The 72,089-nt window shown below is 46.6% G+C and overlaps 1 protein-coding gene, 1 long non-coding RNA gene and 2 pseudogenes across 3 annotated transcripts; 3 read left to right on the top strand and 1 right to left on the bottom strand.

Annotated features, from left to right (window-relative positions):
- Positions 1 to 8,510: 8,510 nt before the first annotated feature.
- LOC146191862 (uncharacterized) lies at positions 8,511 to 9,482 on the top strand (annotated as a pseudogene).
- A 16,504-nt stretch (positions 9,483 to 25,986) lies between these two features.
- Positions 25,987 to 37,611, bottom strand: LOC146191861 (uncharacterized). Its single transcript, XR_014706704.1, has 3 exons — positions 35,760 to 37,611; positions 29,894 to 30,005; positions 25,987 to 26,328 (listed from the first exon to the last, which is right to left on the bottom strand). It is a non-coding gene; the product is annotated as an uncharacterized LOC146191861 (long non-coding RNA).
- Positions 37,612 to 37,648: 37 nt separating this feature from the next.
- On the top strand, positions 37,649 to 59,205 carry SkpA (S-phase kinase associated protein 1 SKP1-related A). Of its 2 annotated transcripts, none has more exons than XM_084602307.1 (5): positions 37,649 to 37,808; positions 38,555 to 38,651; positions 41,649 to 41,863; positions 49,045 to 49,185; positions 58,678 to 59,205. In XM_084602307.1, the coding sequence occupies exons 2-5, from the start codon at positions 38,555 to 38,557 to the stop codon at positions 58,711 to 58,713; spliced, it is 489 nt and encodes a 162-aa protein (XP_084458433.1). In that variant the 5' UTR covers positions 37,649 to 37,808; the 3' UTR covers positions 58,714 to 59,205. The 2 variants fall into 2 exon arrangements, with proteins under 2 accessions (XP_084458433.1, XP_084458434.1); XM_084602308.1 differs by lacking the exon at positions 58,678 to 59,205 and adding an exon at positions 52,884 to 52,922.
- Positions 42,694 to 44,320, top strand: LOC146191860 (uncharacterized; annotated as a pseudogene).
- Positions 59,206 to 72,089: the final 12,884 nt, after the last annotated feature.

Here is a 72,089-nt window from a genome sequence, read left to right as displayed (position 1 = left end):
CACCGCAAGGCGCCGTACTCTCACCTTTTCTCTTCAACATCGTTATGAGCGGCCTCCCGCGTCTGTTAGATGATATCCCACACATACATCATTCCATATACGCCGACGACATCACCATATGGACCAATTCTGGCTCCGATGGAGATATTACAGATTCATTACAACGAGCTATCGACACGGTACAGTCGTATGTGCAGGAAAACGGCCTTACCTGTTCACCGGCTAAATCAGAACTATTAGTTATAAGGAACAAACAAGCTTCACAGGTAAAGCCAGATTCTCGAGAACCTATCCAGTTACACATTGACAACCATCCGATACCCCCGGTAGCCACGATCAGAGTTCTCGGAATGTTGATTCAGAATAATACGCAGAACACAGAAGCTATACGCCGGCTACGCGTCACGGCGCACCAGATAGGTGGGCTGGTGAGACGCATTGCCACACGTCGCAGGGGTATGAGAGAAGCCGACCTGTGCAGGATTATCCAAGCCTTTATGATAAGCAGAATCATGTACGCTTGCCCGTACTATCATCTGCGTCGTAGGGACGAACATGCACTTAATAGCATAATTAGAACAGCATACAAAGCGGCCCTTAGCTTACCAGTATACGCTAACTCAGATCGACTACTGCAGTTAGGAATTTTTAACACACTATCCGAACTAATTGAAGCCCATAAGACAGCACAAGTGACCCGCCTGTCACGCAGCCTTGCGGGACGCGTAATTCTCGACAAGCTCCACATCCACCCCACTGAGGAGGTGTGCGCAACATCCCATTTATCGGCTGACATAACTAGTAGACTAGTTGTTAAACCAATAGCCAAAAACATGCTACCAGGTAGACATGATGCCCGCAGGAAGACAAGGGCACAGACCCTTGAGAAACAGTACGAGGACGATCCACAAGCAGTGTACGTGGATGCAGCTCAGCACATCAAAAACGGAGCATACGTGGCATGTATGGCCACTCCAAAGTCAACCTTCATTAACGCTATAACATTTCATGCTAGCTCCATATGCGAGGCAGAGGAAGTAGCTATCGCACTGGCCATCGCGGATCCCCACACCAAAACTATTCTAAGCGACTCAAAAAGCGCCGTTCAAAATTTCGCCAAAAATTCTGTAAGCGCACTCGCGGCGCGAATTCTGCGCAACCGATCTCTCAATCACAACATCAATCTCGTATGGGTTCCGGCTCACGCGGGTAACTCCGGAAACGAAGGGGTCGACCGTCTAGCCCGAGGCTTAACCAACCGGGAGACGGGAGATCTATCGGGAACGGACGCGCCTGTGGAGGCACCGCGCACATACGCGGAGGTAACAAACTTTTATCGCGAGCTAAGATGCACGTACCCCGCCCCTCACCCCGACCTCGACCGGGCGCAAGCCACGACACTCAGACGCCTACAAACAAAGGCCATTCTTAGCCCCTACCGACTATCGTTAATTACAAACGGAGAATTCAACCCTGCATGCCGGCACTGCGGTGACGGGACGCAGGCCACTCAAGACCATATACTGTGGGAATGCGCCAGCAATCCCCCTCCAAAGACACTCTTGCCAGCTCCCTCAGCGGAGGAATGGGACAAGCTGTTGGCCAGCCCAAGGAAAACTACGCAACTGGCCCTCGTCACGCGAGCTCAAGAGGTCGCTCCCGACTGGAGGCCACCCTAGACTCGCCCCAGCCCGAAATAATTCCTTTCATTTCGTGGCAATAAAAGTTGTTACCACCTTCTGTTGTTCTTGTTGTTGTTCTTGTGGCTGTAGGAAGTAGGAAAATAAAATTTTGGAGGACGCTTAAGCTTCGCCTTCAAGAATGGAACGCGATAGCGTTATCGCGCCCCGTTCGCACCGTCTACTCATTTGCTTGTCGCGCTTTTGAGTGACACAAAGACGTAGTTCACATAATACAACACTCGTTAACTTGTACAAAACATGACTGTTTGGTAATTACTTGTTCTGAAACGTGATTCTCGGACGTAAAAGCGCTGCCAGCCACCTTGCCGAAACGCGCGGGCCTCAAGTTGCAGTCGTAGTTCGTTGGCAACATCGTTGCCGATCCGAGCCGGCGCAATGAAGATCTCGGAGGCCATGCCCAGTCTATCTTATTCCGTGCGCCACACGTATGATGGCGCTACGTGCACGCCAAGCGAAGAGGAAGTACAGCGGAAAAGTAATTTGCCACTCGCTTAACTGCGTGTTCTGTAATTCTGTAATTTACATGCTCATAATTATTATTATACGCCACAATACACTTCTCTAAGGGACATTTCTGAGATGACACCGCAATCAATAGACGCACCTTTGTCCATTTCAAACCATCTAGCTGACGTGGCCGAGTGGTTAGCGGGCTCGTCTCGCACCCCGGAGGTCCACATACGATTCCTCAGGTCGGCGATTTTTCCTACTCGTTTTTATTTATTAATGCTTCTGGGAGTTTTCGCTCACGGCCAACGCCGGGCGACGCGAGATGGCGGTCGCCGACGACGACACCGACTTTTCTGCGAAACGGGGCCCTTAACGCTACCGTGTTAAAATGCACGGGCCTGCTACTGGCTCAGTAGCTGAGCCACCTCCGCTTCCTCGTGCGGACAGAAGAGAAAATAGAGAAGGAAAAAGAAGAGGGAGAGAAAGACGCGCGCCGCACCAACAGCCGTCGTCCACCACGGAAGCAGTGGCGGGTGCAATGACGGCCTACAACAGATAAAAATTCTGTGGCTAGCTAGCCCCCGCCGCAAGCGGCATTGACCTACCGTCCCAGCCCCGTAGGGCCAGGAACTGCCACCCTTTACCCCCTCTCCTCCTTCCCACTTCTCGCAACTTCAGTAAAGTTGCAGCGGTGGCACCATCTATCATAACTACAAAAACGTTTCCAATTTTCGCTGGGTTCCAACAGCGACGCCAGATGACGCCACAACTGCATTTTGCCTAGGGAACCTACATGTTGCACGGTGAAACATGTAGGCTCCCTAATTTTGCCGTAAACTCCGTGCTAGTGTCTTTTGCTCTTCAATCTAGTCGCAGATCGACATTCCCCCCCCCCCCCCCCCCTCATTCGCGGTGAATTCAGGCAAGCGCCATGTTTATAACTTACTAAGTGACAAAAGGTCAACAACGAGCAAGCTTTGTGCGCGATTTCCGTGTAAATGAGCCTCCGGTAGAGGCGGGAGAATTTTTCAAAACGGTTGCAATTAAATTGCAGCTGACCACTGTATACTATGTGTCCGCGATTACATAATACCGCTTTTGACCACCAATATATTAACCGCCAGCTTGCAGCATAACCACCCTATATACGTAACCATACGCGTCCGTTAGCGGCAAACCGTCCGGGTTCTAGTATAAGGAGACAGCTCTGCAGAACGGTGCGCACACAGTACACTGACAAATGCCCTTGGTGCCAAGAACCACCCACGCTGTACCACATAACGTGGGCATGCCAGAGGATAAGCGTGGTACCCGTTATAAGAAACCCGAGTGCGGAGCAATGGGAGGGAGTGCTCTCCAGCGATCGCCGAGTCGATCAAGAAGGTCTGATTCGGCGAGCACAACTGGCAGCAGCATCCAGCGGAGCCCTGGACTAAGGGCAACCGACCTTTGTCTCAGAAGATGGACGAAGCCATCTGAAAACCGCAGAAGACAAGCCAATCTAGAGCTAAATAAAGTTTTTCACTCACTCACTCACACACAGTTGTCTATTCTTAGCCGGGCAGCATATGGACGTCCATGCTGCACTTTTTTCTCCCTTCCTCCGAAGCGAGTGTACGACGGGCGAGTGCTCGTGAAGAACTATAATATTCATGCACTAAGAAGAGTTGTCGGGCAAGTTGCCGATCTCTCGTCCTGTTCTATGTGTCCCTCTCTTGCGTGTCTTGTTTTAGCCCATTTTCTCGTGACTTCTGTAGTTCTGCACGTTATTCAGAAGGCACACGCGGCACCAGAAAAACGAGGGTGACGGTGTTGCCCTCCTTTAACCGGTAGAGCAGCTGAATACAATGCAGCCAAATCGAAGAGGCCCATCACGCCACATGCCGCCGCCAGGCCACCATATACAACAACCCACCAAACTACACCTTACCGACCTTCGCCCACCAGGCCCAATCACAATACTACAGCATGATGTCAAATACCCTCCCCCACCCCCCGCTCCTCAGAGCTATCTCACCTTATAAAAAATATCCCTGTCGATACGGACACATTCAAGTGCGCCGAACTCACTCCGCGCTTTTAGTGTGCATTCTGCAGCGGATGTGACAAAAGTTTGCCCTGCGACGTTGCACAAATGACGGTAAAGCACTCGGTGGACGGGACACTACGACCGTTCCCAGTGGGGTTCCGACGTTCACTCATGAAATGCATTACAGGGGTGCTTGCAAAAAAAAAAAAAAGAAAAAGAAGCTCCGTGGGCGAACTTGACCGCGACCCCCGCCACTGTCACGGCCACACCCAAGTATTCTTTTTCTCGTTTTTTTTTTTTATAGTCGTATGTTGGTTGCGCCAAGGCTCAGAGGGAGAGCCAAGACGAACATGAACCACCTTTGCAGGTTGCGAAGTTGTTCGAAACTAGGTTTGGCCCACCAGGGGCGCAGCGGGGTTTACGGAGCTTCTCCCAAGCGAATACCCCTAGGAAAGCCGAGCGCCAGGCCGAGGGACGCTTGTACCCATTTTCACAGTTGGGTGTCTGACGGTAGGTTTCGAACTTACCACCTCCCGCAGCCGCGACGGGCGCTCTAACCACTAGGCCACGGCTGCGGTGATGACGCACGCCCCCGCAACAACGTTTTGCCGAAAGCAAGCCGGAGAGGAGGAAAATACTCTCTAACCACGTTCATTTCGCCGTTCCACTGTTGCCAGTCTCGACTGAGCTGTGCATTCACATGCTTTGGTAGAGCGACCTTGCTGCTCAGTATTTAGACTTAAACCCGATCATAATTGTCGTTCTTGGTGGTAACGTCATTGGGACAGCAATGTTTGATCGTTGATTGCACAAATAATCAACAAAATAGAAAGCTGATTTTCGAGACCGTATGCGGGAAGCATACAACCACTGTGAACTGTGGTATCTTGATTGTGAAGTTTCACGTTATCAGGTTTCAGTGCTGTTCTGCTCATGCGTGCTCTTGGTTGTGAATGGAGTATATATTTGTGTTCTTTTCGACAAAATCTTCAGTGCTAGTCAGCGCTGGTACCGTCTTCTTTCTACTCCCTTGTCTCCGTTGTTTTTTGCCTAACTTCTCCTGAAGCTTGTACTTCGTATTACATGCTGTGTACTGTTCGTGTTTGTGTAGTTCATATGTTAGGTTAATCTGTATATTGTCAGACCAGGTGTTATAAACTTGGTGAAAAGGAGTAACCGGAACCGCTATGCGTCACCAACCTCCTTTATTGTTCATCTAAATAATAAAGGGATGAAGGCGGGGTGAAAGTGGAAAGAAAGAGGAGCCGTGGTGGAGGGCTACGAAGTAATTTCAACCTCTTGACAACGCACCCTCGCCGATGCGTTTCGCCTCCATCGAAACGCAGCCGCCGGCGGTCGGTTTCGAACCCCGGTACTCCGGCACAGTATATAGTCGGGCATCTTAACCAGTGCGCCACCGTGGCAGCAGCTCAAATTTTCTTTATGTAATTGGTTATATATTGGTCACAGGAAGATAAAGGCGCAGTACCTGTCACACATATTTCTGTGGACTCCTGAACCGCGCCGCAAGGGAAGGGAGGAAGGTGGGAGTGAAAGTGGAAAGAGAGAAAGGGAAGCAATAATGGAGAGCTTCGGAGTAATTTCGAACACATGGGGATCTCCAACGTGCACAGAGATTTAGTGTCCTATATATGTGCCGGTGGGTATTCTAACCTGTTTAGCCGATAATGCTCAGTAATCTCTTTGTAGCTTACTAGCCTCTCCCTGGTAAGTGCACCAGTGGCTGTTGGCATTACCTTAGTCTGCTGCATATTGGTTTTCAAGCCTACCTTTCTACTTTTCCTGTCCAGGTCATCAATTATTGATTGCAGGTCATCTCTAGAGCTACTTAGCAAGGAAGGCAATGTCATCAGCAAATTGCCGATTACTGGGGTATTCTCTATCTAATCTCATTCCTAACTGCTCCCATTATAAGTCTCTGAATACTTCCTCTAAGCAAGCTGTGAAAATTACTGGGGAAATCGTGTCTCCTTGCCTAACACCTTTTTCATAAACATTTTGTTACTTTCTTTATGCAGAACTATGGTTGCTGTGCTGCCACTATATACAGCTGATGAGCTGCGCTCAAATTTCGCATTAGAAAGTAACGTAACGTCGGCACTTTTTTTTCTCTGGACACCTGAACCGCGCCTTTAAGGAAGGGAGGAAGGTGGGAGTCAAAGGAGAAAGAGAGAAAAAGGTACCGGTAGCGTAGGACTTCGGAGTAATTCCGGCCACCTGGGGATCTTTAATGTGCACTGAGATCGCACAACACACGGACGCCTCTATAGCCTGCGAGGTGGTGAAGGGTGGTAGTTCCTGCCCTACGGGGCTGGGACGGTAGGTCAACGCCGCTTGCGGCGGGGGCTAGCCAGCCACCGAATTTTTATCTGTTGTAGGCCGTCATTGCACGCGCCACCGCTTCAGTAGTGGTGGACGACGGCCGTTTTTGCGCCGTGCGTCTTTCTCTCCCTCTTTTTTTTCTCCTCTATTTTCTCTTCTGTCCGCTGAGGCAGCGGAAGTGGCTCAGCTACAGAGCCAGTAGCAGGCCCGTGCATTTTATTTTCCTTCTTCCTACAGCCACAACAACACGGACGCCTCTCCGTTTCGTCTCCATTGAAACGCAGCCGCCGGCAGTCGGATTCGGACCCTGGTACTCCGGTACAGTAGTCGAGCACCTTAACCACCGAACCACGGTGGGTGTTCACAGGAAAGTAAAGGCGCAGCATCTGTCACATATTTGTTCTGTGGATACCTGAACCGCGCCGTAAAGGAAGGACAGGCGCTACTCAATCATGGAAGCGCCGGCGAATCAGCTGTTAAGCCGGTATTACAGCGAATAGTCTCCGTCTCTATTATCGGGACGAGCGTTCGTTGGGCCCGGGTTTGTTGCGCAGTAAGTCTCACCATTTTTCACACCTTTTGGTTTGACCGCGGATGATGAGAAACCTTAACCGTCCAACGCCAACGTCACTTCTCCAGTAAAGTTCCAGCGGTGGCGCCATCTATCATAATTACTAAAACGTTTCCAATCTTCCCTGGGTTCCAACTGCGACGCCAGATGATGCCACAACTGCATTTTGCCTAGGGAGCCTACAGGTTGCGCGGCGAAACATGTAGGCTCCCTACTTTTGCCATAAACTCCGCTGGCGTATTTTGCTCTTCAGTCTTGTCGCAGATGCCCCCCCCCCCCCCCCCTCCCTTGGCGCGGTGAAAACAGGCAAGCACCATGTTTAAACTAACTATGTAACAACAACGCGCGAGCTTTGTGCGCGATTTCCGTGTTAACGAGCCTCCGGCAGAGGCGGGAAAATTTTTCAAAACGGTTCCGATAGAATTGCAGCTGAGCACTGTATACTATGATACCGCTCCTGACCACCAATACGTTAACCACGAGCTTCCAGCATAACCACCTTATATACGTAACCATACGCGTCCGTTAGCTCCTCGTCCGCGTATTGCCAAACCATATCCCGTAGGCAAAAACAAAAAATTAGAAAAAAATTACGACAGAAGAGTCGAAGAGATGTTTCTGTGGCATCAGTGCAGAGGTGGGTGGTATAAATCCAGTGCGCCACAAAACCGACTTGAATAGCAGCATTTAAATGCGCTGTTATTCGTTCAGATAAGATATCCGCAATTTGTCACTAGGTGGCGTTGCTCAGAGGCATCACAGCGTCGGTCGCACACTCGGAAAACTGGCCTGCCCGTGTAGTCGTCGCTGTGCTCTCTGTACACGTGCTTGTTGACACGTGCGGGGCTTACACGTGCGGCGGCGAGGGAATTTGCCAGCGACGTCGTCCGAAGCTAAGTGCGCTTTTATATTTATTGTTTAGCTTTGAAAGCGTATTCTCCTGCATGCGTTAAAGCACTAATTTCAAATCACAAGACCAGGGAAAGCGGAGGTAACCGACTTTCCCTAGGTAGGTGGGCGGGCTGCCTATGGGTCGTAAAGTTAAGGAAGACATGGGGGGGGGGGGGGGGGGGCGAGGAGCTGGTGCAATGTGACGAGTGCAGGCGCTGGTGCTACACGGATGAAACTGGTTTCGAAAGCTAAGATGACGCGGGGGAGACTAGTTTCTCGTGCAAGTTGTGCGTTAGGTTTAAGGAGACCATTCTGAGGCTGGAGGGTGAATGGGCCGTAAAGATTCAGGAGCTCGGGAGGGACCTGAAGGTTGAGAGGGAGAAAAGGATGGCGCTGGAGGCACAGGCAGTAGAGCTGGTTAGGATGGAAGGGGCAAAGACCGACCAGCTAGAGGAGATAGGATCTCAGCTCAGGGAAGAACAAAAAAAAGCGAGCCGAGCTGGAAGGTCAGGTGAAGGCGCTTATGGCGCGGGCAGCTAAAGACCCTGGGTCGGAGCAAAGTCAGGGGGTGGATGAGACCAGCGTGAAGTCCCCTCAGGATGAAGGAGATGGAAAGGAGGCGGGCAAAGAAAATCACCCGGTGGCGGTGGAGTCGCAAGAGGCGGCTACACGATGCTACAGCGAAGTAGCAAAACAGTTCGCGGGAGGGCTAGCGACAAGCCCGGAATCGCGCGATAAAGGTGAAACGCCGCTACGACAACAGAACCAACGAGAGCGAACCGGGCGGCAGTTGGCGCAAGCTGGAGATGAAAGGCTAGATCGTAGGAGAGTTCTGGTGGTGGGGGTCTCAAATGTAGCAAGGTTTGAGGAGGCTGTCCTATAAACAGTGAAGGGTGACAGGCGTTTGAAGGTGGAGGCCCAATCGGGGAAAAGTATGGTTGAAGCGATGACCAAAGCCCAGGAGGTGGTAGGGAACAACAAGGATGTAGAAACCCTGGTCATCATCCATGCTGGACTCAATGATGTCTTGAAGGGGACGAGCCGGAATCTCGGGAGGCAGTTAGAAGTAGGTATAAATAACATAAAGGAGGCCTCTGAGAAAGTACATGTGACTGTATGCACAATCCCGGAAGTAGAAGGGCAGTCCAGCAGAACAGAGGGGAGAGTAGTCGAGGTCAACCGGGTCATTAGGAGCCTAAGCCGACGACTTGGGTACACCACAATGGAGGTTAACAGGGATGTGTACGAGGTCGGCCTCCACCCGTTTGCACGAGAAGGCATCCACTACAGCCGGGCCACCGGTAGGAGGGTAGGAGGCAGGATAGGCCGCCAGGCAACAGCTTTTTTAGGAGGGCCCAGGGCCCTGAAGCCACCAGTGTAAACAAAGGCGACCAAGAGGACGAACATAGACTAGGGAAACATAGAAGCCATAGGAGAAGCAACAGGCATAAGCGCAAGAGCCAGATTAATTCAGACATAGGGTATATTAACATGCAAGGAGGCAGGAATAGGCTAAAATGGGAGGAGATAGAAGAGCAGCTTAGGCAGGAGAAGTTAATGGTCTATGGATTTGTGGAGACGCATCTTCGGAGCATGGAGCAACCACCCTGTAACCCTGATTATGCATGGGAATACTGCAACAGAACAGAGGGCAGCAGAAAGGGAGGGGGAATTGGGGCATTCATCCATAAAAGTACAAATTGGCAGAGAGTCAAACAGGAATCTAAGGAACATTTATGGCTAAAAGGAAAAGTGGCAGGGGAGCAAACACTCCTTGGCTTTGTATACCTGTGGACAGGAGCAACTGCCAAAGAGGAAAACAAAAAAATGGTAGAATGTATAGCAGGTGGCATTAATGAGCTAGGAAAAGGATGCGAAATAATTATAGTAGGGGACATGAATGCTCATATAGAAGATATAGATGGATACACGGACTCGACAGGTACCATGCTGCTGGATATGTGCGAAAGACACGACTTAGTTGTCTGTAACAGTACTGAGAAGTGTGACGGGGTCATAACGTGGGAGGTAGGGAGTCTGCATTCGACAATTATGCGATAATGTCACACAGGATGCACGATAGGCTAAGGGTCATGAAAATAGATGAACATGGTGCCAGGAGTCTGGGCAGTGATCATAAACGTATCAAGATGAATTTTGGAATAAAAACTAATTCAGGAATGAAACATGATGACCAGCCAGATGGGATCTTTTACTCGGAGCAGCAAATAGAAACAGCAAGCACCCAAATTGAAGCAGTAATCTCTAAGGATAACAAAGCAGAGTGGACATACACAAAGTTAATGGGACTATTTGGGCTAGAGTTGGCTAAGGTGCGAGTCAGGAAAAAAGGACAAGACGAAAACCAAAGAGCTGGTGGGATGGGGAGGTGAAAAAGGCCATAGAGAAACGTCAGGAAGCCTCCAGGGAACACAGATATTCTAAGCATAGGGGAGACCCAGAAGCAGACGTTGAGAGAAAATGGGATAAATACATAAAATGTAGAAGGGAGGCATCCTACTTAATCAATGAGAAAATCAGAAGACAAGGGTCCCAGTGGATGTCAGTAGTAAACAAAAGGGATAAAAATGCAGCTAAGAAATTCTGGCAACATCTGAATTCCCTTAGTAATAAGACTAGCCTAGAGCAGAGGTCTATTGTTACAGATCAAGGTATTCGGCTAGAAGGGGAAAAGGCAATAGAGCATATACGACTAACGATGTCAGAAAAGTTTAAAGAACAAAGAAATGTCGTAGGTGCCTTAGTAGAGGACGATAGACCGGTTAGTGCAATTGTTCCAATTGAACAAAGAGAGTGGGAAAGGGCTGAGAAGAGAGTACCAAGTAGCACATCAGCAGGCCCAGATGGTATTCCTATTAAGTTATTAAAGATGTTGGGTCCAAAGTCTAGGGAAACGTTAAGAGAGGTGGTGAGCCAAATGTTAATGGATGGCAAAGTTCCTGATGAATGGAGACTAAGTAGAATGAGCATGATATATAAGGGAAAGGAAGACAAAGCTGACATAGGCAACTACCGTCCCATAACAGTAACATCAGTGGTCTACAGGGTGGTGATGCAGATTATAAAGGACAGACTGCAGGCATGGGTAGAGGGCAAGGGGGTGCTGGGAGAGCTGCAGAATAGCTTCCGGAAACAAAGGAGGTTAGAGGACAATCTGTTCTCATTGACACAGTGTATCGAGGTAGCAGAAACGGAACACAGACCCCTATGGCTAGCTTTTCTGGATATCAAAGGAGCCTATGACAGTGTACTTCAAGAAGACTTATGGAGTATTCTGGATGTGTTAGGTGTGGAAAACGGAGTAACCAATCTTTTAAAAGATATTTATAAGGATAACCAGGTGCTAATAAAATGGGAAAAAAAGGTGCCGAAGCCTGTAGAGGTGAAGAAGGGGCTTAGACAAGGATGTCCCCTGTCACCTTTGTTGTTCATGCTGTACCTGCAAGGATTAGAGGCTAAACTAGAGGGGAGTGGACTCGGCTTCGACCTTTCTTTATTCAAGCAAGGAGAATTTATCCCACAGTCATTGCCAGGACTAATGTTTGCAGATGATATAGTACTGATGGCTGACAACAGGGTAGATTTGCAGGAGTTGATGGATATCTGCGGTACAAAGGGAGTTAAGTCTGCAGTTTAGCAAGGAAAAATCGGCAGTCATGATTTTTAATGATAATGAGGCCGGCGAACATAGGATACAGGAGGACATGCTGGAAGTAGTGGATAAGTACAAGTATCTTTGAGTGTGGATAAATACTGGAGCTGAATACCTAACGGAGCATGAAAAAATATGTGGCAGCTAAGGGAAGTAGAAACGCAGCCGTCATGAAAAACAGGGCGCTGTGGAATTACAATAGGTATGAAGTGGTGCGAGGGATTTGGAAAGGGGTGATGGTTCCTAGTCTGACTTTTGCCAATGCAGTCCTGTGTATGAGATCAGAGGTCCGAGCACGGTTGGAAATTAAGCAGCGCGGGGTGGGTAGGCTTGCTTTGGGAGCTCATGGGAATACGCCAAACCAGGGTGTGCAGGGTGACCTGGGATGGTCTTCTTTTGAGAGCAGGGAAGCTGGCAGCAAGATAGCGTTTGAGCAACGATTCAGAAAAATGGGAGAAAAGCGGTGGGCTAGGAAAGTCTTCAGCTACCTCTACATGAGGAATGTTGACACAAGATGGAAAAGGAGGACAAGAAAATTGGCAAGCAAATATTTGGACAGCAGTAGGGGGACCAGCCAGGAATTATCAATTAAGAAAAAGGTTAAGGAAACAGAGAGGGGTCTGTGGAAAACAGGGATGGAGACTAAATCAGCATTAGAAATGTACCGAACTTTCAAGCAGGAAATAGCCACAGAAAACATTTACGGTAATTCTAGGGACAGCCCATTGTTGTTCGAGGCTAGGACAGGAGTATTGCGGACTAAGACGTACCGAGTCAAGTACCAAGAGATAGACACGCTGTGCAGGGTGTGTGGGGAGGATGAGGAAACGCCTGAACACTTAATAATTTCCTGTAAAGGGCTCCGCCATATAGTTCAAGGCAATGGGCCAGATTTAGCCAAAGCATTGGGGTTTAAGGATAATGAAGGGAAAATAGACTTTAAAAGGGTAGAAATGACCAAACGAAGGTTAGCTGATTGGTGGCTGAAAGGAAGGCAAGAATAGGTCCGCACTATATATTACTATTCACGGCTAGGCGGCCTGTGGCGCCGCCGCCCGATTCAAAGGGTTCAGCCTTATCCATCCATCCATCCATCCATCCATCCATCCATCCATCCATCCATCCATCCATCCATCCATCCATCCATCCATCCATCCATCCATCCATCCATCCATCCATCCATCCATCCATCCATCCATCCATCCATCCATCCATCCATCCATCCATCCATCCATCCATCCATCCATCCATCCATCCATCCATCCATCCATCCATCCATCCATCCATCCATCCATCCATCCATCCATCCATCCATCCATCCATCCATCCATCCATCCATCCATCCATCCATCCATCCATCCATCCATCCATCCATCCATCCATCCATCCATCCATCCATCCATCCATCCATCCATCCATCCATCCATCCATCCATCCATCCATCCATCCATCCATCCATCCATCCATCCATCCATCCATCCATCCATCCATCCATCCATCCATCCATCCATCCATCCATCCATCCATCCATCCATCCATCCATCCATCCATCCATCCATCCATCCATCCATCCATCCATCCATCCATCCATCCATCCATCCATCCATCCATCCATCCATCCATCCATCCATCCATCCATCCATCCATCCATCCATCCATCCATCCATCCATCCATCCATCCATCCATCCATCCATCCATCCATCCATCCATCCATCCATCCATCCATCCATCCATCCATCCATCCATCCATCCATCCATCCATCCATCCATCCATCCATCCATCCATCCATCCATCCATCCATCCATCCATCCATCCATCCATCCATCCATCCATCCATCCATCCATCCATCCATCCATCCATCCATCCATCCATCCATCCATCCATCCATCCATCCATCCATCCATCCATCCATCCATCCATCCATCCATCCATCCATCCATCCATCCATCCATCCATCCATCCATCCATCCATCCATCCATCCATCCATCCATCCATCCATCCATCCATCCATCCATCCATCCATCCATCCATCCATCCATCCATCCATCCATCCATCCATCCATCCATCCATCCATCCATCCATCCATCCATCCATCCATCCATCCATCCATCCATCCATCCATCCATCCATCCATCCATCCATCCATCCATCCATCCATCCATCCATCCATCCATCCATCCATCCATCCATCCATCCATCCATCCATCCATCCATCCATCCATCCATCCATCCATCCATCCATCCATCCATCCATCCATCCATCCATCCATCCATCCATCCATCCATCCATCCATCCATCCATCCATCCATCCATCCATCCATCCATCCATCCATCCATCCATCCATCCATCCATCCATCCATCCATCCATCCATCCATCCATCCATCCATCCATCCATCCATCCATCCATCCATCCATCCATCCATCCATCCATCCATCCATCCATCCATCCATCCATCCATCCATCCATCCATCCATCCATCCATCCATCCATCCATCCATCCATCCATCCATCCATCCATCCATCCATCCATCCATCCATCCATCCATCCATCCATCCATCCATCCATCCATCCATCCATCCATCCATCCATCCATCCATCCATCCATCCATCCATCCATCCATCCATCCATCCATCCATCCATCCATCCATCCATCCATCCATCCATCCATCCATCCATCCATCCATCCATCCATCCATCCATCCATCCATCCATCCACGCACCAGAGCGTCGTCTGCTCGAGTGCTTCTACAGGATATGGTTTGGTTATAAGCGGCCGGGCAGCATATGGACGCCATACTGCACTTTATTCTCCCTTCCTCCGGAGCGAGTGTACGACGAGCGAGTGTACGACGGGCCAGTGCATGCTCGTGAAGAACTAGTCATGCACTAACAAGAGTTGTTGTCGGGCAAGTTGGTGATCTCTCGTCCTGTCCTATGTGTCCCTCTTGTTTGTTTTTAGCGCATTTTCTCGTCACTTCTGTAGCTCTGCACGTTGACGAATTGAGGAGAAGTGCAGAAGGCGCACGCGGCATCAGAAAAAACGAGAGCGGCAGTGCTGCACTTCTTGAACTGGTACACAACACCCCACCAAACTTACCGATCTTCGCCCACCGGGCCCAATCGCAATACTACAGCATGCGGTAAAATACCCCTGCTCCCCCCCCCCCCCCCCCCTGATTCCCCTCGAACACACGACATCATACTGAAAAGATGAGCTTAAGTCTTGAACGGAAAGAAAAGGAGATAGTAAAATGAAGCATGAATTCGGTTCTGGAAATCCGGTTTTAAACAGAAAGTTTAGCGTCCTCCATGCGCCGCAGCAGCACATCTGCTGCGTTCCACGACGCTGGCGCTCCTCCGAACTATCTCATCGAAGTGTAAGCCTTTCCATCTTATAATATCCCTGTCGATACGGACAGATTCAAGTGCGCCGAAATCAATCCGCGCTTTTAGTGTGCGTTCTGCAGCGGATGTCACAAAATTTTGCCGTGCGACGTAGCACAAATGACGGTAAAGCACTGTTTGGACTGGACACTACGACCGTTCCCACGGGGGCTCCAACCACACAACACGAGCTCGAAACCGCCCCTGTTGAGCGCAAAAGAGGGCTCGCGGTCAAAGCACAGCCAACTGGAGAAGAATGCGAAATGTAGCCAGAAGCAAAACTTGAACACCGTTGCAGTTTTGATGAGGGGGTGCTTGCAAAAAGAAAAAAAAAAAAAGAAGCTCCGTGGGCGAAACTGACCGCGACCCCCGCCACTGTCACGGCCACACCCAAGGTTTTTTTTTCTTTGTTGCTGTTGCTGCTGCTGCTGCTGATGTCGAGGCTCAGAGGGAGAGCCAAGACGAACATGAACCACCTTTGCAGGTTGCGAGGTTGTTCGAAACTAGGTTTGGCCCACCAGGGGCGCAGCGGGGTTTACGGGGCTTCTCCCAAGCGAATACCCCTAGGAAAGCCGAGCGCCAGGCCGAGGGACGCTTGTACCCATTTTTTACAGTTGGGTGTCTGACGGTGGGTTTCGAACTGACCACCTCCCGCAGCCGCGACGGGCGCTCTAACCACTAGGCCACGGCTGCGGTGATTACGCACGCCCCCGCAACAACGTTTTGCCGAAAGCAAGCAGGAGAGGAGGAAAATACTCTCTAACCACGTTCATTTCGCCGTTCCACTGTTGCCAATCCCGACTGAGCTGTGCATTCACATGCTTTAGATGGTACAGCGACCTTGCTGCTCACTATTTAGACTTAAATCCGATTACAATTGTCGTTCTTGTTGGTAACGTCATTGGGACAGCAATATGTGATCGTTGAATGCACAAATAATCAAAGAAATCGAAAACTGATTGTCGAGACCGTATGCGGGCACCATGCAACGATCGACAGTCGTCCGAGTGCGGCTTATGTTCTTGCTTCACCGCTTTCCAGTAGATCCTTATTTAATCGCCCATGAACGTTTTCTGTAAACTAGACAGACTTCGCACCGACGACGGTCTTTCGAATGTGATACTCATTTCACTTCCTCCACCGCCGTAAACACAGCGCCGCGCCGCCGTGCCTCCCGCAGGCCCGGCGCCAGCGTCATAAGAGCGTGCTAAACTTTGGTATATCCTCGAATAAGAAGCCGACTGCCAAAACAAATCTTCCTTGAGGAGCGTTGACCTGTACGGTTTTCGTGGATGTGATAGCTGCTATGTAAGCAAGTTTCTGCTCACAGCCAGCTGCCTACGGTACAGCGCGGCTCTTCGTCTACTTGCACGCTGCATGGTCGCCGAAATTAAACGCATCTTCCTTTTATTACTTCATTCAACAGGATTGGTGTTAAGGTAGTTCCATAACAAACCATGCACACTAGCGCTGAACAAATCTAAAGCGCCACCCGTTGTGCTTTCAATGCGAAACAAATTAGGCCTAGCGACGCACGGCGAGAGCAGCTGTCGACCGCCGCACCAGCGGGGCGATGCTAGCTCGCGGCATCCGCTGCGGTAAGTGCTGGGAACTTTGCTTGTTCTTTCTCGCAGACTTGAGTCAGATGTGTGTTCCATTGCTGTGGGTGGGACAGGTGTGAAACTGATTTTAAGCTTGCAACAAGTATGGTATTGTAGTTTAAAGGCAAAATGGTACTAATAATCGTAGCCCCCCGTAGCCTTTATCCCCTTTTAATAGCGCATTGTTTTGAAGGCTTGTTGCTTGAACAAACCACCTTGCAGCACATCACTGCATTGCCGGATCAGTGCAACATGTGGCTCCATCAGCCCTGCCTAATACAGGACAGATGGATTCGATCTCCAGTGCCAGTAGGTATCCAATGGTTTTCCAGTGGGTGCAAGATTTCTCTCATTGTGATGCTTTGCTCTTCTGGAGCAAAAAAAAAAAAAAAAGGTTCTTGGAAGAAATATGGCAGTGTTGGCAAAACCCTTTATTGCTTCATTGTTGTCGTCAGCCAAAGTGTCACACTTTTGCGGCAGCTCTGACTGGTCGAGACAGGATGACGTCATGGAGATCTCGACCAATCACAGAGCACCGCCACAGTATGCGCGAATGCGTGGCCTATATGGCCATATGGCAATCAATGACTGCATATTAATTAATTAATTAATTACTATTACCTCAATTAATTACTAATTAATGGCTAACTACACATAAATAACTAATTTTTAATTCATTACTAACTACACATTAATGCCTAATTCATTCATAATTACTAATTAATGCTGTACTTGTCACCAGCCAGACCAAGCTGGTAGCTCTTCCAATATTTTTTGCTCATTTTCATTGCATTCACTTGAAGTGTAAAAATTATATCGATTTTTTCTACTTGGTTGATTTTACATTTAACGTGCAATTAAGATTGTACTTCCTATATAAAGTGCTTTAAAGAACATAGCACTCTCGGTGCTTCTATAAAGTGTATTCAAAGGCATTTCTATTTAAACTTATTCACTCTTATAAAATTTCTTCGCAACCAGACAGTCAGAAGTTCAGTTCTCGATGTGAACTGTGCTACAATATAGCGATTTCAGGAAAAAATATTGCATATGTTACAAGTACTGACACTTTGTTGTTTCACTATAAGCTGCTTTACATCACAGATCCTCGATCATGCTTGGCAGAGTGCAGGATCACTTTTTCCAGGTGCATGTCATAAAATGATCACAAAAACCTCCTTAATATATATATATATATATATATATATATATATATATATATATATAATTTCTCCCATTTAAATAGAAAGATTTGCAAAGGCCGCCAGCCCTTTCTCTCGCCCTCTTAGTTCCCCCTAAATAATTGTGCTCGAATTTCTAGTCTCTCTGATAGAGCCAGACTTTCAGCACTGAAAGTAATTCATTCATTTCAAAATTACTTTCACTAAGTGAATTACTGCTGTTTCTATACTTCATACTATGTACTCCCGGTACGACGCCAAGAAAGCAGTAATGACATGCAGCAAGCCTGTCCCACAGTGATGAATAAGCAAAAAAAAGACAGAATTGAGTAAAACTACGTATTCAAGGCCTCAGACCTGCTCTGTGTCTCCGGGTCACAACCATTCTCTAAGCAGAAGACATATATGTAAGGAATGGTGCAAAATGGTAGAAAGTGAAAACTAGTTGAAAGTGTGCAGTAGCACTCACTGTTGCATATTGGCTATAGGCACAGTGGCGCCTGGTTGCACTTGCCATCACGGGCAAAAAAAGAGGTTTGGGGGAAGAGACAGGCGGAAATGTTCATGGCGTGTTTGACCATGATTCTGTTTTTGTTGCCATTGTGTCATATTTTTAATAGCCTGTTCTGTAGGAAAAGGCGAGGGAATAGTCTCACTGGATAGAATTTGGCGGGAAGATGAATGTGCTCTAATGTTTGAAGAGAAGTATTGTTCACAAGCTTTACTTAGTTTATATACTGATGAAATCCAGACATTAATTAATGAGAAGGAATTTGCTCTACAGAAGTAATTGTAATGTCATTACTTTTTGAGAGCAGTATTGAGTAATTTCATTATATTTTTAATGCTTAGCAAATAATTTGTAATGTAATTTAATTGCTTTTGAACAGTAACTTTGCCAAGTATGCTGCCAATTTACCCCAGGCAAAAAGATACCATGTGTCTACTAGGAATGAAATAGATTAAATAAGACATGCCAGCTGGACTTGTGAACGTAATCATGTAGCTCAAATGGTTTTTTTACTTCTGATTGGTACTTACTTCGGAACATTCAATTAGAAGGCCCTGTTGAACATTCAATAAAAAAATGTTTCAACTTAAACTGCTGTGTAGTTTGCATAATTTCTATAACCACAGAAGTTGTGATTAAACGAAGTTACTCTGACCCCTGAAGATCTGCCACTGAATGCAAGAGGAGGGTCCAATGTGCGAGGTATATAAGCCCCAACAAAGAAAAGTTATGTCAACTCTTCAGGTATATATAGTGTTCCTATGGCTTATGTGTCATATGAATGCATGCTTGCCTGTCACCCGCTTGGAGCTGCTATTTCAGGTCAGTTCCAGCAAAATAAGTATTAAGACTGGAAACCTTAGCTGAACTGCCTAATTGGAATGTTCAGTTTAGTCAAATTGGAGCTTCGAGTCTGTTCCAAAAGCATATGAAATTTTGCAACTGCAAACTTTGATTGGAAATCATTTTTTTTTTCTTGACTGGGCCAGTGTCTCGATGAAAAACATACCATACTGCCCATATCGCAACTTTCACATAAGAACAAGTCAAAAGACGATGCCACTGCACTGACTTGAACAAATCTCTGAAAGATATGGCAACTATAGAAATATGGCTGGAGAGGCTCCGCAAAAACTGCTGAGTTAGTTCAGATACAAGGCACACTACCGAGTACAACTGCACCTTCCAAAAACAGGAGTTTGCATTATGCACTGTTTTTGCTGACCTACAGATTGATCAGCCGCACTGCTGAGCCATAATGCAAACCCAGTTCGCGGTCATACATAATATGTAGTTTCATGTACCACAGGCAACCAAAGCAACCTCGAATATTCACCAGCTGTTGCTGCCTGCAGTTCCTTTCTGACGAGCGATATTAACCGGCCATACAGCCTGTATTTCCTGTCTCTATCAGATACATTGAACACTGAATTCTTAATTGCGGACGCGTAGCCTAGCTGACCGCAAAAAGGAATTCGGAGGTAAATAAATGCAGTGACATAACGTACAGCCTTAGAGTTATGGAACAGAACACTGCAGCAACTGCAGGTCTTTCGTATTTGAAGGCGGAATACCTTCGGCAAAACAACGAGATAAGCAGCCCACGGGGAGCCAAATTTCCTTGCATCGAGTGAAGCGCACGATGCACAGCCGAACCCGAAGCCCAGAGCGAAGCTAGAAATTGCACTACACAAGAAAAACTTCCTCTGCAACTGTACGCCACAATCAAGCGCGGATTCCTCAAATTAGGAGGATTTGATATACGAGTACGCGAAACGGCATGAGTAAAAGCGCATGCCAGGTCGCGCAGCTCGCGCTTTTATTCATGGCGTTTCGCGTAAACGTATATCGTGAGTGGATATGAGCAGCAATAAGAGTGAGTGAGTGGATGTGAGTGTGTGTGGCGATATGAGTGCGAGTGAGTGAATTTGAGTTTCAACGGGGATGAGTGTGAGTGAGTGCATGCGATTGTGAGCGGGCATGAGTGCGAGCGTGAGCCATCATCATCATCAGCCGGGCTGTACCCACCAGGGCAATGGCCTCTCCCATTTTCTTCCAATTAGCTCAGTCCTGTGTTAACTGCATCCACTTGACCCCTGCGAATTTCTTAATCTCATCCACCCGCCTAATTTTCTGGTGCCCCCTGCTACACTTTACCCTCCCTTAGAATCTAAATGGTTACTCTTAGAAACCATAGGTTATCCTCGCTTTGAACTACATGCCCTGCTCATGCCCATTTCTTCTTAATTTTGACTAGAATATCAGTAATTTGAGAATTATTTGTCTGACCCACTCTGCATGCTTCCTATCTCTTAACGTTACACCTACCATTTTCCGTTCCATGGCCCTCTACGTTGTCCTCAACTTAAGTAGAACCCTTTCTGGTAACCTCCATGTTTCATCCCCATAGGCCAGTAAGGCGAGTGCAAGTGAGTGGGTTCGAATGTCAGTTGGGATGAGTGCGAGTGAGTGAACGTGCATGGCAATGAGTGTGAGGGGTCATGAACGTGAGCGGGCATGAGTGTGGGTGAGTGGAATTGAGTGTCACAGGTCGTGAGTGTGACTGTCAGTGAGCCCCTCCTAATGGTGCCGACCTATGCTGGCGTAGTATCAAACAGTATCCTGACCTCCAAGACAAGTTTTTCTTTCACATGTCTTACGAGGATGCCAATAAAGATATTCTATGTTACACGGGAAACGTAAGAGACACACAGACTGTGACTTTGTGCTCGCATTTAACCTTGACATAAGCATTAGATCATGCATGTCAACCATTTCCAAGAAATTCCCTTTATTTACTGCTGGTTCACCTTCCCTGTGTCTGCAGGATTCCAAATACTGTTTTGAAAGAAACAATATCGAGCAGTCAGAGAAGTCAGTGCAAAATGTTCCATCTATTTTTGCTCAATTTCCACAGAATCTATGCTTTCAGCATCAATGGTTTTCTGCAGCCTCAATCTAACTGCTTGTAGAATTTGTTCAAAGCAACATAGGTACTTCTTTGTTTATTTGATTTTTATTTTTGATTATTTTTTGACGATTTCGATTTTTTGGCCGCAGCTAGCTTACACCCCGTCTGAAATCCAGTCAGAAATATAGACACTGCTGCTGTGGCATACCTGGCAAACAGGCGGCAGCAGAAGCAGTATAATTTTTTGCTGTGAGTACACCATTCATGACAAAAAAAATTTCTGCCCATTAAGTATTGTAAAGCCAATCTTCGGAAAGCTGGCACAACAGTCCTGTAAGGCTACGATGGTCCTTTTACAAATGTTTAGGCACAACCAAGAAGCAACAACCACCCACACCTGCATCCCATCGCACAGACTGGGTTTCTCTACTTCACTGCGTCCTTCAGTTGACCATGCGTGCACCGCTTTTGACGCATTCTAGCACCTTCTAGCAGGCTGTTGGAGGGGATCATAGCTTTCCGAGTGCTGCTTTGTTTGCACTTCCTCTCTTCCTACCTTCCCTGTTCTAAAAGATTCGGTTGCGGTTATTTGAGAGAATACCGCGATGGTGGGTTGGAGGTCAGGCTTCAAGCGGTAAAAGAGCAGTGAGCTCAAGTATTGTTAGCGTGCTAGCTCGCGGAGCTGCGCTTGCATTTCAGTCAGTCTCGGTCATAGAAGCGTAACTGTCGCTCTTTTTCATGAGCTTGTGTAAGTGCATTTTTGTGTCCTGTGTGTTACTGTTATATAATGTTTTGTCTCCTGCTTCAAGTTCGTTGCCCTTCATCTCTCTGTGTGTGATTTACATGTCACCTGCCATGTCGGCGAGCATCTTGAAAAGTCAAGGTGCTGAAGAACACAACGAACCTGATTTTACTCTTCCTTTAGCTCTTGTCTTGACAGTGATCCCAAAATGCTTAAGATCACTCTTGGTTTCGAAAATGAGAACTACCTGCTTTCATAATTTCAATTCGAAAAATATCTGTTAGTGGTAATTTCCGTAAAGGGACATCACAGAACATTTCAGTAACTTTTCATAACATCATTAATCTGATGACAGTGTTGCGACTCGAGTCACTGTCAGCCATCTCCTGAGCTTCCTCCATTACTTGCTGTTGTTGCCAATCTGCAGACTGCATGGTGTTATCGAACATACATTTTACTGAAGACTGTTGAGTAGGACCCTTCGATGAGCTTTGTATAGTCACTCCCTTTTACACATATAACGAAGCATAATTCCAGCCTTTTTTTCGATTCCCATCCATTTTGTCTCTCATGCTTTCCACTGCCGAGTCTCACTTGTCCTTTTCTGTTCACATACTCATTCTGGCTGCAGCATGGCTGAGCACCCTTACAAGACGATAAATTTAAAATGTTTACCTTCCCGTTCAGCAGAATGGAAGAATTTTGCGTAAAAAGCACAGGAGAAGGCAAAATGCATTCATTCCCTGTTCAGTCATTACGAGTTACAAACATTTGTTAAAACTTATACTTTTGGCTCTCAATATTTCTGTTCATATTCTTTTCTGTTCGGTCTTTTTAGAGATAATTTGCACTTCACAACCCAGGTCCCACTCTCTGCCTTATCTCATCATATGTTTGCCGCTGAGGAGTCCTGCTTACAGATCTTGCACTGCAGTAGAAGCAGCAAGCACAGATGTGCAAACTGTATTCAACTATGATACGACCACTGCCCCATGTCCTCCACAGAGCGCTCGTTGATCACTCTGATGACAAGAAGGCGATGGGTCGTGCAACCTGCATAGGGCACGGCTCAATGTACACAGCTCTCAGTTGTCTCAAATACCTACCCAGGAGGCTCCCAATCTAGAACCATCTGATGGCCCGATTACTTACTGTCGAATTCAAACGTTTGGTTGAGTAAATGGCGCATAGTTTCAAATGCCGCCTATGATTGTCAATCCAAAAGTTATTTCGTTCCCAAGAGTCACATATCCACCCAGTGAAATGGCTCAGCTGAGCGGTGCCACACTCTTACACACGACAGTGCAAACACTAAATTTTGTGCATATGTTTTCAGTGCAAAATTAACGTCCTCAGGCTTGTGCGATGAACACATCTGTACCGCACCTCACATGGATAACAATAACACTTACATCGATGCAAATAAAGAGTATATTTGTAGTGTGCATAATATTTTGTGGTTTGTAGCCATGTATGTAGCAGGATTAGTTATCTACATTGTCGAAGTGAGTTCAGGAAGAGATTGGTAGCAGGGAATTTTAAAACGAGAGGAAAATGATGATGAATAAGAAATAATGGGCAGCAATTCTTGTCTAGGATTACGTAATGATATTCGTTGACGAATATCTTGATATCAGATGCCTCCTACACGAGCTAAAGCAAAGTTGGAAATGTATACCGATGCCACACCAACAGAATATAAACAGCCATTTAGAGCTGGATGATGGCAGGCATCGCCAGGCTCGATTTTATGACAAGCTGTGTTTTTCGTTCTATCGCTATCCCTCTCTCACTGATACAGAAAAGGCTAAGGCACACATAATCATTGTAGCATGTGCCCCGTCTTGAGTATATTTCCTTATAACTATGTAACCATACATGTCGAAAGCATCTCGACTTTATTTTTCCCTGCCTACTAATTTCTGTTTGTTTTTTGTTGTTGTCTGCATAGTGCAGTGAGAAGATACTCACTACTTGTCACCTCAGCGACAAGTGTCCCATGTATGCCATTTCACCCCAAATCACATATGGGCTTCTGCCACATGAGGTGGACTTAGGGTTGACTGATGGCGGTATGACTGATCAATCAGCATAAGATTTTAGTTGATGGCCCTTTTCGCCAAGTATTTCGCACCCTGTTCCAATGTGTTCACCAGCTGCCTCGATCTTCATACCTACATCAAACTGACTATTTCAATGATCAGAAAAAAGTCAAGGCGGTAGAAAGCTCAACAACACCATTTCGCTTCTTCCAACTAGTGGCAGGCCTGGCCATACCTAGTGGGGCATTCCGTTTGTGTAGTGATACATGTCGCAATCAAGCAAAGGATCAAGCAGGTTTTCGGAAACAATACTCCACTATCGATCATATCCATACCATCAACCAGGTGATAGACAAATGCTCGGAATATAACCAGCCCTTATACATAGCATTCATTGATTACGAAAAAGCCTTTGACTCAGTAGAAACATCGGCGGTGATGCAGGCATTGCGAAATCAGGGGGTAGACGAGTCGTACGTGAAAGTGCTGAAGGATACATATAGTGGCTGCACAGCAACCATAGTTCTGCATAAAGAAACAAAATTCCCATAAAGAAAGGTGTTAGGCAAGGAAACACGATCTCCTCAGTACTATTTACAGCTTGCTTAGAGGAAGTATTCAGACTTGAAATGGGAGCAGTTAGGGATAAGGGTAGATTTAGAATACCTCAGTAATATGCGATTTGCTGATGACATTGCCTTGCTAAGTAACTCAGGAGATGAACTGCAAAGAATGATTGGTGACCTAGACAGGAAAAGTAGAAAGGTAAGATTGAAAATCAATATGCAGAAGACTAAGGTGTTCAACAGCCTCGGGAAGGAACAGCAGTTTATGTTAGGTAGCGAAGCACTGGAAGTAGTAGGCGAATATGTCTACTTAGGACAGGTAGTAACCGCAGATCCGGATCATGAAAAGGAAATAACAAGAAGAATAAGATTGGGATGGAGCGCATTTGGCAAGCACTCGCAGATTATGACTAGCAGCTTACCGATATCGCTGAAGAGGAAAGTATACAACAGTTGCATCTTACCTATACTCACCTATGGGGCTGAAATGACAACGCAGAGGGCTATGGAACGAAAAATGGTAGGGGTAAGAGATAGGAAGCGTGCAGAGTGGGTCAGAGGAATGACTCAAGTTACTGACATTCTAGTGTAAATCAAGAAAAAATGGGCATCGGCAGGACATGTAGTGCGAAGAGAGGATAACTGAGGGTCGCTTAGGGTAACAAACTGGATTCCAAGGGAAGGAAAGCGTAGCAGGGTGCGGCAGAAAGTTAGGTGGGCGGAAGAGGTTAAGAAGTTTGCAGGAGTCAAGTGGATACAGCTAGCACAGAACCGGGTTAATTAGAGAAATATGGGAGAGGCCTTCGCCCTGCAGTGGGTATAGTCAGGCTGATGATGATGGTGACATGTCGCAAAGTAAAGTTTCACTTTGCGACATGTATCACTACACAAACGGAATGCCCCACTGGGTATATAGACACATGGCTACATCAAACTGGCTATTTCAAAGATCAGAAAAAAGTCAAGGCGGCGGCAAGCTCAACAACACCCTTTGGCTTCTTCCAACTAGTGGCAGGCCTGGCCATGTGTCTATATACCCAGTGGGCATTCCGTTTGTGTAGTGATACATGTCGCAAAGTAAACTTTCACTTTGCCAGAGTGGAAGAGGCAGGTCAGGCACATTTTGAGAAGTACCATGACATATGCATGGGCTAATATGGCTGATCTTCTTTACGTCTCCGTTATCATCACTGACATGAGCAGTTCGTTATCCAAGTTATGCAATCATGTACCTCGCCGAACAGTTTACTTGTGCTAGCTGACAAGTTATAACATCGACAATTTGTCCACAGAGCAGTCACAGCACTAAATGCAATCTTTATTGCTTCAGAAAGCTTTCTTATTGCCCTTAGTGTGACTGCTAGGTAACGACAGTAGTAAATTTTGCCGGGTGTGGTTCCTGAGTGAAGCAGCTGATTGTATATTTAGCCAGTTTACTTCAGAACATAAAGAGGCATCTAAGTGGCATATTCTTGTCCAAGCAGTTTATTGTACTTACCCATCCTTCAGTATCTCATCTAATGTACGTGTTGAATCATTTGCTTCATGTATCACCACCTCTGACATGTGGAGGTAAGATGTCAGGCAACATGAAAGAGCTGTACTCGTTTTGACCGTCCATGCAGGTGGAGATGCTTCACGGTGTTGATTTAAATGCTAGAAAAGTAGTCTACACTGCCTGGTCTTTCACTTCCTTGAGTACAGAGTTCACCTGAAATTCTGAAATTCATAAAAAAATAATTAAGGACTGCTAGAGACGCAACCTAATACATCTGCAGTAGATTCTAAATCACTGGTGTGCCAGCATATACTGTGTAAAGATGAAAAATGCCTCTAAATTAATTTCTGCTCAAGCATTTGCAATAACAAAATGCAGAATGGTACATACAGACATGGTAGTGATTAAATTACCATATAATACAAGTAAAGTTACCGTAATTCACATACTTCTTCCATTGATCTTTCTCGTCTCATATACTTTAATAATCTGATGCATTGTTCGTGTAGAGTAATTTCACAGTAGTGTTTAATTACCCATAAAATTACCTTTATTAAAGTACCACAGCTCTTTGTGCTTGCAATACAAAACAAAGTTTTTGATGCTACTTCACTCAGTTGCACCTGTGAAAACATAATTTAAGAAACATGAAATCCTTATAAGACCTATCACCAGCCTACTTCTTTGCATGTGTGAAAACTACAAAAAATTACAGCTGCATTACTTTTAGGATGAAAATCATAATTTTATCATTCCTGCATGCAATAAATAATAATGTAATAAATTTATACAGGATTCGCTGAAACAAAATAAAAAGTCTTTAGTCTTTGATCTTTAGTCTGCTGTAGTTGTGTTGTAAACGTGCGCCTCTGCCATAACAGCTGGAAGCACTTATTTTCGAATTAATTGTTTGAAGTGCTGAAATTGACTTCTAAGCCGTTATACTTAGGGTACCTACTGAATCTGCAAAATCAAAGCACGCTTTCCATATGTCCCAATGGCATTGTTAAATACAACTAGAAAAAATAATAGCGCCCACAACAGGGTGCTGAATTGTGCGTGTCTGCCACCTCCAAACCGAAATTGAAAGGAAAAAGAGCCCCTCTGGTGCTACTGTCTCTGTGTTTCATTCCATCGCGAAGCTGATGCCGCCTGTGCATGCAGCACCAATGAGCATGGTTATAGCAAATTATTACACTCGAAGTGGTGAGCAAGTTCTTCCTGGCAGGGTTAAAATAACATGCCATGTCACTGTACGGGTGATATGTTAGAAGCTGCACACAAGTCTCCGTCTGAAAGCTCAGTGACTACTCTTATACATTCAGTAGATGGTGGCCCCTCTGCACCACACTAAGACGGCCCCACTGCACCTCTTGCTTTGACACTGTCCCTGCAGGGCGATGTTACTCTCTGAACTAAGTACGTGCAGCCGGCTGTGATAACTATGCTCAATCAACACACTCTAGACTAGATAAAGGGTGCTGGCTCAGTGAGCGAGCAAATACGGCTGACGCCAGCTATGTAGCAAAATGAAAGGTGGACTCAGTGATGTCAGAGGCACTCTTTGCCCATTCAATTTTGGCTTGGAGGTGCGCAGGCATGCAAAATTCAGCACCATGGTTCGGCCGCTCATTGTGTCTACTCATTGTATCTACTCATTGTATTTAACAGAGTCGTTAGGGCGCAAGAAGGGCGCTTCAATGCTGCGTATGCAGTAGACAGCCTAAATCAAATAGTTTAGAAGTTAATTTCAGCATTTCAATTAATTATTTTAAAGGTTAGTGCTTTATAAGCGATATTTTGGCAACGGTACATGTCCACAACACAACTATGACAGAAAAGAGATCTTAGCTGATGCCAGGTTTCTTTTTTTTCTCTGTATATATGCGACATTATAGAATAGTTAGTAATGTAATTGATTACTTTTTAAAGCTAGTTTTGCAAGCTAACATGTGTCCACACAGACATGTCGTTTCCCTGTTTTATCTTTACCACCTTGCAACTCCGATTCCTCTTTCTGTAACTTCTGATCAGGCTTGCTGTTGAAATACTGAAATATATTTAATAGACTGACCTGATAGTTTAGGTATTGAATGCAATGCAGAAAGCGCAAAACTGTTTGTTCTATATTTGTAACCCACAAACTAAGTGATAAGCATTTAATTTTTGCAACCAGCACACATCCGGTAACACTAATACCTTTGTCACATGAGCACTTCGATCCTCATTGAACTCGATCTGCATTCAGCTCAATGTAGATCGAGGTTGTCACACGGTAACTACCAGGTGCAATTGATCCTGAGCCAGCTTGGCTCGAAGCCGCTCCCTCAAGCACTCTGAAGTTTTCAAGCATATTCGAGAGAGAGCGTATATTTATCACCGAACTTTCAAAATAAAAGCGATTGAATGCAATATAACTTCAAATATTAACACTGAAATGTGTTCGAATGCATGATAGGACATTGTTTGAACATTATGCTTGTTTCTGTTATGTTTTTATAATCTCAACACCACGCTTGCCACCACTTACTGCACACGAAAAAAGCTTCTGAATGGTCAATCAAAGCACGCGTGTTGCACAGGATGCTTCAATTTTTGAAAACCTCAATGCAGGCCGAGTTCAATGATGATCGAAAGTGTTCGTGTGACAAGACATAACACTACTGATATGTGGGCCCTTTCAATTGTAATCAAGACAGCAGGGATCAAACTGAATGCAGATCCAATATTGCTACACAGTTAGTTCAACCAGCCACAGTCAAGCTTGATCCTATTCATCCCAAGCCAGGTCTTGAAATGCGACTGAGGGCTGTCATCCTCATGCTAAGAAAACTATCAAAACCCGTACACTGACCCGTACAGTGGCATATCCCCCGTACAGTGACACGGCATGTTATTTTGAACCTGCCAGGAAGAGCTTGCTCACCACTTCGAGTGTAATATTTTCTATAACCATGCTCATTGGCCCTGCATGCAGAGGTGGCATCAGCTTTGGGGTGAAATGAAAGACAGAGACAGTAGTACCAGAGGTGCTCTTTTTCCTTTCAACTTTGGTTTGGAGGTGGCAGACACGCATAACTTAGCACCCTGTTGTTGGCGCTATTATTTTTTCTCATATTTAACAGTGCCATTAGGATATATGGAAAGCGTGCTTTGATTTTGCAGATTCAGCAGGTACCCTAAGTATAACTGTTTACAAGACAGTTTCAGCATTTTAAACAATTAATTCAGAAATATGCGCTTTCAGCTATTATGGTGGAGGTGCACGTTCACTACACAACTACAGCAGACTAAAGACCTCAACTGATGTCTGTTCTTTTTATTTTGTTTCAGTGAACCCTGTATAAATTTATTACAATATTATATATCGCATGCAGGAATAATAAAAAAAATTATGATTTTCATCCTAAAAGTAATGCAGCTGTTTGTAATTTTTTTTAGCTTTCACACATCAAAACGCAAAATAAAAATTAAACCCGCAAACAAGCATGCCGTAAGAGCCACATAATCTCAAAACAGGTTTCTATTTTATTCAGTGCAGTCCGGTTTCCAAAACTGCGTTCACAATCTCAATGCGTGCCACCTGCTTTCCTCCAAGGCAGTAATCAAACAGTGCCCACACGTGCAGCCCAGTGTATGATTTTGAGTGCGTTTGAGACAGCATTTCCCGTAACTACACCACAGGCACAAAATTTTTGATCAGGAGTTTACTTTCCTTGATTACAAATGCCTGCGTATGCCAACATTTTTACAGCCATGCAGCGCCATATGTCGTCATGAACTCACCGATCAGGATTGAGTGGAACATAGCAGTGTTGCACGTGGAGCAAACTCAAAATTCCAACCAGGATTGGGCTTGATTGGTATGGAAAGCTGCATTCTGACCAGGCAAATGAACCTGCACAGCAACATCATGCATATTCCTACGGCTTGATAATGTACAGCTTGAGCAGTGTATGTCAGCCTCCAAATATAACATTTTGGATGAAAATAAAGAGGCTCGAGATAATTCGATAACTTGGTGGTATGACTGTTAAGTTACATAAATAATTTTAAGTTGCAGAATGGATGATGACGAATGCATGTGGATGAAATTCTGGTGTCCCATATAGCTTCCTCTTAAAGTTCTGCAGAAAGTATGCTGGTGCCATCATCGTGTGAATGTTAACCTGGAAATAATGTAGAAACAAATGTAAAAATACAATATATTGTGCACGATGACAAGTAAAACACAACTAACAAGAAAACAAACAATGAAGTGCTACAGCTTCAATAGATTGGGCAGCACCATCGTCAATATTGGCCTGGATAACAATTATTAAGGCAGCCTTGATTTAAAAGTGCCGTAAATTTTCTGCATCATGATAAGTTTTATTTTTAGCAGGAATATCATGCCCCACCTGATTTCATTGATAGCATTCTATTCCGCAAGTGGGCAGGACCGTATTAAACTGGCTACTTATAGTACTTTGGAACCACATAGAGGAGTCCTATTTGTATCAAAGATATTGTGAAAAATAATATGTCACATGAGATCTGCAGGTTGAGCATGAACACGACGCAAGTCGTACCAGCAAAAAGTACCATCCTGGAGAGTATGCACGGTGGCCTGCATTGGATTAGGACCTTTGCCCGCATACAGCCGGTGTCGTGGCCAGAAAGGATCCACAGTATAACCGCTTGGATTAGGAGATGTTGATATCCTGCGTCATTTTCAGCGTTGACAGATGTACTACGGCAAACAGCTTCAAAGATCTAAACTCTATGTGGCTGGTTTGGCTGGCTTTGCCTGTACTGAAATATGTGATGGCGTACCACACAACTATAAGAAAGGCTACGAAGAAATTATTGTAAGGACCAACGCACTTGCTTAATGATTGAATGGTCTATGTGGGGCAGAATTTTAGGAGTCTTCACGCCGGTTCCCTCGCCAGGACCCTTGGTTACCTTTGGCTAGCATAGTTAAAATCACGGTGGATTCTTCCACCATGGTTAAAATATTTCCAGTTCCAAGTAGGGCGCTGCATAAGCGTTTTGATGATGATAGTGATAACATTCTTTACAAGCAATTAACTAAACACAATTAGGTCATCATTAAATACCACATTACAGGAAGCTCTCGAAAGATTAACTGGAATGTTAGACGCACCTACCTGCATTGTAATGGTTCATTTATATTTAATTCTTGCTTTTTCCTTTTTTTCATCAAACGCGAACACAATTTTCTGTGCTTGTTTACAACAACCACACTCAAATCATTTCATTTTGTAAGTACGGCTTATATAGTAGTCTTCTGTTATGAACACACTGTTGAAATAGATGATAAAACATGTTTGATCAAGTTGTGCATCAGCCGATGCGCCGATGCAGAGGGAAAATAAGCAGAAACGTTGAAGCGGCAACAGTACACTTTGCCGATTGATTAATTGAAAAACGTTTATTCTCGGTAAGAGAAAGGGAGGGGGGAAATACAGGAAGGTGGTGTCGTCAGTGCAGGACCCCAGCGGCTATGACTGCCGCCCTCACCTGGGAGACCAGTTGACGCTGATCCTCCAAGGTTGAGCTGAGCAGGGTCACCTCCCAATGTTCCACTATTTTAGTGATGTACAAGTGTAGGGGTTTGTTTCCGATACAGCCCCAAGTAGTGTGGTATGTCGTCGGAGTGTCCCCGCACCAAGGACAAGACTCCTCGTATTCGCCTGGAAAGATCAAGCTATAGCGGAGTAAGTTTGGGAAGGTGTTAGTTTGAAGTTTCCTCCAGTCTCTGGCCTCCTGTGCCGATAGTTTGCGGTGTGGAGGTGGGAGGGTTCGCCTTTGTGTTCTTAACGAGTGAAGTCGTTCGCCATAAAGTAAGGAAAGAGGGATGAGATCAGGGAGATTAGCCTCTCGGTTTGTGTACCCTCAAGCTAAGCTGTCCGCTGCCTCGTTTCGCTCTAATCCATCATGAGCTGGCGTCCAGGTAATCTGGTGCTTCCGATCGGAGTTGGATTTTTCATTCAGGTGAAGAATTTTAGATACCTGTTAAGGTATTCATCCTGCAAGGAATAACCTGTAGGCTGCCTGTGAGTCGGTGACTATTTTCAGGTTTCTGCCGGAACTCTCACCATGCTGAATGGCCAGTGCAATGGCTGCCGTTCCTGCTACAGTAGAGTTGGGTGTAGGGATTGTAGCACTTGTGATTTCCCGAAATTCATTATCCAGGACGACTGCCACTGAGTATGGAGAGTGGGTATAGTTAGATGCGTCAACGTAGATAGCATTTCGCGCTTTGAGGTGTGTGCGTCGTATGCGGTCAGTGCGGGCTTTTCGGCGTCCTTTGTTTGTTTCTTTTTGCATGTTCTTTGGTAGTGGTGTCACGTGGATCCTTTCGCGAAGGGTTGGTAGTAAGTCTTTGGTATCTTGGAGTTTGGCTCTGCCAGCCGGCGTGCCTATTCTATCTAGAATGTTCCTGCCCGCTGCTGTAGTGTAAAGGCGTTCTTTCTGGCCTAGGAGCACTGCTTCCTGGATTTCCTTGAAGGTGTTGTGGAGGCCAAGTGCCTCAAGTAGGTTGTTGGCCGTGACAGAGGGTAGACCGATGGCCTGTTTGTATGCCATCCGTAAGATGGCATTCGCCTTGTCTTTCTCTTTCTTGATCATTTCGGTGTATGGGAGTCCGTAGGCTAACCGACTGGTAATGAGGGCCTGTACCAGTTTTATGGTATCTTCCTCTCTCATACCTTTGCAATTGTTAGTGACTCGCATTATCATTCTAGCAATCTGTTGGGCAGTTGTTTTTAGTTTTTGGAGGGTGAATGTAACTCTCCTGTCGCTTTGTAGCCAAAGTCCAAGAATTCGTATTTTCTCGACCTCCTTGATGCAAGTGGCATTTATAGTAATGTTGAGAGGTCCTGGAGATTGATAGGCGTACCCGCAAATGCGTATGACCTCTGACTTCTCCGGGGCGCAGCTCAGCCCGCATTTGGCTGCCTGGGCTTCAATGCAGGTAGCAGCTTTTTGTAGGGCGTTTTCTTTGTCTGCCAGGGATCCCTTGGTGGCCCATACTGTGAGATCGTACGCATAGATGGTGTATCCGATGCTGGGAACTGTATCTAGGGCTTGCGCCATCGCTATCATAGCGATGTTGAAGATGAGGGGAGATATTATAGAGCCCTGGGGCGTGCCTTTGTTTGGCATGTCTAGTGTCCCCGTGCACGTCTCTCCCAATCCAACTGTCGCCGTGCGATTGCTGAGGAAAGTCAATGTATCTGTAGAGTCGTTCTCCACATCCTATGTTACTGAGTTCCTTCAGGATAGCATCGTACGAAATATTGTCAAAGGCTCCCTTAAGGTCGAGAGCCATGATGCATATTTCACTGTGGCATGGAATTTCTCGAAGGACCTCTTTTTATGAGAAGAAATGCATCTTGGGTAGACAGTCCCTTTCGGAAGCCGATCATCGTAGGAGGGAAGAGTTGGTTATCCTCAATGAAGTTTTGGAGACGGGTGTGTATGACCCGTTCATAGAGCTTGCCTAGACATGAGGTCAGTGAGATTGGTCTCAGAACTTCAAGGCTAGGCTTTTTGCCTGGCTTTGGGATGGTTATAATTTCAGAATGCTTCCATTCCGTGGGTATCTCGCCCTTTTTCCAGAGGGAGTCATTTATGTAAGTAGTGAAGGCCTTAATTTGAGTTTTACTAAGATAGCGAATCATGCCATTTGCGATTCTGTCAGCTCCAGCTGCTGTATTGCGCGTTGCTGATCTAACGGCTGCATACACTTCGGCTGTTGTAATTGGAGCGTCAAGTTTATTATTGACGTTCCAGTGTATTGCAGCTGGCTTGGCGGCACGCGAGTGCCGATGTGTCTTTGAGTGCTTGGTGAAGCTTATCATCCGTTCCAGGAAAAGGTGGGCGATCTTGTTCAGAGTGCGTGTAGAGACGGATTTGGAGGTGTTTGGGTCTATGAGATGTCTGAGTATGGCCCATGTTTTAGACGTGCCGAGTGTACCTTGGAGTGATTCGCAGAATTCCTGCCAGTTTTGGTTGGATAGCGTACTGGCGTAGGTTTGGGCTTCCTGTGTGATCTCCGCAATGCGAAGTTTTAGCTTTCTGTTATGTTTCTGCCTTTTCAATCTTCGGACCAATGATCGTCTGGTTTCCCATAGTTTGAGTAGGTGGCGATCTACTGCAGGAGTGTCCGGCGTACATTTTACCTCTGTAGTAGCTGACTTGTGGGCTTTTTTAATTTCCTCGCTTCACTCCTTGATGGAGTGAATGGGTTGGTCGGAGTTGGTATTTTCCCGATATTTATTCCAATCCGTTATTCGTGCTGTGCCGATTTTGCGGCGGATTATGGCTGTCGAGATCGAACTGCTGACGATCGAATGGTCGCTGCCTAAATTCTCGCCCAAGTTGGTCTAGGTCGCAGAGGACGTGTTTTTTACAAATGAAAGGTCGGGGCATGTATCTCTGCTTACACTGTTGCCATCTCTGGTGGGGTACATGGGGTTCATGAGTAATTCTAGCCCTAATACCTAATATGTCTTGGGCTCGCGCGATCGCCCTACCTCTAGGAGAGTCGCGGGCATATCCGCAATCTGAGTGTGGGGCATTAAAGTCGCCAACAATGACTGTCCGGTTTTGTCCAGCAATTCTCCCGGCTTCTTTGAGTAGTTTATAGAGGTCCGTATTAGTACCTTTAGGTGGATGATAAACGTTAGTGAGGTAAGCGCTTTTCTGTCCTCTTTTACTGGGTATGATTTCGATGCACACGCTTTCTACTGCCGGATCGACGTCGAGGTAGTGTTCCGTCACTGTGATGTCTTTAGAAATTAAAAAGGCTATTCGCGACGTGTCTTCTTTCCTTATAGTGTAGTAGCCTAATAGGGTGGGTGCTCTATCCGCGCCCATTTCTTGTAGGCATATTATATCGGGTCTAATTGGGGCTGTCTTAATGTATTGCTTGAGAAGGCTTTGTTTTTTTCTATATCCTCGACAGTTCTATTGCCATATCTCAAGTCTGTCTGGTGTACCTGATTTGTTAGAACTAGCCATCATGAGCACTTGTGAAACTTCGCAATGACTCATTGTCACTGCTGCATGCTGCTGAGACGCTGTGGTATGATGCGCGGTAGGCTTTTCCTCGAGGGTTTTATGCACTTGCGACTCGCTTGCGGCTGTTAGCTTTAGTCTCGATTAGGGCGTGCAGGGTGATAAACTGGTTGTCATGAGCGTCGATGCGCTGTATGAGAGCAGCTACTTGAGTTCCAAGAGCTTCGACAGTGGACCTAGCGTGAGTGATTTCATTCTAGATTGCGTCCAGGAGATGTGTGATTGCTGCAATCACCTGTGTATGTATGTCTTAGAGTTGGTTAAGGGCAGAGTTCGCCGCTACTGATGCTGTTTCAGGGAGGCTATTCCTGGCTTTGACTGAGGTAATTTTATCTTTTAGTTGCTGTTGAGGTGGGCGTGGCTGAAGATTGTTTAAAGTGGCTGTATTGTGGGATTGTGGCCTCTTCATGGTCCCGATTTCTGCCTCGAGCCTGGCTATTTGTTGCACCTAACGAGCAATCTCTTTTGCTTGTTTGACACAGTCGGTGCAGCTCGGTGGGCTAATTGAGTGATTGTGATTGGGAACAGTGGGAGGAGTCTTAGTGATCCCCGCGTAGCTCACCTGTTTGGTTTGTTGCTGAGTTTGCTGTCAATCTGGCCGGTGCTGCTGCCCTAGCTTGTGGGAGCTTTCCCGGCTCGGTCGGCGATTAGATCCGGATTTCGATTTGCGCCTCTGTAGGCTTCCGCTGCGGCTTTCATCGGCGGGTGACGATTCGTTCTCAGAACTAAACCATCTCTTGCGGCAAGGTTTGGGTGCGACGTCCTTACGAGGCTGGTGTTGATGTATGGCGGGAGGTCGCTCGATTCTTGGGGAAGTCGGTGGTTTGAGAGGTCACAGACGCTTTGGACAGTCCTTGCCTGCAGTCTCGTGAGGCTCCCCACAAAGAACGCATTTTGGCTGACATTGGTGTCCTTCAGGCGGGTTATCGAGACCGCATGTCCTACAGACGTTTGCATTTGGTGTCGGGCATACGTCCGGCCGGTGTCCAGGCTTCATGCAAGCATGGCAAAACTGTCTGCCCGGACGAAAGGGGTAGCACTGATGGGATACACCCTCGAACCAAACGAAAGCAGGAAGTGTTGTTCTTTGAAAGGTGAGTAACATAGAAGATGTCTTGCCCATGTGGCGTGCGTCGATGAGCTTGACGTTGTTCGTCCTTATCTGGAGGAGGTGAGTATAGAAGTCGTCTGGCGACACTTCCGCTGGTATGCCATGTATGACGGCTCGTTTGTCTCGATCCGTGAAAGGGCGGTAGGTGTTTACTTCGTGGCTGGTGTTTCCCAGCGTTATTTGCTGTATTCGGCTGAGCTCGTACAGGAGACTTCTTCATCTTCAGTGCTGATGATGAGAATGTTTGAACCAAAATGCAGTTGAAGAAGGAAATTTCCCTTCACTTTTTGCGGGTTTTGGCATGCCTGGCAGATGGCTCTGGACAGGGCGATGCTGGTGAAGTCCTTTAGGGCGAGTCCTTGCTTGGGTCGAATCACGAATTTAATTCCGTTCTTGGGAAGTGATGGAGGGCGAGCTTGGGGGCTTTCTTTTTTCGTGTACGCTTTGAGAGGAGTGCTAGCGTTTTCTTGCAGTTTATCATTGCTGGCCTTGCCATGCTCTCCGAAGTTTGCGCTCCTTGTGGCGGCTCATGGCAAGTTGCCATCCTTTGGGCAGTATTGGGGGTTCTTTGGGTCCTGATCCTCCAGGCAGTGATGTTTGATCCTGATCAGGGGGGTTTCCTGGTGAGTGTTGTAGTTCCATATCCGAGTCCAAATCTTCTGGTATTTCCCTAGCGGGGTATTGCAGACCACTGGGGCCGGCGACGGGCTCCACTGTTGTCATTCGCAGGCCGTGGAAAGCTCGACCTTGTTTCCGAACGGTCTCAGTCGCAGCGAAAACTGCGGGCCGCAGGGCGGCGGCGGCGGAGCGCGTTGAACATTTGAAGCCACGGGCCGAGGGGCGGTGCGCAGGGTCTCGGAACGGTCGAGAAGCACGTCCGCTCGCGTTGCGAGCTCGGAGGGGTCCCTAGGTTGTCCGAGGCGCGCGCAAAATATGAAGCTAGCGCTCGGAGAGCGGACGGCCATGGGGGTGAGGTGGCAAGCAAAATCTACACTTTGTCGATCCTCCTGTGTGGGTATAAAAGACAACAAAACAGTACACTAACGCCTCATCGAGCCTTGTACCACACTAGTGAACGAAACTGGACATGAACTCGGTTTCCCAGCTCCAATTTTTCATTTCGCATTTCGTCGTTCTCATCATATTCAACGACAGTGCAGGCCTACTACTGCGCCGTCAAATCTTTGAAAACTAGCGATGACTTCGGGAAAGACGGTTTGTCACACAACACCAGCAGACGACCGGGCCTGTCTGCTCTACTAGCTCTACAGCGCTGATGCATTCTTCTGCGTTATGAGCAAGCCCAAGCCGGCCAAGCCATGCCGAGCCACTTAGTGGAAATCAGTGCAATCCATTCGTCAAACCGCCAGGAGGCAGATAGGTGCGCGTCCGTGAGCCTGCCTTATAACTTGTTCGGAGGGTTGCGATTTTCGTTCATTTGTGCTCTGTGTGTTGCGTCGAAGTGCTATTGGTGTGTGACCCCCCAGGGCTTTCAGCAAAGTGAGTAGATGATCTTGCTACACAAGGAATTTCATAAAGCCACCAGTGTGCCATTTTTGGAACAGATTCGCTCCGTTGTTTCGTTAGGCTTAAAATCCTCTAGCTGCGTCTTTCTTTCCGGACGCGCGTGCTAAGTGAGGTCATTCATTGCCTTAAAATTGGGTTGATTCTAATGTAGGAATGACAGCAAAATATACCGTAAATGGTGCTTGCGTTAGGCTTTGCTAGTAGTTTTCGATGAAGGTGTCATGTCTGCTTTCAAAACTGTGCACATCATTGTTGACGCAGCGTCCAACTCATTGTTCGCTTTGATAATCAGTATCCCTAGTTGTATTCATCGTTGTCGGCTTTTTTCTTTGAGAGGACTCGCACTTTTTTTGTTGTTGTTGCTTAGCTTCGCTAAATTTTACAATAAATCGAGGTGTGTGCGGCTCAGTCGCAGCTGACACTTCATGCTGGCCACGGTCGTTGCTAATTGCATGGTCGCCAACTAGGAAATTGCCTCGTCGCCTTCATTGCCAGTGTTAAGCTTCGGTTTGTTGTCATGACTAGCTAGTCGATATTTGCGACGTAAAACTTTGAGTCTTTGTGCTTCGAGTCTCCTACGGTTGTCAGATACCCCCCCTAAAATATTGCTGCCTTTGCACTCAAGGCTTGGGAACTGGCTGCATGACGCTGCATTTGCTAGAAATGATAAATTGTGCTGTTTCCAGTTAGGTGCTGTTAACCTACGTTTGCACTCCTAGATGCCGAACATCAAGCTCCAGAGTTCCGACGGGGAAGTGTTCGAGGTGGACGTTGAAATTGCGAAGGCCTCGGTCACTATCAAGACCATGCTGGAAGGTAGGCAGTTTTATGCCTTCTTGCTTTTAATTATTTTCCTTGTTTTGACGCCAAAAGCTGTCTAGCCGGCGTGCAAGCTCACACTTAGCAGTGACGTGTGGCTATGCGCAGCACGTGCACCAGGCGCACGTGTGCTGGCCGGCGAGCTTGCAATTCGTTCTGTTTGACGCGGGAAAGGGCCTGCATCGGCCGGGCATCAAGTCCCCAGGCCGCTCTAAAAAGTCGTTGGGGGCGTATGAACTTCGCGTCCTCGTGTCTACACAAGTTCTACTAAATTGAACGTCACTTTGCTTCGTGTCCCCAGTCCGCAGCTAAAATCGTCCGATTCAGCGACGACGGGAACTTGCTTGGGAGGGAGGGGGAGGCAAGGCGCAGGCATGCGCGGGAAAAATAAAGCTCTTGCATTCGCGGAAACGAATCGCACCTGTGGCGGTGAGTACTTCAGCACTGCAAAACTCTGCTCGTGCGTGGCTTGTCACTGGTCTCAGACTGTGAAGAATTTCCCGCGTGTCGACGCAGAGATTTGGCACCCCTAGATACCTAGAGTCACTGGAAAATTTTCAGAGTACCACAAAGGTGCCCGCGGGTGCCATTTTCCTTCCAGACCGCCTGACCCAGCCGCCGTCTGAACGGCGAGTGACCGCATTCGTAGTCTTCTCACATGTTTTGAAGATAGCAAAACTGAAAGGTTTTGGTATGTTTATTCAGAACAGTACCACCAGTGATTATGTGGTTACTAACTTTATTACTATAGTCCGCAATTGATGGGAAAAGATGAAGTGTGTGGGTGAACCGGCGAACACTTCTGGGCGCCTGCTCTTGTAAATCGTTGGCTATTTGGATCAGCTCGTGTTGTACGCGCAGTGCAGCGGGGTTACATGTGTTACAGCATTATAAAGTGACTAAGTGTCAACTAGCATGTCTGCGAAGATCGCAGGAACATGGGCGTACATTTTAAGAATGCCGTCCACTGGCGCCGCTGTGCCAGACGTGGTAAAGACATGGAGGGCGAGGTGCAGTTTATTGCGCTCTGACACGACTCGCTTTGTATAAGCAACACAAAGTGATGCAGCAAGCTCGCCGTCGCTGCTTCAAGGACGCCAAGCAGACTTTGTTGAATATATTTTTTTGCATGAACTTAATTCTTTTGCGGCGCCATCATCAAGTGAAGGGAAAGTAACGCACTGGTCGGCGGTAGCACCCATTTTCACCCAGAAAAAAAGAAAAAAAAACATGGCCTACTATATCATTGCTACCACCGCGCGGCTGTGAATATTGTACTTATCACTGTGTAATGGTCTCTTTATGTTTCATCGGCATACGCCTCGTGCCGCCAATTTGCTAGAACGTCTCTTATTAACTAGTCAAAAATTAAATTGTTATCGCACATTGATGGCATCTCTGGTTGATACACATTTGCCAAAAATTTCCAGCTGCGAACACAACTATGGCTGGTCGGTTTTGTTTATGGTGCTTGACATCCCGATGTGGCTCATACAATGAGACACCGTAGTGGAAAGCTCCGGAAATTTTCAACACCTGGATTTCTTTCACGTAGAACTAGAAATAAATAATTAATAAATCTGTGCATAGAGCTTTATGTACATTTACGTTACCAATACAAATAAAAAAGAGCTGCGGGCAGTCATCAATCCGCACACGAACATGCAGAGTGTGTGTAATTCCGCAGAACTGAATATAGATGTATCTGATGCCGGCTGGCTGGATGATTAACTTAATTTGAGGGTAGCTTTTGCAAACTTTGGCAAGTAAAATGGACGCTGCATATTGCTGCACACGGCGTTGGAAGGTAAACACAAGGCGAACCATATTCACTTTGAATACTTTGTACGCTTCTTTCGCTGCTAAACGAACAAAATTTCAAATCGATGAACCAGCGTATCTCGCACAAGGTGTTCCTTGATGGCACGAATTTTTCGTGGGCGGTTCCGTGAAGTCACGCCTACCACTGGTGCAGATCACTCTTTTCGTTCAGACACTGAGAAAACGCATTTCTAGACTCGGGCCTGGTGCCAAACCAGAGGTACAGCAGAATTTCTCACGTGTACACTGTGAGAAACGATTGAAAAAAGAGGAACTCCCGCTCAAGACACGTATTCCGCGCACGCGCTTGGAAGGGATATGGCGACGCGAAGTCATGTGACGCGGACCAGCCAGTAGGCGAGCGGCGGCGCGGGGAAAACGAATGCGGTACTCTGAAAATTTTCCAGTGACTCTATAGATGCCTATCTTTCAGCGTCCTCTCGCCTCAGGCGCCAGAATTGCCCCTAAAAATATTTGGGGAATTAGGAAGCATCAACTTAGTATTGGTAGACACCCTGCATTTGTCGCCAACTTCAAGCATAGAAGTGGCAGAATCATTAAAAAAAAAGTTTAATGCCCATGGCTGTTGCAGTAGACGTGACCAGGCTATAAATATGCTCGATGCACCATTCCTTGACTGGTGAATATGCTGGAAAAGTCTGTAGTAACGAAATGACTCCAAAGCAGAACGGCCTGCAACGAAATGTCTCCATGTTGGCAAAGATACTTCAGCATATGTAAGAGCTGCGGACACTAAACTCTGGGAATAACGTATGTAACACGTGCGTGCTTCAAAGTTTGATTTACAATAGTGTTGCACATTGTTCTTCAGAATAAGATGCGGGGCTAATTGGTGCATGATATGCAGGAACAGTAGGTGGCACAAGGACAACAGCACTAAGTTTAGCTCTTTGTGTTCATATTAACAGTTCATAGCATTACATCTTTATGCTATCATTGTGCTGCAGTTCTTTGGTATCGTGTTCACCGCATACTCCTATGGCAGCTTGTACTGGCACTACATTCTGCAGCGTCAGAACGCCGCTTCTTCGCTCATTACACCTTCGGTAGTGCTACTACAAACTACAGAGGTGGCATAATTGCAGGTTCATCCATGTGGTTGACCTTGGTTTGAGAAATCTTGGGTCCTCATGCTCTGTTTGGTGTTTGCAGACCTGGGTATGGATGAAGACGAGGACGAGGTGGTCCCACTGCCCAATGTGAACTCTGCCATCCTGAAGAAGGTGATCCACTGGGCCACATACCACAAGGACGACCCACCCCCACCTGAGGATGATGAGAACAAGGAGAAGCGCACGGATGACATCTCCTCCTGGGACGCTGACTTTCTCAAAGTGGACCAGGGCACCCTCTTCGAGCTCATACTGGTGAGTACCCCCCCATCCGCCCCCACCCCTTTTCCACTATTAGCACAGTAATTAAGAGGAGAGTTCTGGTTAGAGATGGTTTTGCAGGAAGGCCCAGAAGGCTTGGTGCTGGCGCTTACTCCATGCTCCTTTGCAAGTGCATAAGGCCGTGAGTTGTATTCTGCAATAACATGGGAAACTGAAAGGAAAAAAAACCTGTAGTGCATCAGTGCTGCCAAACCTGAATGTCGGGCGTTATGCCAAAGAAAAGCTGACTGCTCACGTGTAGAGCAATGAGTAGATTGAGTTTGCCGGGTTCACAACAAGGCAGATTCTTCTTGCGGCAGATAATCTGGTGTTGCACCTTGAAATGACTCTAAATGATTTCCTCAAACCGAGGGAAGTATAAGGAATTTCTGATGTGTGTTGTTTATAAATGGTAAACTAGTAGTGCAGTTATTTTTTTCAATGACAATGAATTTTACTATGTGACAGAACTTTTACACACTTGACTTGAATCAGTAACTGCGAAGACACCGTAAAAACTATGTTTGGTCGCAATCATGTTCTGGCAAGGAGTTTTTAAGGGGAGATGCGGGTCGAAAAAATGGTTTTTCTTTCTTTTTTTTTCTCAGTTTTTCGATTTTTTTTTTATTTCGGAATTTTTAGGCATTCAGCTACCTTACATAGAAAAATAAAAGTGATATTCGCAACCAGAAATTAGTAAAAAATACGTTTGAATGAGTCGTGGTCGACTGAGAAACCGAAAGTTGCCTCGCAAGTTGCCCATCTTTGCGCGCCTGCCGTGCACAGCAGCTTCTCCGCACGCCATGGCGGTCGCTTGGCGGAGGTAGGCCAAGGCTTAGTCTCGCATGTGCAACGGCCACCAGTTTCGTATTTTCACTAGAAATAATAAAAAAAAGTGCGTTCCGCAACCTTTCTCGCATGTTTTTTGATCACGTGGTGCGATTCTGACGACGCCATTGGCTGCGGGTGACCAGTTTGTGCAGTGAAGCCTACCCCCTGGTTCCACTGTTTTCTGCCGCTCGCAAGCATTGCGAGACTGCCACCGTCACTTCTGCGTTTTTTCAGTTTTGCGATCATGGTCAGTCCGAAAAAGCGCAATACTCGCGTGCAGAAGTTTCATACTAAATTTAAATTCAAAGGAAGGAGGCACAGGTCGACGCCGACAACGATACGCAAGAAAAGCTGCCCGGAACCTACTAGGCCTAACGACAGCATCGGCGCCGAGGAGATCGACTCTACCTTGAACTTTGTTAGTGCTTCTGAAAGGAAGATTGGACTCTTCGAAAACGAAGAAAGAGCGAGTGGTAGTGTGTGACATCGATGCGCTGACGCTACTCGTGCAAGGTGCGACGTGTCCTGCTTGTGGCGAGAGCCAACTAAAACGCAAGGGACTTTCGTCGTTCCTCGAACTTTGTTGTGGAAACCGTGAGTGTCCCGAATCTGTTCTGTCTGCATCGTATACCTCAAGGTGTGCGGCGGCAACCAGAGACGGAAGCGCGGAGCGAAGCTACGACAGCGGGAGCTCGCGCGACGCCTTTGCTACAAATGTAAAATCAGTGGTAGCCGCCTGCGCAATCGGTGCTTGCTACGATCAACTTGTGCGGTTTTGCGCCATTATCGGTCTTTCAAAACCGATGCACCAGAAGACATTTCATGGCATCGCAAAAAAAGTGCATTCCGCGGCCATGAACGCTGCCGCGCAAAATATGAAGACTGCCCGCGAGATCGAGGCAGGAGTCGGCGGTGCAGACGCCGCTGTTATGTATGATGGCACATGGCAAAAGAGGGGCCATAAGAGTCACAATGGTGTGGGCACTGTTGTGTCCCTCAACAGTGGACTGTGCCTCGATTTTGAAGTGTTGTCAAATTATTGCTTGGCATGCAGTCGGCACAAAATATTGAGCAATGAAGAAGAGGAGATTTGGCAGGCGTTCCACCGTCCCGTGTGCGAAAAATAGTGGAGTGCTCGTCGCATGCCATGGAAAAGGAGGCAGCACTTCGCATTTGGCAGAGAACGCCGTTGTATGAGACACCACTACGCTTCACTACATTTTTGAGTGATGGAGACAGTAAAGCACATAGTGCTGTATCCGAGGCTCAAGTGTATGGTGCCACAATCATAGAGAAAGAGGGCTGCACTAACCATGTTGCAAAGCGCCTAGGGACAGCCCTTTGGCAACTGAAGACACCACTTTCGCGCGGAGAGAAGCTGAAGGACCCCAGGGTACAGAAACTGCAGGCATACTATCAAATAGCAATAACCAACAACAGGGGTGATGTTCATGCTATGTACTGCAGCATTTGGGCATCATATCTGCATTCGTGCTCTAGCAATGGGGCTAGTAGCCACAGGTATTGCCCAGAGGGTGCTACATTGTGGTGTAAGCACAGGCGAGCGGAAGCCCTTGGACAGCCGCCACCAGACCACACACACCCCTCTTGACAAAAAGCCCAAGGGAAGGCATTGCTGCCAATATATAAGCGGCTTACAGAGGAAAAACTGCTGGCTCGTTGTGTTCGAGGCAAGACTCAAAACTCTGCAGAGTCTGTACAGCAAAATATGGTTGCTGTGTCCAAAAACGAGGTTTGCGTCTCGGACTGCTGTTGAAACTGCCACAGCCCTTGCGGTCTTGTGGTTCAACAGGGGACACACAAGCTTCGAGCGGGTCCTGGAAGAGCTTGGCATTCTTCCATCTAAGGGACTCCTTATGCTCAGTGACTCCAGTGATGGGACGTGCATCCAAAAGATGTCTACACAGCAGACTGCTGAGGCACGCGCTCACCTCCGTAGCATGGAGAGGAAGGCTCGAATGGAGGACACTGCTCGCAAGGACCATGAAGGACTAACCTATGGCGCTGGGGCGTTCTAGTGGTTGGGGATGATTGCTGTGCAGCCCATGACCTTTCATGCCAAATTTCATGCAGTTTCAATCGCATTTTATTGAATACAGAACTTTTGAAATGCATTTTTCACCTTTTGCAGTTTTGAGCAAATTTCCAAGTTTGCGCACAGGGTTTATTGTACTGATCTTTGTGGTATCACAATGAAACTTGGCACACATACTCTTTAGAATGTGTAGCTTGCAGATATCTATTCAGAATTTCAGTATCTATAATATTAGTTTATAGAGGTTTGATATAACAGTAACGATCCCCCAGAATAAAAGGATAACATCATCATAATTTTTTTACCGTACTAGGAACTTTCATGTCCAAATTTGTGCTAGTTATCTGGATTCTAAAGTTAGCAAGCTACAAAATAAACTATTGCTCTTTATTCCCAGTGAAAATTTTCTATGCAAAAGCATGTGCACAAAAGGTCTTTGTTTTATGCTTGTTTAGCAGCACTGAGCAAAAAGTATGCGTGCTACAAGAAAACTAATTAGTGTTCTGAAAAACTCGGGAAATACAGTTTAAGGACACCAAATTTCATTGTTCTGGGTGGCTTATTAAAATTTTTTTTTTCGAGTAGCATCTCCCCTTAAGACTGAAGATTTCTTTATCATTGTATTGTTGTGCATTGACTTGGGGCGGTTCTGTCTTTTACTTCCAAAACAGGTGCCGGATATAAAACTATCCTGAAAGAAATCAAGTTCATCTTATCATGTGACTATAAATTTATAAGATCAGAAACAACCAGTTTGCTCGAAAGACAGCACAAACGAAAAGGGGTTTTAATATACATTGATATATGTGTACGGTCGACGACTGATTTTTCGAACATGCTTGATTATTCAGACATTTTGCTGGCCCCAGGCCATACCTTAAGTCAATGTATTATTCGGCTCAAAATTTCGGACACTCTGGGGAGGGCTGTTAGTTTTTTTGGACATTCCAAACTTCAGCTGGGCCAACTGCCACACATTTTGAGCGGTGTCGCCCCCATCTTGTTTCTTTACTTTTTCCTTCCATAGCCTCGAAACCGGTGCCGGCCTTGCGTGCCGCTCCTCAGCAAAATTGACGCTGAATCGAGGCTATATTATTCGCCTAGCAGATTCCGCTTCCGGAACAATGTCGCTGCCAGAGTGCTATATTTTTTTTTTTTTTTCTTCTTCTTTTCTTTAAGCTTGATCGCTTCAACTGCCTGTTCCTATGTTTGCTGTGCCTTTCAGGTGTGTTGCTGAGCGTAGCGAGTAGGCTTAGCTGTGATCGTTCTGCGTTCTGTCGCTACCGTGGTCGCTACTGTGGCTCTCATTTAATTGGATCGGCTTCAGTTCTGAAGCTGTTCCGGATTTTATGAGCTTTTTTTGCGTGCAACACGGCAGCGAGAACGCACTCCACATAGTCTGTGTTGGGATCCAGTGGTTCGTAATGGAGAAGCAATCATAGATGTTGTCGTCGGCCTCGAAGGCACCCATGAAGCGAGGAAAGTACCTCACCATGTTGATGGCGAAGAAAGCTGCTATTGTGAAGCTCGTGGAAGGTGGCAGATCACAGGTGGATGTCGCGAGAGAGGTCCAGATTTTGAGAAACTATTTCGGACTACATGAAGAACAAGCAGAAGATTTTGGAGGCGGTGGAGAAGTCGACTGGGTGTCATCAGAAGAATGTAAGCAAAGGCACCTACCCAAAGCTCGAGGAGGCCCTCATCGTATGGCTCAAGTCAACAGTGGCCAGCAAGGTTCCAGTCTCCGGTGGCCTCCTCGGACAAAAAGCTGAGACGATGGCGCTTCAAATGAACATTGACGGTTTTAAGGTCAGCGACGACAGGCTACGAAATTTCAAGAACGTTTCGACCTCAGTTTTAAAAAACTTTGCGGCGAAAGTGCAGCTGTTGATTTGAATGTTGTCGTGGACTACCACTCTGAGAAGCTGCAGGCGCTCTTACGAAGTACTCGCCGAACGACACTTTCAACTGTGACGAGACTGGACTTTTTTTTTTAAGCTTATGCCGGAGAAGACCCTTGCCTTTGCTGGTGACACAGTAAGGACCGGGTTAGTTTTGGTCGGCAGCAACAAGTCTGGGACAGTTAAACTGCCGATGCTCGTCATCAGCAAGTCGAAAGCCCCAAGGTGCTTCAAAGGCGTAAAGACTCTGCCTGTCTTGTATGAGGCCAATAAGAAGGCGTGGATAACGCAGCAGCTTTTTGAAAGCTACATGTGAAAACTGGACCGTAAGTTTGACCAAGAAGGCCACCGAGTTTTGTTGTTAGTTGACAACTGCGCTGCACACGGGCACATTCACAACTTGAAGGCTGTGTGCGTAGAGTTTTTGCCACCGAACACAAATGTCCTGCAGCCGATGAACCAAGGTGTGATCCGAGGTCAACTATCGGTCATGCTTGCTTTCGCATGTGGTGGTGTACCTTGACAGTGAGAAAACTTACTCTGTCGATTTGCTTGGAGTACTTAGTATGCTCGCCGATGCATGGAAGTCAGTGGCACCCTCAACGCTGCGCAATTGCTTTCGCTACGCGGATTTGTGCTGAAAGAAGAGTTGGCTGCTTTGGACGAGGAGAGCGTCGTCGAGCAGCTGTCCGGCAGTGAGCAGCTTATTGACGACCTTTGCGCTGCAGGTGTCGAAATTCCATCGACCGTCTTGTTTACAGAGTTCACAGGCGTGGACCACGAGTTGGAACTGTGTGCTGGGCTCACAGATGTCGAATTGATTCTTCACGTGCTTGCAGAGTCTTAGAGCGACGACGACGACTCACCTGCAGCAGCGCAACAGACTCAAGCTGAGCTGATGCAAGTGGTCGCAACCCCTTCGTCGGCTCACGGCGACACTACGACTCTCGCCGAAATTCAGGCGGACCTGTTGTCACGGGCGTGGAGCGTGGTGCAAAAAAAAAACGCTACTTTTTCCGGCCTCAAGGTCAATAAATTGACCTTTTTTGGTGCACATTTGTTTTTTCGGACATTTTCGCGGTCTGTTAATTACTAAAAATTGGTCGTCGACTGTATTATGTAATATTTAGTGTAACAGGTGCTGCGCAGATTTGTTTCTCACACGTTCGAGCATTTCTTCAAAGCGAAATGTGCTCATAACCATGGATGTGCAGAATCCTTCAACAAAAAAAAAAAAATGAAATGCATATATGGGTTCAGCGTGCTCATCGGCCATATGATGGACGATGTAGGGGCAGGCCTCTGTGTCGTTGACCGCGTGGGATTGTTTAATGTGCAGTCAAATTCAATAGCAGAGGAGCGCCTTTCGAAACGGCCAAGATTGGACACCCCCTCCCCCGTTCTCAAAATCGGCAGTCGAGCGCCCTACCACTGAGACTCTGACAACTCTATCGTGGATACAGAAGGCACAGAGTGGCATGTTCGAACGCCAGTAATATGGACCAATCTCAGATGTATCTGTAAATCTCCCTTTGATGGCAGCATGTTGACTGAAAGAGGGGTTCTTCTATTTGCCACTGAATGGCGCCACTCAAGAAGCTCTTCGAAAGTGGGAAAATTCGAATCGTTATAAAAGATCAAATCGAGGATGCCAAGAAATTCATCTCAATATTTTTATGAAGTGTCAGTAAATGCCTCTGTATGCCTTTGAGAATTTAATTTTTTACAGAGCAGTGTTCTGCACTATTTTTTTTTTTTTTGTCAGTGATGCTTTACTATATCTTGTTTCCAGTGTGTAGGTTTTTGTGTAATAAACTAGCTAGGTAACAAGCACTGTAGATTTTTGCCATTTTTTTTTTCTTTTCGTGTCCCTTCATTATGCTGTTATTAGATGTGTGCATCATTTGGCGAGCACAAGCACTGCTCTGTGTACTTTCCGTAACCAACATTAGGCATTTGTCCTCATCTTTGCAAATCACTCTTGGCACTCATACACTCCCGAGGCTGCCCCAAATTCTTGTCGGCAAGTTTGCACGCTGCACAGCGTCGGAGTGTACTTGCCTCTCGGCAGTCTGCCAGACTTGCTCCATAAGTCCCATGATGTTACTGTTCATTCATAGTTGCCGGAAAGATGTTGGGAGATTTGCACTTACAAATTCTGAAGGCACACAACATGCAAAGGCCTGGTCGTGACTGCTGCTTTTCGATGGAGGCCAACATCGTGCTAGGTTTAGCACTGCGTGCACATCGAAGTGGCACGGCCTTCTTTGGTGTGGCTGCGACATTGATGTGCTCGTGGCCTGAATTAGTGTCTTAGGCATAATTTTGGTCTTCACGCGCTCACTTTTGTTCTCACATAGGAAAGTTTTGTGTTTCCTCACTTGCAGGCGGCCAACTACCTGGATATCAAGGGGCTGCTGGATGTCACATGCAAGACTGTCGCCAACATGATCAAGGGCAAGACCCCCGAGGAGATCCGCAAACAGTTCAACATCAAGAACGACTTTACTCCCAGCGAGGAGGAACAGGTGGGCATTCATTACTGTGTGTAGCATGGTGCTTCTTTTCCCCCTGAAGTACAGGGGGAGGTGCAGACTTCGATTCTGTGAGTGACTGGAGTTATTGACATAATTACTTCACATGATGAATGCACTCCCTGCGCCGACCGTGTAAAAGTGTTGCAGTCTAAGAAATTGCAGGAGGTCGTAATTGGTTTAAAGTCCATATGACTGTGTAATTGCCCAAGAAAAGTTGGGCAGGATTTATACTACACTGAAACTGGTTTTATCATGCAAATGCATGGCTTTGCATTGTCTTGTTGTGTGCTCAGCTTTGTAATGCTGTATGCTGTTGGGGAGGCAGTGATGAGGTTATAAATTTTGCAGGATTAATCTATCCATTTCCTTGTAGATGTCAGCTCCTCAAGTTGCTAGGAGCGACAAATATAAAGCCTCCTGCCCCCTCCCCCCCCTTCTCCCCTACCTGGTTTAACCAAGCCTTACGAAAGTGCCTTTGCGGCAAATGGGCAGAGTGTCTAATGCTGTATCCAAGAGTCCCAGAATGCTGGATTTTGATGTCTCCCTCCCATCTCATGCTCGTTAAGCTCAATTTGCAGGCAATGCAGGGCATACAAAGCACAGCGAAGGCTACGACTGCCCTAGCAGATTTTTGTGCCGCAATGACCCTTTCTCACTATGGTCTGTGTCGTGATACCCTTGTGGGAGGTAGAGAGCATAGTGCAAGGTTGTCAGGCAACAGCCACTGCTAGTTCAAAAGGTTGGTAAAAAAATTTTTTTGGCTTCACTACATACATTCCTCCTGGCTTTGACAGCCACACCTTTCATGCATTGACCTAGGAAGATGTCCATGGCCGTCAATCAGTCGAGTCTGCTTGAGTCACGTTCACAAGTGGATGGGGACAGTTCTTCACAACTACAGCTGCTAGGGGTCACCTTGATGAGCCAGTCATGAAAAAGGCAGTGAATTGTCAGGCTGTTGCGCATAACTGATCACACCCCACACCAGTTACAGTAGACTCTCAGTGATACAAACTTAAATTCCCTGGCCGGGGTATGACATATCTCAGATTTGTATCAGATTCTGCTGTACTGTTCTGAAGTTTTTCATTCCTGGTATGTCACCAATCTAGCTTTGGCTAACCAAGTGAAGCCAGTTCCGCGCAGAAACCCTCGCCAAGCTGAGAAGCATAGGCGGCGTCCTTCAATGGTTACTGATCACAGAACTACTCCATAACACTACAGGAGAGCAACCGCGTCCATGTTAATTCCCGGGTAGCTGGAGGAAAAGTGGTGGCAGCATCCGGCCGAGGCGAAAATCCAGAGCGTTTTTTTTCTCGTGCCAGCGCTGCCTCCTCCTCTTTGGCATGTGACCAGTGCTGCCGCGCACGTCTCTACAGATTCAAATACCGCTCGCAGCTGCAGTGCTGCTGGGCAGTGAAGGGCCTCGGTCGAGGAGCTGGAACAATTAAGCCCCTTGGCCGTTTATTTGATGGCCAATTTTATGTTTACAATACTTCAATGTAATTTGTGTGCGTGGGACTGTGTCGAGCACTTATCACACATCTGCATGTCATTCTGCTAAAGAAGCATGGCAGAGGAAAAAATTTCGCTGGTTTCCTGCCCCTAAAGAAATGGAGCTGGTGAGGAAAACGAAGCAGGCATTAGCGGGGCTAGAACCGGGTGGCTTCACCTCTGCCTTGAAATACATGTGCATTTTTGAAGAACACTTAAATGTTTTCAGACCCCGATGACTGGCGTCGGCCTCCTTCAGACAGGGTCCATAGTGTTTAAGTATGACTTCGATGATTTCAGGGAGCGAAATCAGAAAATTTAGCGCATGCAGATAGCGGTGCCGTGCGGTTCCGGCCATAGTGGTACAATGTCCGTGATTGCATAATCAAAAGGAGGCGCATAAAACTACCGAAAGTGACCGGCAGCTACAGTTGTCATTTGCGGAACGCAGTGTAACCCCTTCAAACTAGTGCAAACTTTCCACACGTGCTCCTCTACAAAACAATTTAAAATCAACCTTTGGTCACGTTGTTTAAAGCAGATTCAATCTGCATCCAGGAGGCACCAGTTGCACAGAGTGCCAGTGCGTTTCCCAGAATTAAGCTTGCATTCATTGTCGCTCTGGCAGTGTTGTTGTGCTGTGGAAAGCAAGTGAAGCTACTAACGGAGGAGCGAGTGAAGTATTATAACTGTGCTCGGCTTGAATTTTACTCCATGTGGACAGCAATATGTTTGTGCACAGCTGGTAAATTGCCGCAGCTCCTAAGTGCAGTCGCAGCCATCTGCGCATTCCTGGGAAATTTCCGCGCATGCTCGGAAAGAGCTGAACGGTGTGCTATTATCCTGAAGCATTAACTAGTGCAGCGAATTCACGAGATAATTGCAGAACAAGTGACAGAAATAGCTTGAAGCAGAGGTCAAAAGTGTCACTGGAGACGTAGCAGATATGCGCTGCAGATGTGGGCGGACCCACGAGGCAATGGCAGTGGCTATATATATATATATATAAATATATATATATATATACGTTGGCGCGGCCAACCTATATATGCAGGCATGCAGGCTTACCGCTGCCAGACTGCTCCGTTCTAGACATGTCGCCACCAATGATGGTGTACGCAGATATCTGCGCACAGTTGACAACTACCTCCATAGCTGCAGCAGGGGCAAAAACAGTACAGAAAATGTGTTTGCTGACAATGTGCCATATGATATTGACTAAGATCGGTTACCGTGCCTTTAGCATGGCGACCTCACTGCAGGTGTTGAGCCCTGTCTGTGCGTGGTGTGGCATTTTCGCTCGTGCGCAGTGTTTTGAGGTCGGAGAGAACATGTTGCAGTAGGAGACAAGTAAACAGCTTGTGCTTTCTCTGATGAGCTCAAAGTGTGCTCTACAATGGAATAAATTATGTTTACAGCAGGAATTTCATGTCATACATTTGCTGCGGCAGGTATTTGTATATCACAAGGGCTGTTTTACCTGTAAGACTGAACACAAATTTTTAGGCATTACAGTTAAATCTCGCTACTAGAGACACTGTTACAAGAGACACTCGGTTATAAGAGACATTTGAAAATTGTTTAGTTGGTTTTCCTATGTCTGCCATGTTAACAACATTGCATACAAGAGACATGGTTACAAGAGACACTCGGTTGCTAAGGACAACTTTTGCAGGTCCCTGGAGTAAATTTAGAAGAGACACAACCCAGGTGTGCTCTTGCAATGTAGGTTAAGCGCGTGAACTCGTACATGATGCACTTCAGTTCCCCTTAGCTAAATTCTGCTCCATATCAGCATCCTTTTTGTTGCATTACCTCAGCAACTGAGAAGGAGGGCTTCCGAATGATTGGAAAGCCAAAACGACCCCATTGTTTCAGCCACTGGCATCACATTACTGTCACCTACGAAGCAAATCAAAGTGGATGAATGACATCCAGCATTTTTAACTCCTCGCTGTTTAAAATTTAATCACAAGGTGAAAGCTCAGGATTTGATGTCTTTCTCTTTGCTCACCTCGAATGGTTCTAGAAATTCTCTAAAATTGTGGCCGGTGGTTCAGGAAAAAAGCTCTTGCGTGCACTTCTCTCTTCTTGGACTATGTGATTAACGTTGGACATTAGATGTGCACCTATTATATTTGTGCTGTATTGCGATGCAAGAAAATATGGGGCATTTTGCACACTTTTGCTTGCAGATAAAATCTGCAGTCGATAATTGATGCAGATTAGCTCGGACCTGCGTAAGTATTTGACCATTGTTTGTTATCTGGATTTTGTTTCGTGGAGTGCACTCCGTATAACTCGTTTATTTGCTCCTCCTTCAGTGCTGAAATAGAGGTTTCAGGAAAGATTAACCTTGGTGGTTCTCTCGTGCCATGTAAAATTTATTTTGAAAAATCTAGGTGTGGTTTGCTGGCCTTTTTGTGTGTTTGCGTGCTCTATGTAGCAGAAGTTTGGGAGCTATAGCACTTGAAACCACCAAAAGTTTTTTTTTCTTCTTCTCGCACTGCTTTGCTTGGTTGCATTTGGATCTGCCATCTTGTCGAGCAACTAAGCATAGTTGTAAAATCTTCGTGCCACCTTTCCTAAATTCATCTGCCATATGCTCAGCCCTTGACCATATTAAACCAGTTGGATACCTGCTTGCTGCTCTGGGAGCATAAGTGGAACATGTCTGTTACTGCTCATGCAAATTCTGTAGTTGGCTTTTTTTTTTCCAATTGTGCACCGATGACAGCTAATACGATGATGCAACATGCTAGTTCATGTTGAGCAATCCGAAACTTCACAGGCACAGCCAGCGCACCACTGCAATTTGGCAGCACTCTTCTAACATGTAGTAATTGTCAGGTTGCTTTAAAAGGGAAACTGAAATGATTTTAGAATTCAATTAAATTAAAGGAGTCGAATGTGTGAAGGCTAAGGTTAATTCATATGAGCCAAGCCGTTTTGCGCTAGCATTTAAATTCATGACGTAATTGCTAAATAAAACTATTTCAGCATTCAGCTTCTCCACAGTACAAAGGCGACAAGTGGGGACACCAGTGATGACTTAATCTCAAGCGATGATGCGTTTCCAACGCGGAAACGTTTGCTGCGAGAGAGAAGACCAACGCCAACAAAGTTGAGTCGCGAGGCGTCATTTGACGGCATTGGGTGACTCTCTGAAATAACTGGGCGAAGGATGTTGAAACTCTAAATGTCACCCATAATGACTTCATTGTCTAGTTCCACCACACTTGTGATGCTGTGAGTAGAAGCCTGAGAATTGTTGCAAATTTAATAGTAGATTACATCATAACTTTATATGGTAGCGCGAAACAGTTTCGTAAGCTTAATCTACAGCATATATTCTAATGCTCTCATCTCGGGGAAAATGTCAAAGCATTTCAGCTTCCCTTCAAGGCACAAGCCTTTCTTGGCTCATGGTTGCAGAAATGTTCGCACAAAAAAAGTCTCCACCGGGAATCAAACCACCATCCCTCTGTTCCCCAGCAGAGCGTGCAAACCACTACTAAACGCAGGGTGATAGTGATAGTAGCGATGATAGTGATGTACTCGGTGACGACTGTCATGTGGAGTGGTTTAGGCTTTTTCTGCTCTTAAGGGGGGACACCCCTCTTAAAACTTTTTTCCTTATTTATGGGTGGATCTGACTGAAACTTGCACCATTAATGTACTTTTGCATGCTGATTTCAAATATCTGATTAGTTTTCTTGTAGATGAAATAGCTTTCAAAATATTACTTAATTCATGTTCTTCGTTTGGAGGTGAGTTAATTACTAAACACTTTATGGCATGAGGAGAATAGCCCTGCCAGAGTAGTCTAGAAGGATCATAGAGTGCCGCTAGTCATGAATTAACGTGGTAGAAGAATTTGAACCAAAGTTACAATAAGTCAAACTTTTATGAATAAAAGCCCAGGTTGGCACCTAAGATTGATAATTAATTCTGTAAATGTTGCCGCATAATAACTGTACATATTTTTGTCCTACGGCACTGTCGAAGGTTTTCTCTTTCTAACAAGACAAGAATGAGAGCTATAGCACAAATAGACTAAGAGATATCTCTCCTCCAAAATTGCAGCACCCTCAAAATTGCAGTTTTGAGAAAACGAGGAAAAACACTTCACAGCATGTAGGTGTAAATTATGTCAATGACTGATATGTCAACAAGATCAGAAACAGGTGGAAAGTGATCTGAAGCGAAAATTAATGGCCTATGCCAATTTGAGCCAAAGTTACGCAATAGGAAACGCTTGAAAGGAAAATTCCATTTGGGTACCGAAGACAACATAACCTTCTCAGCAAATTTTCTTTTGTCGTCACTGAATTTACCTTGGTTTCATGAGACTCGCAGGATTCCCATTCTAGAAAAAAATTTTTTAAAGCAATAGCAAGAACAGGACCAGAGATATTGATCTTTAAAAAATGCAACACTACCAAAATTGGGGGATTGTCGGAAGCACTCAAGCCTCACGGCATTTAATCAGGAAGGGCAACCTCAAAGACCTCATGCTATTAAAATGCACCAGGAGCATAGTCGGGGTGCATGCTGTCGCGGTGTTTTCTTTTTTCTGTTTTAGCAACGCCAAGCGAAGCCGCCCGCTTCTTTGCAGAACGTACGCTACGGTGCAAGTCCTTTTCTTCAGCTCTCCTGGACCCAGTTGCTGTCACATTTGTACTGCATTCTTGCAGAATTGCTGCTGCTGTATGCTTGCAGCCGGCATTGAAGCGCAGCACAGCTTCTGCTGTGGCTGCTTCCACAGCAAACAGTGATGAGTGCCGCTCTTTGTGGATCAAGGTCCAGATGACCGAGTGGAAGCTTTCGTTCGAGTTCTGGGTCTTCCCCCGAATGCACCTCTGCAGCAGGCTCTTCTCTGATAAACGACTATAAACAGGCAAAAGAGCATCAGCCACATCTCTTGGCAGACTGTAATTGTGCTTTGGTGCAGGCTCCTCTTTTGCCTTTGCAGCGTTGTGGCGGCACCATGACTTCTCACCGGTAGGACACAAACTGTGTTTGGGGCAGTCATCAGTAGATGTGATGTGGTAATATGTCGCCATCACAGCTCGCTGCATGGCATCCACATCACCTACATTTGATCGAAGCGCTCGGCCATAATATATTGCCAGCTTGTCAACTAGATCAGCTGTCAGCCTTCCTCTGCCGCCAAGACTTTGCTTCCCTGCACCCTTGTGTCTCTGCAAGAGGTTGCGCAAAGCTGCTCCCATACGCTTGTGCACGTGATTTATGCAGTCCTCTTTGACTATTTCAATGTAGCCATAGATTGCAGCATCTTTAAGAGCACTGAACGTGCGACTGTCCCCATCGCATAGCATGGTTGTGTAGCGCATGTTGTGGCGCTGCAGAGATCTTTCAAACAGAATTTTGCCAGCCTCTACTTCCATTTGACCAGCCTTGGAGTTGGTGTTTTTTTGGCACTGGTGGCGTGATTTCCAAAGTTCGTAGCCGTCAGTGTTTGGCTTGGGACCAATTTCGCAGCCCAGACAAAAGTTTGACAACACCACATAATCAAGCACGTAACCAGTGAAGAGTTCCACCACGGCACCGACGCCTATATGTGATGAGTGTCCGCGCGTCATCCATGTGCCGTCGTAGCACACGGCAATGTTCCCCCTATGCCCAAAACACAAGTCATCGTAGACCTTCGCCACTGCCTGCGCGGCTTGTGCCATAGCGGTCGTGGCGGCTCGGGTAGCAGCGGGTTGCAGTGTGTTCTTCAGATGCCGTTGAAACGTCTTGTTGTGCATCCCGCGCCGCGACAACCCCATCGCCGAAAAGATATCGTTCATTGCTGTCTGGCCGTTACCGGTCGACAGCATTGCTCGACTAGCCAGAATATTCAGCTCAAAAGGATTGCACCTTTTCTCGCCGTCAACCCTCCGCGAGTTCCACTCGGCCGCAGTCTCACCGCAGTTGTCGCACAGCACGATCAGTTTTACGGCGAGGCCATAGCTCCGGTCGCTGGTAATTAAACGCACGCATCCACGACACGTTTTGCACCGCACGGCATCCAGAAGGATATTCACAATGCTGAGGTCAATTACCGCATAGGAGGCTGTTCCGTCCGCATCTGACTGCGGACGCACCACTTGCATCGGCGAACAGCGCAGTCTTTCGTGCCGTCGCCGGCGTCGATACCAGTCTATCAAGCGTAGCCTGCTCACGGGCACTCACTTGAGTTATGTCACTGTTAGTGACAGGCGCGGTATCAATACGTACACGACTGCAGTCGGCACGAAGAACGGCGCCGTTGTCCAGCGGAATCGGAGAAGCGTCGCCGCCCGCAACGTGATCGTCACACAATCCCGCAGCACTGGCACTTGCTTCTTGCACAGTATGCAACGAAGTCGCATTCTTAACACGTTTTTTTGGTTGCTTTCGCCCGAACTTGTGCAAAGAGCGGTACTTCTTCGCGCCTGGCATGACTCTCGCGTTGCACTAGCGTGGTCGGCAGAAAGACAAAATGGCGTCACTGGGAGTCCGCATTTCAGGGCTAGCTTGCCGGAACCAACCAAACGACGCCATTTTGATCACGTGCCTTAACCGGCCAATAGTAGTGCGCGCTGCATGCTATCTTTTTGTTTGTTTTTTATGGGGAAGGCGGAGCGCACAGGGTTGCTTTCCGAAAGAAAAAATAAGCCGAAAGCGCGCGCTTTCGAACGAGACCAAAATCGCCGCGGTGGAGCGCGTAGTTCTCATGCGCCGGGCGATCGAAATTGGGTGTCATTTGTCCACAATTTAAAGGGCAGTGGGTGTGGTACTGCATTTTTTAATCGCTATAACTTCATAAATACGCGGGGTATAAGGATGAAAATTTGCGTGCAGATGCGGAATGGTGCGAGGAATACGAAAATGAAAAAATTGAAAATCCGATTTTCAGGCCGATTTTCGGTGCCAAAGAGCCGTGTCCCCCCTTAAGCAGACTTCGAGGGCCCCTGAAAAGTTACTTGTGGAAAGTTACCGCGCACGAACAATAGGCATCCCATCAGTAGTCACTGCTACGACAGAATTTTTGAGCCAACTTTATTGGCACTGAAGATATGGTCGATCAAGAATCGTGCTTCTCCTCTCACCCTCAACTTGGCCCATACTGATGCTCAAGAATAAAAAAATGTCAAGTCTTGACAGCTCCCAACCAAGCCTTGCCCCACCCGCGTAACTTGGGAGCGTCCAATGAGCAGGTGCTCCCAGCAAGCCCATGTGTAGTCTCAATGGGAGTTTTGTGCACTGGGATATATTGCCCCAATCGGTAATGAGTTGGCTCCAGGAGCACTTTTTAAATATTAATACTAAATTATACGCTTAATGCAAAGCTTTCAAATTTGACTCTAATACTATTAAGGACTCCCTCTATGAATTCCTTGCATTAGAATTACTGCAAGTAGCATTTAGGGGCCCTTTAAGTGGTATACAAAATTTTTAAAATTTTTTTTTCTTATTGTAAGTTTATGCATTATTTCTTTTATTGGTGCATGTGCCTCAATTCCTTTATGTAGCTTACTTTTTGGCTGTACTGCACAATCTGTACTATTCTTGCTCTGCCCAAGTACTCTTACAGTTTGTCTAATCTTTGCTGCAGGTATGCTTTGTCATTTACTTTGAACTCACTTTTGGGTACTGGTGCTCCGTTTTGGGTCATGGGCTGTGGTGTACTGCTCTAGAGCATGACTTGGTAGTTTCCCAGCTCTTTCAGCTGGACTTAGTGTGAAGCAAAGACAAATACTTCGCTATTGAAATTTCTCTATACATTCTCTGAGTGGCGAGGTGGGATCTGGAAATGCTGGTAACTAATTTCAACAGCGGAAAGTGGCTTCAGAATATTGGGCTTAATCTGATTTTACGCCACACTCCATTTAGAACAGGCAGATTTTTCTTCTATCTGTGGCTTTGTTTCATAGTACTGGGGCCATTGGCACATGTTCTGTGCACCTTGTGACGTGCACTTGTTTTCGTCTCTTTCAGGTCCGCAAAGAGAATGAGTGGTGCGAGGAGAAGTGAGGTGTTCCTGTGATAGCGGTTCTTCAGCACTTTGGTTTAGTGATTTGACACCGCATTCCCCCTCCTTTTTTTTTTTAAATTTCATTTAAAGTACAGGCCAACAAACGTGCTTTGTGCCCTACCTCGAATTTTAAACGGACAGCTGTTGCACTTTGCCCAGGAGACCAGCAAAGGACGAGTGAAAATTTTTTTTTTCCCCTCAAGCTCGGCAACGGAGGCGTTCTTTCAGCGTCAGTTTTATTCATTAAAGTGAAGACCATCGGTCCAGTGTTCCCAAGACGTGAAGTTTTTCTTGGTTCCTGTTTCGTCAAGTCCGGCAGCTAGTGGCTCTAGGTCACTTGCTTCTGGTAGCTCCATAGCTGCCGATTGGAAGCATAGTAACGCTTGCAGCCTGCTTTGTTTTTTGACATGGACAGCTCTGTGATTGAGGCCTGTGTGCTTGTATGAACGCCCTGTGAATGCCTTCGAAATAAATTGCATGTCTTCGCTGCATCTGTTCTGTAAAGATGTCCACGTGACCAGTGTAGCTGTCCCTCTTCTGTCGGCAGCACTTTATTGGTGCAGTTCATCTTTATGCAAGGAGTGATAATGGGGCTAGCACCTGCACTGCTATTGGAGTTGCTCGCACTTCTCTCTAGTGGACAGCTCCCCTGACATAGAAGGAAAACCATGCTGACATTTAAAGGGTTGAAGGCGGTAAACTTTTTGTTGTTCTGCATAACATGTGAAAATTTTCTAAATGATTAGGGAACTCTTCTGTGTACAGTATTGGGCATAAACTACACAAATAGAGCAAAAAAGAAATGGCGCTGGCGTTGTCCTTGCGCGCAGTGGAGGTCGCGCCTGCTTAAACTGACGGCAATACTGCCTGCCCGAGGCGAGTATGAAATTGGCGATATATTCGAATATATTTTGCCACATTGCGGTAGTAGGTCTCAGTTTAGCAGGGGTCTATTGTGAATTTGTGATGAAAGTTGGGTGCGAGCAGGTGGTGGCACAATGCGGTGAACTTTCGTTGCGGCTAACATGGTAGCTAGCAAGGGTGGAAGAACGGGCTAGTTGGTAAATCATCTTGGAAAGCAAAATAGCGCACTTCAAAACACTGTGTTTGGAAGTGCGCTATTTTGCTTTCCAAGATGGTAGCTAGCTCGTGCATTTGAAGTGAGTACATTGTATGACTGTCACGGCGTCATAGTTATTTTTGTTCATGTCTACTTAAGCAGTCTGTGCCCCGCCGAGGTGGCGCAGTGGTTAGGGCAGTTAGGGCGCTCGACTGAGCGGAGGGGGCCTCTACATCAACGGCAATACAGTTAACTTGAAAGGCGGCGAAGTATTTTTCTCTTAATGCGCGGTTTCTATTATTACAGCTGTTCTTACTGTGGTATAAATCAAATTTGAAAAATTTACAACCTGGTGCCACCGTTGCTTTCCATATATATATATATATGCGACACCGCAAGCCGCCGCTATTCAGAACTAGAGATGATGCGCTACATGTAAACGCTGCCGCATCGCATTAGCATGAGGCGCCACGAAATCCGATGCGATGCGTTGCTGTCGCCTTCGTGTAAACGAAGGAGGAAAATAAGCCCACCAACAATAATAAAGGTTCCCGGGTGTTTAGACGACCCGGCAAACCACCATTCGCCCGTTCCGGGAGTGCGGTATTGTCAAAAAATGCCTATTAACTGAAAAAACGGGGTATACTCTGTAGAGCTGTAGAAGCCAATCTTCTGGATCATTTCAATACTTCTTGGCAGCGCTCTTCTCAGGAGAGCGAACGAAAGACTCTTTTTACAAACTCATTGCTGTGCCCGGCAGTCTTGAAGCATAGGCTTATAGGGGCTGCAGCCTGTCTGGAGCGACCTTCTTGGACGTTTTTCACATGGTCTGGGCCTGTCCATCCAATCCCCACCGTTCCCATACCTTCATTACTCACCATTCTAGAGAGGCCTGTGAGGCGGCGCTGCTCAGCTGCCATGACAGTCCCTGCGGACCTTGGGTCGCCATGGCGCGAACGGCGTTAGACGCCATTGGGGCTCCGGAATAGGAGCTGCACCTAGATTTGTGAGGGCCTCGATCCAAACACCTTTTTCTAGAAAGAGTAAATGTTTGTCACCACCACCACAAAATCTGCGATGAGTACAGAGTTGATGTTTAGACGCTGCAGAATTAAATCGGCATGCAGACATGTGGGATACGGTATTGTAAAGTGCGCTTGCGCCATTGGATTGGATTGGTAAAATGTTTGTTGCCTGCAGTAGAAAGCGGCGCTCCGGACGGAGCCTACGTCGTCCTCTGGGCACCGGCCGTGCGGCCTGGGTCCCCGCTCGCGCCAAACGACAATGTTGATGCTGATGCCGCAGTGTCATTTTCGATCAGTGCTCTCGCATGCGACGCGTACGCAGTAAGATTCGAGCGACATGCAGTGACAGCATATGCAGGGTTAATATCGCTCACTTCTTGCGTAGGCAAGCTCACAGAGCATGTGATCCTAAACAGACTGCAAGAGTACGCAGAGGACAAAGTGATCTTGCCTACAACTATGCTAGGCTTCAGAGCTAATTTATCTACACAGGATGTGATTCAGCTTCAAGCAGACGTCATAGACACTGGGAAATGCACGGGCACCAAAGCAGTGCTAGGGCTAGACCTCACCAAGGCCTTCGATAACGTGGCACACGAAGCCATTCTCGAGAACCTCTCAGACACTAACCCCGGAGAAAAAACCTTCCGATACATTCGCTCATTTCTCATCCATAGGTCCGCGATAATTAAAGTAGGAGAAATAGTCATTACCTTTTCAGCTAGGGGGTAGAGGGACACCGCAAGGATCAGTACTGTCGTCATTTCTCTTCAATGTCTCCCTCATAAAGCTTCCACCCCGACTGGAAGCCATTCCTGGGCTGAGAGATACATTCTACGCAGATGACATCACACTCTGGACCACCAACGGGAATGACAGTCAGATAGAGGAAACATTGCAACGCTCGGTAGACACTATCGCAGAGCTCGCAGGTCATTCAGGCCTATCATGCTCACACCCAAAATCAGAGCTGCTGGTCATCAGACCCAAACCCAGGGGTCCCGGTTCCAGGAGCCAAGCGCCCCCAACCCCGCTTAACGTGTGCGTGGGGAGACTTCCAATCAAGGAGGTGCAGTCAATAAGGATCTTAAGGCTGTATCTACAAGCTAAGAGAAAAAAAAAAACCTGCAAAAGCTGAAAGCATCAGTTACTATGTCAATTAGGCTAATCAGAAGAATTGCCAACCGTAGGAGAGGAGTCGAAGAAAAAGACCTCTGTAGGATAGTGCAAGCATTTGTCCTGAACAGGATGGTGTATGCGCTACCATACCTAAAACTAGATGCTGCAGAGAAAGGCAAAGCCGAGACAATAATTAGGCAAGCATACAAAGCAGCCCTGGCGCTGCCGAACTACAACAGAAAGACTCATGAGACTGGGAACGCAAAGTACACTAGAGGAGCTCAAGGAGGCTCACCTCACAATGCAAAAAGAACGGCTTCAGCGCATTAAGGCAGGTAGAGCCATACTGGAGCGCCTAGGTATAGGCGTGGAACTCCCACCCGAGAACACAAAAACACAGCTACCCAAACTCCTTCGCAAGCGACTGACGATCACACCAATCAAACCACTACCAAAGAGAATATGCACCCTTCTTACCACGAAGGAAGGAGGAAAGCTACACGAAAAATACGCAACGAGCGAAGGAGCTGTCCGGCAGAATACGCAATAAGAGGAGCGTTCGCACTGGCGGTGGTGGACGTGCACGGGCGGCTGCAGGCGTCAGGGTCGGTAGTGACAAAATCTTCGGAAACCACGGAAGAGGCAGCTGTGGCACTAGCCATAGCAAGCACCGACGCGGATACAATCTTCTCCGATCCTAAATTTGCTTTCCGTAGCTTTGCGGGGGGGGGGGGGGGGGGGGGGGGGGGGACAGAATCTCAACGGCAGCGCAGAAAATACTAAAACTGACCAGGCAACCATACGGAGAAATTGAGGTGATATGGGTGCCGGCTCACTCGGGGAATCCGGGAAATGAGGCGGCCCACAACATGGCTCGAGGTTTCGTCAACCGAGTCGGTGGGTCCTTCGTATCCATGGGTTACTTCAAGGAGGGGCTGGCATCTTTTCACGATATCACAAGTCATTACAGATTGGAACGGCACAAATTTCCACCACCTGACAAAGCGTTGGATAAGGCACAGGAGACCGCTTGGAGGAGACTCCAGACGAGATCCTTTCTTAGCCCTTACCTATTAGCAAAAATGTACCCGGATGACTTTAACCCCGCGTGCAGGTTCTGTGGCGAAACAGCCACGTATGATCACATACTATGGCAATGTAAAGAACCTCCACCGGAAGATCTAGTACAAATACCTTCTCTTGAGCGATGGGAAGCCGTTCTGGTCAGCTCGGACCCGGGCATTCAAGCCTTGGCCAACGAGTGGGCCACTAAGGTCGCCGTCAGCCATGGACTGGAGGCCATCTAGAACGGACCGTCTGCATCTGCATTTTGACGAAATAAATGTTTTCCAATCCGATCTGGTGACGAGCGCATCTTTTAGCTTTGGCTTGCGTTTAATGAACCGTTTTTTATATATATATATATATATATATATATACACTGCGATTTGAAGACGCCGACTATTCTTTGCAAAATACCGGAAGTGAGCCTTCGTGTACAAACTCTTATTTACTTGCGTCCTGATGGAGCAACTTGCCGCACTTGCCTTTCACCATTCTTTTGCAATTATGCGAAGCAATTGTTTGTCAATGCTGCGCGGCCGGATGCTGTCAAAGAGCTGTGCGGCCTTTCATGACAGCAACACGCAGCAGATACAAGCCTGAAACCACCAGTGCTGGCAGGACTTTAGTCTCCTAAATCCAGTCGAGCCACTATCGCGAAAGGGTTTGCTTGTGTAGAGGAGCTCAGTCAGAATTGGAAAGGGTGGATGTCCGAATGAGTTCAGTAGTCTGAGATTCGACCGCCTCCTGAAAACAGTGAAAAATTTCAGGACAGCTGCAGCGGCGCGATTGAATATGCTCTAGGAAGCATCGCAGATGTGTCCCAGCCGATAGAAGATTAAGAATGCAGTGTGTATGGGGCGGTCACGCGAATAGTGATGAGTGTGCTTAGGATGCCTCGATGGCCAGGTGAAGGTATCGAGGCACCTTAAGTGCGTTCAGCACAAGACTACACTGATACCGCTAGGGTCGTGATCTTTGCCGGCCACCCCTAACATATCCTCTCCCATGCTTGCATCCCCAACCCCTTCGGCAGCCCTTGCTAAATCCTGTTCCTCAATATAGCCCCTTATCAACTGGCTACTGTCTCCTCCTCACTCACATCGTTGCCTCTATATAGTCGTCCTCGTTATCCATGTACCAAAGAGAGTCGTGTATCTCCTAAAGAGAACAGCAACGCAGCATAAATGTAAATATATTGTGCCCATAGCGGCCCACATCGTTTAACATGGCTGGAGTAGCACTGGTGCGATGAAAACGTGGACATGCGGACGTCTGGCATGGCATGCAGTTTGTGTTTCTTAAAGCAGTAAAAAAACTGCATAAATAAATTGCATGTATTGTTCTGCACAGTGTAGCTCTTATTGCGAGTGAAGTTACCAGTGCAGTAGCATTATCTGGAGCCGCAGCCTGTGCCTTCGGCCCTTTTATTTTTCATGCAGTGCAAAAATACATTGAGTGCGTTTCCCCTGCATTCACATTATTCTATTCTGCTCTGTTCTTGTTGAAGGTGCGCGGCTTTTCAAAAAGCACAATTGCACCCACAACCAGAAGGGCGTGTGATATCAGCATCAATTAAAGGGATTTGATGTAAGCATAGCACCAGCATGACATATTGCAAAATTATTCCTACATAGTGGCCATGCGGCACGGAAATAAGGAAATTGTGCATCAGTAAAAATTACATATCAATCATTCATAACAGTGCACAAATAAGAAGAGCAGGAATGGCGAAAATTTGTTCAGCAGGTTCAGCATGGTTACTGCAAATCAACAGTGCGCACCTCTTAGACTTTACTAGTTTTTGTCAGGAAAAGTTGAGAAAATTTGTGACAAATTCGGCGTGCAACTTATTGATTCTTTCCCCAGCTCTGATGCACGCTCACGACTTTGACGTTGAAGTTTATTATCGAATAATAATAAAAAAAAACGTACAAGAATATATAGCGAGAGATCCCATGGTACAAGACCGCAGGTGGGACCTCCCATGGTAATAGATTTCGATAGGCAACATAAAGAATAATATTATTGTAAGAAAATTTATGAAGCAACACTGAAAATAAATAACGAAATCCATAGTAAAGAGTGCAATGCCGGCAGATATAGATACAAAAATAGAATACAGAAAAAACTACAAGAACACTTACGAATTCCGCGACACAAAAGATAAAGAAATCACAAATTAAGAAGAAAAATTTTTAATTTCAACTTGAACAAAGAAATTGTATTAGTTTGCTTAATGTCGAAATTCAAGGAATTTCAAAATGATATGGACGAAAATTGAAGGCCTTGTTTCCCGTAGTTAGTACTGACCTTAGGTAGTAGAAAATTATTACGTAGAGCGAACCGTGTAACGCTGTTGTTTTTGATCGTGCCGGGAGGAAAAATGCTAAATGGGAGCTGATGGTGAAGAATCGAGAGGGGTAGAAAATTTAAATTCATGAACAAAATATGCGACGGTGACATTCGAGGGGAGGAGGTTATGATGCGTATGGCTTGCTTTTGCAGTTTTATTAATGGCCAAATATGAACATGATAGACGTTACCCCAGGATGAGATGCCGTAGTTTAAGTGTCTGTGGACGAAAGCGTAGTAAAGTGATAGTAACGTGTGGATTGGGAAAAAGGATCGGGCTTTGATTAGTGCGCGTAACCCAAATGAAATTTTCTTGCAAGTTTCCGTTATATGATAATGGAATTTTAGGTGAGGGTCAATAACAACACCAGAAACGAAATTCGGTCTTACTTCGGAAATTACTACAATAAAACAAGAGCATGAGTTTGTATTTACTATAAGTGCTTGTCAGTGCGACCTTTAGAGTCTTGGAGCATGAGGAAATGCGCTGGCGCTTGTAGCTAGGCTTGTTGAAACTTGGAAAAGAAAAAAAAAAAAAACGACTCGTGTCGGTTTTAAGCGCTCGCAGCTTGAACTGTTTGAACGCCCTGCTGCGACTGATGTGCCATTATTTTTGTTTCTCCTAATGTTTTTCTCGCTGCTTTCGGCCTAGTAAAACGTGAAACGAAAGTATCAGATTCCGGTACACTTTACTACACATCCATGCAGCTGCCCCTCAGCCGTAGTAAAAAGTGACATTTCAAGGGTCCCCAGACGCGCTGTTAACTGAACTTTTTCTTTTATTCATGTACATGTACAATATCGATGCGGCCAGAAAAAAAAAAAAAAAAAAAGAAGAAGAAAGAAAGAAAGAAAGAACGGAAGCGCAGACGAACACTAATAATTTTCACTGCGCTCGAGGCATGGAGGAAGAAAGCAACATGCTCAAGGTAAACGAACGGCAAGAACTTGCTGCCCGGAGCTGACAGTGCACCGTTTGAAGAAAAGAATTTACCTGGTGGCAATTCTCTTTTTCTTTTTTTATGTCATTATATACTTTGCAGAATACACATTTCGCCTTGGCGCATCAGCCGATGATGCTTGCTCGCTTTGGGAATCGCACTCCGTTTCTCCAACTTTCTTGGTGCCGTCCTCTGCGCCCGCCCTTCCGCCGATGTAAATAGTCCCTCGTCTTCTCGCACTTCATTTTCAGGCTTCATTCGGTGGCCAAGCACAGGCACGCCGGTATTTTAAAGGCTTGAAATGAAGGCTAAATGCCGACTACTGAAGAAATGTCCTTGGCGTTTAGAAACACACGGGACCATTATTATTTTCTTTTTCTTTAGTCGGTGTTTCTCTTTCATTTTCACGTTCGTCCCCGACTAGACGTCTTGCTTTCTTCGTAATGGTTAGGTATATCGCTCTTAATGCTTACGCAGTAAAAGGACGCACTTAGGAGCTTTTAACTAGTGCTGCGGTCAAATATTCACGGGGTTGAATGCTCCCGTTGCTTGGAGCGACTCGCCCCGCTGAAAAGAGTTTTAATGCATCGAGATGAAATCGCGTCGATTCTTAAGATGCTCATGACGGCGCAGTGTACTGTTTCCATGTTCTAGCTCGCGAAATAGAAAGATTGGTTGGTTCGTGGTTTGGTTTGTGGAGTTTAACGTCCCAAAGCGACTCAGGCTACGAGAGACGCCGTAGTGGAGGACTCCGGAAATTTCGACCACCTGGGGTTCTTTAACGTGCACTGACATCGTACAGCACACGGGCGCCTTGCTTTTCGCCTCCATCGAATAGAAAGGAGCTGGCCTTATGTTCGCAAGGAGTAATAGCACTCTTCAGTTATGTGGGGCTAGTCATTTTCTGTGCTTTTTGCCGAATGACGAGGTTGAGCTGCTTCTAGATGCACTATCATGCAATCAAGCGACCAGAAATGACACGCAGTTTCAGGCCATCTGGTTTGACCATAACGTAAACCATAGTAGGTGCTGATGCTTTAAATCCTTTGACCGCGTATGACATCATTTCAATGCCACTCTCTTCATCCGCATCAAATCGCTCACAGTCGTTTTACCTCCGCTGTCTGCGCTATCAATATCCATCCATACATGCTTTCTCTGCTGTGGAGTTGAGCGTGCATGATTGGTGTAGCAAATTTGCACTTCAGGCTTGAACAGATGTGACAGTTGTGACGGTTTAGGGACCTGCTTGTGTTTTTCAGGTTCTTTTACGGGTCAGAAATGCATTCGCCACCGAAGCTACCTATGAGCGTGAAGCGCTTAACTCGTGTCGAACCACATTCGCACATTTGGGTACGCTCTATACCTAACGGGCGGTGGATTACCCTCGTTATTCATTAGTTACATCAGCTCTGAAGGAGAGGACACCATCGGGACGTCATCGTTGCACTGAGCAATCGGCTGACTTCTGATATGAGTTTACGAGGTATTAGTATCTCTAAGTGTTTGTTTGTTTTCTTTTTTATTATTTTTTTAATCCGTCATGCATCAGGCGAGGATATCTTTTGTCCTCTGTCTTTCTTGTGCTAGCAATAAAATTACTCGTGCGGAGATGGCCTTGCGATCAGCAACCTTCCACTTCTGCCAGCCCCCTTTTTTAGCGGCACAACTACGTTTACCGTCTTGTATGATTTTGTACTACAAACGCCAACATTGCTCACATGAACCATGAGGCCTGCTCATCACGTGGACGCTGCAAGTATATAGATAATGCGCTAGCCAAATGGTGTCACGCTTGACAGGTTCGAAATTGACACCCTGTACACTGGCGACGCGTCCAGCAGTCAGCCTGCTAGCCACATCCCCTTAAGAGGTGTTGAGATGATCCCATTTAAACTGGAATTGACTCCAGAGAGAAATTGGAAGCCAGCGTGGGTTTTAGGAACGCTGATCTGTCGTCACCACTCGGGACTATGTCGATCCCTGTACACGATCCCAAATACACGCGAAATAGCTCCGTTTGAGAATAAATCCTCTCTCATATATATGTGTGTGTGTGTGTGTGTGTGTGTGTGTGTGTGTGTGTGTGTGTGTGTGTGTGTGTGTGTGTGTGTGTGTGTGTGTGTGTGTGTGTGTGTGTGTGTGTGTGTGTGTGTGTGTGTGTGTGTGTGTGTGTGTGTGTGTGTGTGTGTGTGTGTGTGTGTGTGTGTGTGTGTGTGTGTGTGTGTGTGTGTGTGTGTGCGTGTGTAAATGTGCGTGCGCGGGAGGGGGGGGGGCATCAAGCTTCGTTAGGCCTGTGATGGAATTATACACAAGACACTGCAGAGGAGAACATCGGCATCCATCATTGGGCTTGTTATTTCGCTTCATTTTTTCCCAGACACTTCGGCTAATTTCTCAGCGCACTCTCATTACATTTGGTCGTGATATGTGCATCCACTGTCCTATGCGCAAGCATCCAACTGCCTGCATCGTCTTCCCGACATCAAATGATGCATCAACATTGTATCGAGTCCTTTCAGAGCAATCGCTCCATATCGTGGCATGCATATAGAGGAGGATAGGATCTCTACATATTGGACTGCATGTGCAAATGTTCGCATGTTTTTGCTTTGAGACTGACTTAGGCGCTTACGGAAGATTATGGGGAGGGCGACGCGCGAGAAAGAGTTCCGTTTCGAAGCCACCTTCCTAGCTCTCACCATGCTGTCACCCACCGTGTTCGTCGAGAGAGGCAATGGCGCCGTTGTCTGACGCGCTGACCGACGGGTTGTCGATGCGTGCCTGCCGGGCACCCTGAAAAATTGCCCGGAGTCCCGGGACTGAGTTACTGATCGTTTATTGCAACTCTTTCTCTCGTCTTGAAATCCCTCAAGACTCCTCATAAACAGCATCGTTAAACAAAGCATCCGGTTGTTCCAATAGGAGTGATGTTCATGCCTTAGGGTGGGACCAGCCGTCTCCGGCATAGTTCCTCCGTGCACTTCCAGCTCTACGCATACACATTCTGCAGCATCCAGCTTCCACGGCCGACATTACGTGCACCTCTGCCTGACGCACGAGCCTTGAATCCTGTGAGAACGCGCTTCGCCGCATCCAGCGCTTCTCTTTCATAACAGCCTACAAATGCACACACCGCAGCGGACCTCTGACCTTGCCGCCAGAGAAAATTCCCGATTGCTCTTGCCCCTGTGCGAGACGCCCAGGGTTGTCTCACGGGTGGCACGCATGTTACGTCGAAGAGGTTCGCGTTAACCGGACATTGAGGTTCGCCTGGAAGCACCGCTCTCTCTCTCTCTCTCTCTCTCTTGCATGCGCGCGCAGTCTGTTCTCGACAGAGACGCCGGTCACGTGGAGCGTCGCGTTGAGGAGCGTGGTAAAGTGGCTGTTAAACAAATTCGACGTTAAACAACTGCGGCGATGGCTTAGTTACCTGATGTAGCGGTCATGGAAGCTGACCTGCACGCTTCGACGTGGGTCCGAATCATATTCGCGACCGTATGCTATTTTCTGTTATTCGTCGTATTTATCACGAGCCAATCGCGTGGTGGTGCGTGACGTCACACTGTGACGACGGCTGAGGAGCTTCAGTGCGTCAAGGTTTAATACGAGACATTATCCAGCATGCGACCTTCCGCTCTGCGCATGCGCGAAAATACGAGAATATTTGGATAAGAGTGCAATAAGACTCGCCAATCGTGTGTTGCGCGACGTCACGCTGTGACGATGGCTGAGGAGCTTCAGTATATTGTTATAGCTTCAGTGCTTCAGTATCTGAATACAGTTTAAACAACCGCGCACTGCAAAAATGTATGCCTTTGTCGTAACTGATGCAATGTGATGCAAGTAGTCTTTTTTGTATATTTATAAAATAGGCTTTCAGTGTAGACCTATATTGCACCAGCACATGTAAAAACGATCGTTTTCTCCGGAAGCATCGCAATGTAACTAGAGGTGTTGTCGACTTGCAAACGTGAATTTAAGCGGGAAAAGCTTAAAACTAGCGCCTGAACAAACAAGTAGCCTTGGCACAGATATTGATGATAAGGAATGGTCGGTTTATGATTCGTTATTACATATCCTTAAAATGCGTCCGCCTGTACCAACTCTATTCTAAGAACGTTGGCCTGTACGTAAGCCCGCGTAAATCATCAGACGTCGATGATTTCGATAATCCCGGCCGGCTTTGCTGACAAAGCTAGCAATCTGGCGCTATGAGGGGCCCTAACTGCAGCGGAAAGCTGGTGCCAGGCGTCTTTGTGAATTGAGGAACACCAAGGAAAACGAAAAGCTATGCGCACATATCGTTGGAACCTTGTCGTTTCTTCTTCTGTGTTTCAGTACTTGTGCTTTTAATTTGGAATGCACAGATCCAAACTAGCTAAAATCCCATCCTGCTAATTATATGCGGCATTTTTATATTTAACGTTAAGTGTAACATGGCTGAAAAGCAGCGAGCGAGTCGGGTTTTTGTTGCTGTTTTTTTTTTTTTTTTTTTTTTTTTTTTTGTAGGCTAGGAAAGGTTTTGTTTTAGAAGGGCAGCCTTTGAACCAGTCCAGAAGCACGACTACGATTACTCGTACAGGAGACGCTTACATGACACTGCTGACCGCAGTTTTCCACGATTCGTACCTCTTTTTTTTTTCTCATAGCAGTCGCCAAGGAAGCGGCAACATTTCACTGCGTTTCTTGAATCTTCGTTTTGCACACAACTGTTGGGGCATTCCACAACGCAACATGAATGCCTTCCTGTTTTTTGCGAAGGAATGAATGTCATTGCAAAATCTTGAATAATATTTATCCGCGATGCACGTCTCCCATTGCTAAAAGAACCGCTGCACCTAGCTGCACTCCTCTGCCGGCTCCCGACAGCTTCGATTCGCACCTCCAAACTTGAAGCCATTATCAAGATTCCTTCCCGACGCTGCGATAGACAGGTAAAACAGTAAAACATCAAAATCTCCTCCCCCTTCCTCTATTCGAAAATTCTGGTAATTCAATCTAGGAGCGCGGCCGACGCCCATTGAAGTCTATGGCATTGGACGCTCGTTAATTCGAACAATCGGCCGTCTCGCTCCGCTTAATTCGGACGGGGAATCGCGCCAAGGTACGACCCGCAGCCTGCGATAACCGAAATTGACCTTCCCGCGGACCTCAATCGCATTGATGATTGGTGGCCACGCACTCCGTGATCGCTATGGTAGTCATGGCTTCTATCGGAAGCTCCCCTTTATCTCGAAAGGCAGCTCAGTCGGCTCAGCCACGAAGTTTCGGTTTCACTTTCTTTAACGTCGCGACAACCCGCGGCAGCGATCTGGCGTGCGCGTTGGCAAGCGCGCTTCACCACGATGCTTCGCCGCGCCAACTATGCGGTGAAGCATCCTCTAAATTCGACGGAGCGGGTTTGTGAAGAGACACTAATGCAGCTGCGTCGCACGGCAAAAAGGGCAGAGGATGCTTCACAATTTTGAAGCACTGTTTCAACGTTCCCGATAGTTTGTTCAAAATAAAGCACTTGAACAAATCGGAAGAATTCGTCATTCGCTTTTGGGTTTCATCTCAAATGTAGGCAGCCATCATAATCGAGTGTTCATTAGATGAAATTACTGGCATAAACAGTTTTCAGCCATTTTTCCAAGCTCATTCGATAATTGGAACTTTCGGTTAGTTACAATATTTTTCTGGTTCTTGAAGGCTGATTTACTGAGAGTAAATTTTTTGGAGACACGTCTGAATTGTATGCAGCACCCACTGCAGCCATGCTATGCAGAGAAGAGCGTGCACTACGATGTCGCCGCGGAACAACGTTTTGT

This window comes from Amblyomma maculatum, chromosome 4 (genome assembly GCF_055883805.1).
Source record: "Amblyomma maculatum isolate TAMU_Amacu chromosome 4, ASM5588380v1, whole genome shotgun sequence".
Lineage (NCBI taxonomy): Eukaryota > Metazoa > Arthropoda > Arachnida > Ixodida > Ixodidae > Amblyomma > Amblyomma maculatum.
Note: the sequence above shows the minus strand (reverse complement) of the source record. Positions and strands in the feature narration are given on the sequence as shown.

Coding starts and splice junctions, on each gene's coding strand:
- SkpA (XM_084602307.1), top strand. CDS start 38,555: ATGCCGAACATCAAGCTCCAGAGTTCCGACGGGGAAGTGTTCGAGGTG. Junction 41,864..49,044: donor CCCTCTTCGAGCTCATACTG/GTGAGTACCCCC, acceptor CCTCACTTGCAG/GCGGCCAACTACCTGGATAT. Junction 49,186..58,677: donor CTCCCAGCGAGGAGGAACAG/GTGGGCATTCAT, acceptor CGTCTCTTTCAG/GTCCGCAAAGAGAATGAGTG.